At 40.5% G+C, this 72089-nt stretch overlaps 1 protein-coding gene across 1 annotated transcript; it reads right to left on the bottom strand.

Moving 5' to 3' along the window:
* Window positions 1-26632: 26632 nt before the first annotated feature.
* On the bottom strand, window positions 26633-55022 carry GATA5 (GATA binding protein 5). The gene is made up of 6 exons (XM_075276985.1): window positions 54313-55022; window positions 40366-40535; window positions 33821-33946; window positions 33629-33710; window positions 27745-27866; window positions 26633-27450 (listed from the first exon to the last, which is right to left on the bottom strand). The coding sequence occupies exons 1-6, from the start codon at window positions 54812-54814 to the stop codon at window positions 27301-27303; spliced, it is 1152 nt and encodes a 383-aa protein (XP_075133086.1). The 5' UTR covers window positions 54815-55022; the 3' UTR covers window positions 26633-27300.
* Window positions 55023-72089: the final 17067 nt, after the last annotated feature.

The raw sequence follows: 72089 nt of genomic DNA, 5'->3' as shown, positions 1-72089 counted from the left end.
CAATTAGCATAATGCAAAGTGAATAAACAAAATAGAAATCTAAATCACATCAATATTTGGTTTGACCTCCCTGAGGAGGAGAAATCCTCATATGGCCACAACAGAACCCTGATCTCAATATCATCAAGTCTGTCTGGGATTACAAGAGTAGACAGAAGGATTTGAACAGGCCTACATCCAAATAAGATCTGTGCTTAGTTCTCCAAGATGTTTGGAACAACCTTCATGCCGAGCTCCTTCTGTGTGCAAGTGTACCTAGAAGAATTGATACTAGAAAAAAAAACTTGGGAAACGCCTTGTTTATCCTGATAGGCTGAACATGGGCTAACAACCATCCACTTTTTTCCTCACCTACATTGGAGTGCTGCCTTATTTTTGATTATATAATATACATATACTGGCTGGGGTGGGTCTCCAGTATCACTAGTGATTGGCTGCAAGGTCATGGACATAAGGTCTGATCACATGACCATTATTCTTTGCTCCACTGCAGTGGCGTAACCAGGGATGATGGGGCCGAAAGATGAACATTTGACTTGGGGCTTCCCCTCTGACTGACCTCCCCAGAAGACCCCGACCGACTCCCCCACCCCCACATTCCTGCACAAAATATTATGCCCATAGTGGCCCCTGCACACAGTATTACGCCCCATAGTGGCCCCTGCACACAGTATTATGCCCCATTGTGGACCACCCATGAACAATTATTATACTCTGGGGTATAATAATCGGAGACCCAGGGGAGGATACAAAAATTAAAAACATTGTTACTTATCTCTCCAGGGCTCTGGTGCACTCCCTGCGGATGTCAGCCATCTTCAATGATGTATGGGATGCCATGTGAGCAGGGGCTTGCGTCGCAACACATAAGGACACAAACCCGGCCCATGTGACGTCTGGAACAACACCAAATAGGCCCGAAGCCTTCCAGAGCAGAGGTAAGTAACAGTGTTTTTTATGTTCCCTCACCTCTCCTAGCACTCCAGTATATAATACCGCACATTTATGAGGACGTGAAAAGGTCTACTTTATTTTGTCACAGACTCACTTTCAGTGGATAAAAATCAGTGTATAGTCATGTGATCTACAGTCCATGGTCATGCGGTGTACACACAGGTGCACAGCTCGTTATAATCACACCCCAGTAATCAGACATCTGCCTGGTAATGAGCTTTGTGCCCTCTCTGTCTCCTCAGTGCCCTCATGTCTCTGAGGTCATTACTGAGACCCATGACTGGGCCTCAGTGGTCTCAAACACACATCGAACATCATAATATCAAGACATTTCAGTAGACAAGGTATATGTCCTCAGAGATGAGAAGTAATCAGCTGAAGGGCTGCATAAAGGGGTGTGAAGGCCCCTAGATGGGTGAGGACAATTTGCCCTTTTTTAGTTTCTGGCCACATATTTTTATATGCCCATACTGGTGTCCTAGCTCAGGGACTATCTCTGTTAGTCAGAGCAGACAACTGTTGTAAAGAGTATTTTCTACAATGGATGTCTTGCGGGAATCTATATATTACATGGCTACCCATTGATTCATCAAAGCTTTTCCTGGATCAGCTATTGCTTAGGGATTTCAGCCCCCATATCTATGGTTTAATCTGAGTATATTCCATTTACACCAACTAAATTGCACAGGGTGCACAATAATCTTAGAACTGGGGCAGAGGCATAACTGGGGGGGAAGAGGGGGCAGCGGCCTTAGGCCCACTGACACTGGGGAGCCCACCTCAACAAAGTTACCTATAAACTGCATCGGTGTCATGCAGTGCATAGTAGAGGAGGAAGCCACTCGCTTCCTTCTCTACTAGTAAGTAGCTCAGAAGCCACAAGCCACTGCAGGCCTGTGGCCTATGAGCTGCCCTAAGATATCTGCATCCTGCGGCTGACGTCTGTGCGATGATGTCATTTCCCTGCGCCAGAAGTTGGAAGTCCTCTCCATTGAGCACCGACGGAGGTTCCTCCTCAGGGGATGGGAGGTAGGTGAGTGAGTAGCATATTTATTTATGTATTTATTTATTTGTGTATTTATTTATTTGTGTATTTATGTATTTATTTATGTTTAAACAGTTTGGGCATTTATATAGAGGGTGTGATAAAACATATGAGATTGAAATCGGGGGCTTTATACATAAGAATGGACCTTTGGGTATTAGGGGGCTTTAATAAAAGGGGGTATAATTTACAAACAAGGGCAGTGGGGGCAGTATGGGGGAAGCAATAAAGGGGTTTTCCAGGAAATAATACATTTTACAAGTAAGCATTGGTAAGCTTTAAAGAGGACTTTTCACCTCCTGGGGCACATGCGGTTTTATGCCCCGCTAGAAAGCCGACAGTGGGCTGAATTCATCGGCTTTCACGTTCTGTGCTCCTGATGAAGAGTTATCAGTGACGGTACCGTAGTCCTTCACTGTCAGAAGGGCGTTTCTGACAGTCAGTCAGGAATGCCCATCCTCACAGCAGCATCTATTGCTCTGTACTGTGAGAGGGGGCATTCCTTATTGTGCAGTGATGACGGTGAGGGGGAGGAGGGGAGGGAGGCGTTCCTCACCGCTTTCACAGTACAGCGCTATAGGCGCTACTGTGAGGAAGGATGTTCCTGACTGACTGTTAGAAACGCCCTTCTGACAATGAAGAGCTACGGTATCGGCACCAATAGTTCTTCACCGAGAGCATAGAACGTGAAAGCCGAAAGTGCGCTGAATTCAGTAGACTGTCGACTTTCTAGTGGTGTATTACACCGCATGTGCCCGAGGACGTGAAAGGTCATCTTTAATATTTCCTGGATAACCCTCTTAAAAGACAAATTGCAGAGGAGGCTGTGGTTAATGAAACAAGCAAAAAAATATACTCAGCTGTCCCCAGAACTCCAATATCCACTACCTGTGTCCAGCGTATGCTGTGCCTTCCCCACCATAAGTCCTGCACATGACCTCAGCAGTGGCTGGAAAGGACTTGATGATGTCACTCATATACATTACTGGGTTCTTTCCTGCCACCACTGAGGCTACTGAATGACCTCAGAAGTCAAATGTGGCACAGGACTTACAGCGAGAGAGGCATGGCACGCGCTGAAATGGACAACGGTGGCAGACACCAGAGCACAGGGGACAGGTTTTATTTAGGGGAGTATTTATGCAAGAGAGCAGCAGGGGCATAAGTTATACAAAGAGATGTACGAGGGTATAACTAATAATAGGGGAATTGGTCAAAATGAAAGGGGTGTCCACAATAAATAATAGTGCCCCTCAGTGAATAATGACAATAACTAATAATGCCTTGTGTACCCCCATAAATCAATAATTCCTGAGTGCCACCTAAAATTAAAGGGATCGCACAGGATAACCACTTTTTTAATATGAGGCTGGGGAAGGCTAAAAAGATAAAACCTTACTCATCTGTTCTCAGTGCTCCAGTGCTCCAGCACAGTCCAGTCCTGTTGCTCCAGTGTTTTATGCAGGTGGAAGTCTCCGCCACACTATGATGTCCTGTGTCCCTTTCCTTAAGCCACTGAGACTACTGACTGACCTCAGCAGTCATGTGCGACAGGGACCTTTTTTTTCACCTTCCCCAGCCTTATATTAAGAAAGTGGTTATCCTGGACAACCCCTTTAAATTTTAATTTGGCACTCAGGCATTAATGATTTAAGGGGGTACACAGGGCATTATTAAATAGCATCAATTATTCAGGGGCACTATTATTTAAAGGGGGCACGCAGGGGTATTATTCATTTCCTGGGGATTTTTATATTACAAATTTTATAAGTGGGGTAGCAGCAAGACTGGGACATTGTGTAGGTAAGGACAATATGGATGAGGTGTCTAGAAAATTGAGTAGCCAAAGATGTCTGCTGTAAACTTTACAGAGACAAGTCACAGCTGGAAGAAATGGTTATGGCGGTCCAGATGGGAGAGATGAGAAATTTGAATGATCACAGTAAGTGACGTCACCTGTAAGTCACTACATTGTCCTTGTATTGTATTTATCTAAATGGTCTTTACAGATCTGTGTACAGCCGGTATATACCACTATACGTCCATAGTATAATGATGATATGGGTATACCTGAGTTTGGGGCCCAGTTAGATGTGTTCACTCTCCTGTACTGACCCCCTAGCTACATCTCTGAACTGGGGTATTTGAAGAGCTCAACGGAAAAATGGCCTAAGTCCAAAAATCAATATTGTGAGAAAAACGAAATTTAAAGTTTTAGCCTAAAGCAAACGGGCATTATTGTGGAATATATCTATCCAATGTAATCAGCTAATGAACACTGTTAATCCTAATCATAAATTATATTATTTATTAAAAAAATTGCAGCTTCATGTATAAATATTATTTATTTAATATTATTAATTAATTACTACTATTATTAAACGATGAAGAATAATAATTACCTGCCTCCCTTTTCGGCGCTAAATATGTGCAAAAGTCGATTTAGAGCCTTTTAAACAATAAGACAAAGTTTTTACACTAATATAAACAACAGACCGGAAGTTACGATTTCAATGAAAAAAATGACCAACGAGAGTGAAGTAAGTAAGTTTGTATTGGACTTAGGCCATTATTCCATTGAATGTAAATTCTTCTGCATTGAAATATATGGACTTAGGTCATTAATCCTAGGTACCTTGTAAACCCAATGCATAGAACGAGGTACAAAGAAGCTTTCTAGGTAATAATTTGAAATATGACAAAATGTGGACTTAGGCCATTTTTCCGTTGAGCTCTTCATTTGTTTTTAGCATAACGGTTTTTGAAATATCCCACCATATGCAAACATAAAACTAATTTCCCAAGATCCAATTTACTCAGTTACTGCTATGTAGGATATGGAACTAGCTTTAAATATCCCACAGACAGGAACTTGTCACTGGCACAGGGAAAAACAACAAAGCCAGGTTATATATGGATACTGACTATTCTTGGTCTCCGATCTCAGGGAGATTTGGAAGATGGTCAGTAGATTACATCCTCCTGCTCACCGAGGAGAGAAGGATGTCTGGGGCAAGAGGCATCATGTGGACCAAGCAGGAAAATGTTTGGCTTTTATATTAAAAAGAAAAACCATTAATGGGACAAGACAACACAGACGATAAATGTTTAAAGAGCATCTGACAAGCGACATTGCTACAACATCCACCTTACTTCTAGTTTGGTCGGCCACTAGTTGGAGAGGATGAATGAAGAAGTGGCTGAACATGAGCATTGCCTGCTCTACACAAGTCTATATATTAGTATGTTGACTTTCTTTTAATTGAAATTGTTAGCATAGTGGCCATTGAGAAGTCTTATATTTCCATATTCTGGCCAGAGATTTCCACCTTATGCTGGCCATATACATTAGATGTTTGTCAGTTGCTCCCATAAATTGTAATAGGCTCTGTGGACAATCTAATATGCTATTCAGAGGCCTCACCCATTGGGGTAAAGTAGGACAATTACAGGATCCGATTTGATTTTCTTTACCAGGTTGTATCATGAAAAGTTGATATTGATATGGAGCCATAGAGATTTGGCCTTAAAGGGATTGGTCACTTTCAGATCAATATTGAGAGACAAATGTTATTGTTTGTACAATAAAAAGATATACAATTTTCCAATATACTTTCTGTACCAATTCCTCACAGTTTTCTAGATCTCTGATTGCTGTCATTCATTCTGTTACTTCTAGTGGATAAAACTCTGACCATGGTCATGTGATTTACAGTTCATGGTCATGTGATGAGCACACAAGTTCCCCTTGTTCTATTTATTTTTGATAAGTGATGTCTATATATATATATATATATATATATATATATATATATATATATATACATATTAAATCAATAAAGTTTGATATATTTTTGATATATTGACTGCTTTTAGTGTATTGAGTGATTCCGGCTCATTTTTTCTTTTCGGTTGTCACATAAAGATCCGTGTATAGGAATGGTGCTGTTTTGGAAGAAGAACCATCCCGTGAAATGAAATGAAATGAAAGATTTCTTGGACAATTTTTTTAAGTTCTTTTAGTTATGTCATAAAATATGATCAGTTGCACACTAATATACACTAGGCTTAGTGATATTAGACCACATACAGACAGTGTTTTTCTGAGATTTCTTGGGTTTACCAGATAAAAGCATTCTGGGGGCCCAGCTTCAATCATCCCACACAAAATAGACCATGATACTCTGAAAAGTCTTCACCGGACCATTATAGTCCAGTTTTAGAGCCTGGAGGATCCACTGGGACTCTGATGGGCCAGGTGAAATACTTACATACACTTCTTACTTGTCTCTGACCTTCGTAACACTTAAGGAGTTAAAGAGTAAAAAAAAAAATCTTAATTGTTTTGTAAATTGCTTGAAAAAGTTTGACCTCAGGAAGAAGTGACTCTCGGAGTCGGGCACATACAGGAAATGGTTGATACTGGCTGATTTGGTGGAGGTTAAATTGTTTGTGCAGAGTTGTATTAAATCTCTCAGCAGTTAGTCATGGAGGAAGCGCAGAGACTGGAGATCATGCACATTCCGCACCGCGCTAAAATAAGAGAATTGTCCATTCATCAGCCAAGACAAGAGCTGGCTAATAAAAGCTGCCCTCGAATTAATGCTCAGGCCCTGCCTACATTCATGTAATACACTGCAAGCTGCCATGCCTGCCTTATTTTAGCTATGCAATAAATTCTCTGAAGCCACAAATAGCTTTGTAGTGCTTGTTACAACACATGGGGCTAAAGAATAATGGTGGGAATATATGTATACACCTAAATCTAAATCTAATCTATCTGTGATAGATAGCTAGAAGAGAGAGACAGAAAATGTCACATTTCCCGCCATGCCCCTTTCCGTTTCAAACTCACTTGCTAGACTAGTCAGAAAAAAAAGCTAAACTAGGAGAGTTTAATGGTGCCTGGTGTACAAAACATGGAAAAGTCGCACTATTTTTGTGCACGAAAATGTGCAACTTTTTAATGTTTGGTACCATAGATTTCCTGACAAGCACATGGCCCAGTGGAGGGTATACCTGATTTATGAAGAGGGACGCTCATTTAAAGAATAGTTTGTGACGTCCTCCATTTTTACACCACCTGCTTTTGACAAGCAGGAAAATCGGTATCAAACTAATGACAGTATCTTATAGGGTGCCTTCTACATTTTCCAAAGATGTCTTTTTTATTCTACATTGCAGCTCCATTTTAATAAGTCAGGATTTTATTCTTACGCAAATTAGCTGCGAAAGGCTTTAGGAGCATTTCTTCTCCTGCTGGGTTTTCATTGTTTGCTCCTAATGATCACCCCTAATTGCCCCCAGCTCCTCCCCCATTGTTTTAGTGACATTTTCCACTTTGTCACAATTTGCCTACAGTTAGGGGCAGTTATCTGGAGAGCAGATGCTGCTATTTCACATAATACTGTTTGTGGGACACTATGGAATAATATAATATATTGGAGGGTGGTATAGGACATTATACTGAGTAGAGGACCACTATGGGACATTATAATGTGTAGAGGGCCACTATGGAACATTATACTGTGTGACTGGACCATTATAGAACATTATACTGTATGAGAGGCACTATGGGACATTATACTGTGTGAAGGGCCGCTAAGGGACATTATCCTGTAAGGGGGCACTAAGTAGGCAGGGTTAGTTTATACAGACACATGGATCTTTGATGTGAAGAGGGGGGGCACATTTTCTGAACAGCTTAGGCCTCATTGAACACTTAATCTACCTTTGTCTAGACTGGATACCATTTGTAAAGGTCTGGATACCATTTGTAAAGCCACAGCCAAAAAAACGCAGCAGAAGAGACCATGGCGGAAGCGCATTGCGTTTTTGCCTCAGTGTTTTTCACAGCCTCTATTATACCTATACAGATAACACCAGCATTTCAGTAGGTATAATTGTCATGCTATGATTTACAAAAATTCCATACAATTTGCAGGTAATTGTAAAACACCGCTTTTTCGCAACATGGGTCTCCGGCCTTACATGGGCCTATTATCAGGTTAGTTATTGTAAACTACTGTGGTAAATGCTTAAATGTTTAAATTGTAGAGAAAGGAAAATGTACTACTGACAAATGCAAACTATATGGGGAAGATTGTTCATCCATGCCCAGTAGCAATGATCTGCTTCATGTAAATGTAGCTAGGAAGTCTGAACAATGTTTTAGCCATTCGTTGTAAAGGAAATTGAGGCTGGTTTATCATTGCTTTTGCATATGTTTTTTTCCTGTTTTGCATCTTTGATCTTGTATTTGCCTAATTTATTACTAGCTTGCTCCTTTTTTTATTGCATGTTTTTTTCAAAACTCACTTGAAGTGTGGGTGTGCAGATGGTGCCTAGGTGTACAATCCACTTCTTGGCTTTAGAAATGCACCAAAACTCCTTAGGGCTAGTTCACACGGGGACATGGACGCTGATTTTGACAGCAGATTTTGCGGCCAAATCAGCGTCCATACAATGTCCACACTATGTGAACTGCTCCATCGCGGTCGCGGCTTTCACCTCCGCTGTTGGCTCAAATGAATGAGCCGACATGGAGGGCACTGCGGCTGGGCGGAAGCCGCGGCTCATCGCGAGTGGCTTCCGCCCGAAAGATAGGTCATGTCGCTTCTTTTTCTGCTAGCGAGCTAGCAGAAAAAAAAAAGCGAGCAGTTCACATAGGGATACATTGTATGGACGCTGATTTGGCCGCGAAATCCGCTGTCAAAATCAGCGTCCATGTCCCCATGTGAACTAGCCCTTAGTGAACTTTGGTACCCTCTACCTGGAGAATTGCAAAACATTTATTAGTCAGCATGAAACATTTTAATAAATCTGTGGCAAAAAATAAGTCAGGCCAGAAAAAAGGCATAAAAAAAATCATGAAAAATCATCCCAGGTACTCCTAGTTACTAAGAGCATGCCGAGATTTTAGAAATGGCAAGGAATTACAGCACTGGGGGATTTTATCATTTTAGTCTTCCAGTCAGTAAACACCCGGATGGCACTGCCTGGCAGAGCATTGCCCTATTTCTGTGGCTGCTCTGTGATCAGCCAAATATGTTGTGTTTTCAACTAAAATGTGGAGCCACAGAAGATGAATTACTGGAAGCTGAGGCCATTCATTTAGCAGCAGTGAATGGACCTGTGACAGCGTCAAAAATAACCCACAAGATAAATGTGAAGCGGAAACTGTCACCTCATCTTCCTCAGTATGAAGAGGTGAATAATAAGACTGGGAATAACTGCAGGAGACATCGCCGCTACCCAAGAAAATAGCCTTGTCTTCAAGATTCTCTACTGTTATAAAAATAACCACTGTTTTCTAGGAGGAATATGAATTTACCCACAAGAGGGAATGGAAACGTCACTGGGAGGTCAAGGACTTCAATACTATGGGATTTTCCTCTTAAATTAGTTTGTTTAACCCAGTTCCAGCCAGTGCATAAATGTACGGTGGCAGCAATACTATAATGCACAGCATGGCACGCACAGGCACAGTAAGGGCTAGTTCACATGTGAGTATAAGGGGAGGTTTTTGACAGCGGATTTCGCGTCCAAAACCTCCCCTTATAATGGTGGTCTATGGAGACCGCCGGGCTTCTTTTCTCCGCTAGCGGCTTCTGCCCGGCTGCAGCACCCTCCATGTTGGCTCATTCATTTGAGCTGACAGTGGAGGTGAAAGCCGCGACCGCGATGGTCGCGGCGGGCGGGTTTTGACAAGAGAGAGACGCGGCTCGCCGCGTCTCTCTCTGTGTCAAAACCCGCGCGGGCAGTTCACGTGTGAACTGACCCTAAGTATGCACACAGACTCACCACGGGGAATGGGATTGATATTCACTGATATTCCTGCAGCAATGGCTGGGATCAGTGCAACCTTTCATTCAGACTAATATACCGTATTTTTCGGACTATAAGACTATAATGAGGGTGCGTCTTATAGTCTGAATGTGGGTGGAGGAGTGGGTTTGCAGCATGGCCGCGCTACTGCCACCGCTGGTTTTCTTCAGCGGGAGTAGCGCGGCAATCTGCAGGCCCCGGCAGCTAAGACAGTCCCCGGCATCTGCTGTAATAGACCGGCGGATGCCGGGGAGTGTCTTAGCTGCCGGGGCCTGCAGATTGCCGCGCTACTGCCACCGCTGGTTTTCTTCAGCGGCAGGAGCGTGACAATACTGCAGGCCCCGGCAGCTAAGACACTCCCGGCATCCGCCGGTCTATTACAGCAGATGCCGGGGACTGTCTTAGCTGCCGGGGCCTGCAGATTGCTGCGCTACTGCCGCTGAAGAAAATCAGCGGTGGCAGTAGCGCGGCCATGCTGCAAATCCACTCCTCCTCCACAGGTCCCGGCAGTCAGTTAGCCCCCCCCACCGGCCCCATACCTTTAGTGATGCAGGCCGGCTCCTGCACGGCGAGGCCGCAGGAGCCGACCTGTTCCGATGACAGCCGGGAGCCTAATGAAGGCTCCCAGGCCTGTCATAGATATATATTACTATTGCGGCTGGTCTATGACCCTCCGCGATAGTAATGTATAGAATCTCCCATAGACGGCAATACACTTGTATTGCCGTCTATGGGACTTGCAATCAAATGATTGCAGGTTCAAGCCCCCTAGGCGGGGGATATTAAAATAGTAAAAAAAAAAAAAAAAAAAAAAAACACTTAAAAAAAATAAAATAAATAAAAGTTCACCTCCTTTCCCTAGAATACATATAAAAGTATAACATTACTGTGAAACATACACATTAGGTATCCCTGTGTCTGAAAATGCCCGGTCTACTAATATTTTTATGTACAGTGAACGTCAAAATCAAAAGTGCTAAACTGCCGGGTTTTTCTCTCTGTTTTGCCTCTGAATTAAATAAAAGGTGATCTAAGCAATAAACATTTCCCAAAATGGTATATCTAAAAAGTACACCTGGCCCCACAAAAAAAATGCCCTATACCTCCCCGTACAGCTGCAGGGTCACCTGTCAATGTGGCCTTGCAGCTGTTCCAAAACTACAACGCCCATATATTAAATATTTTACCATTTTTTGCCTGAAAATTTTTTTTCCCTATTTTTCTCCTCTAAAACCTGGGTGCGTCTTATAGTCCAAGCCATATTCAGTTAAATAATCAAAGAGTAACAGATCGACATGTTCTCATCTCATGTACCTGCCATGATCTAAAGAAGGGTTACAGAGACCTGCAAATGCATTGTCTGTGGACATTTTTATTAAAGTATTGGTATTACCCCAATAGTGAGTAGCATATTGACCGTGTGCTAACCGGCTGCCATAAATGAATGACACGGGCTGCATATGGGACACACACGGATGTCTCTCGCGTGCTGCTCATGCACTGGACATGCTTCCGTGGCCCCTTTCATTCAATGAATAGGCTCCACCAAAGCAGAGCCGCAAAATCAGACAAGAATAGGACCTGTTCCATATTTTGCAGCCCAGACAGTTGACCCACACACCTGACCTTGTAATTCACGGTCATGTGTATGGGCCCATAGAAATGACCAGTCATATGGTTGTCTGCAAGGAGTCTAAGGGGCCATTCAAGCAGAGTTTTTTGGCGAGGAAAAAATCTGCTTCAGGCATTAGGAAATTTGCAAGTTCCTCGTGGATTTTTGCCAATTCCACGTGGATTTTCTGCCTCCCATTGACTGCGTTGGTTTTGCTGGCAGAATCCGCCTGAGGGAAGCTTCTTTTTCTGCTAGTGAAAAAATAAAAAGCTAGATGAACCCATAAAACTCTATGAGGGGAGGGGATGTGGTGTTTTTTCCATGTGGATTCTGACACGGATTCAGCGTCAAAATCCTCCCCAAAAAACTCTGTGTGAATGGAGTGGTAAGAGCAGTAAGATGCAGAAAATGGTCATGAATTTATGTATTGGTATGCTTACTTGTCAATCACTGTCTTTTTTATATTATAGTTTGAAGAAGTAGCATTGATTGATGTCTGTATGAAACAATATCTTAAAATCACGGTGAATGAAAAAGCCAACAAATAAAAAAGTCTTCTTATAAAATGATACCATAAAATATGTATTAACTAATAATACTACATCTGTTTAAATAAGACTGCAGGGTGACTTTTGGAAATTAAAAAGTTAACTATGTTTTACAAATTTGGCTATGATGCATGTCCATCCAGGAGATGAAATATTGGTTAATTAAGATCAAAATAACTAAAGCTCTGCCATTTTATTTAAGAAAAATAAGAAAAAATAGAGAAAGAAGATTGATTTTAAACTTTTTTTTCCTTTAAAGGGAACCAGTCAATAAGAAAATGCAGTCTTATGTATAGACATATTATGGAGAAGGAGAAGCTGACTAGATTGATATATAGTTTTATGTGAAAAGATTCAGTATAACTTGTCATTTATCCATTTATTTCTCTGCTTTTTCTATGGTTAGAAGGAGTCCAGTGGGCGGGTCCTACCAGTGACTGATAGTTATCTCTGTATGTACAGCCGTAGAGAGGAGGTTGTCATTCACTGGTAGGACTGCCCACTGGACTCGGTTACATCTTCTAAGCATAGAAAGAGAAGAGAAATAAATGGATAAACACTGAATTTTTTCACACAAATATATATATATATATATATATATATATATATATATATATATATCAGTATAGTCACCTCCTCCTGCTATATAACATGTTGACTATAAGTTAGACTGGATTTTCACAGTGATAGGTTCCCTTTAAGTCCTTGTCAAACTTGGAACTGTACAAAAAATTTGCATGGTAAGCGGGAATTATATTGTTTTCACAGGATCTAATATTGTTTTCACAGGATCTACTATCTACCCTAATTGTCTATCTATCTATCTATCTATCTATCTATCTATCTATCTATCTATCTATCCTGCTCAAAAAAAAAATAAATGGAACACTTAATCAACACAATGTAACTCCAAGCAACACTGATTGACAATCAATTTCACATGCTGTAGTGCAAATGGAATAGACAACAGATGGAAATTATTGGCAATTATTGAGACACAATAAAGGAGGGGTTCTACAGGTGGGGATCACAGACCACATCTCAGTACCAATGCTTTCTGCCTGATGTTTTGGTCACTTTTGAATGTTGGTTGTGCTTTCACACTGATGAAATGATCAATGTGAGCTATGACAAGAAGGTTTGCTCTGTCTGTCAACGTAGTGTCCAGAGGCTGGAGGTGCTACCAGGAGACAGGTCAGTACACCAGGAGACATGGAGGGGCCGTAGGAGGGCAACAACCCAGCAGCAAGGACCGCTACATCCGCCATTGTGCATGGAGGAACAGGAGGAGCACTGCCAGAGCCCTGCAAAATGACCTCCAGCAGGCCACAAATGTGCATGTGTCCACAGATGGGGGTTGTGCTCACAGCCCAACACCATGCACACTTGGCATTTGCCACAGAACACCAGGATTGGCAACTTCACCAGGTTCACACTGAGCACATGTGACAGAGTCTGGAGACGCTGTGGAGTGCGATCTGCTGCCTGCAACATCCTTCAGCATGACCGGTTTGACAATGGGTCAGTAATGGTGTGGGGTGGCATTTCTTTGGAGGGCTGCACAGCCCTCCATGTGCTAGCCAGAGGTAGCCTGACTGCCATTAGGTACCAAGATTAGATCCTCAGACCCTTTGTGAGACCATATGCTGGTACGGTTGGCCCTGGGTTCCTCCTAATGCAGGACAATGCCAGACCTCATGTGGCTGGAGTATGTCAGCAGTTCCTGCAAGATGAAGGCATTGACTCTGGACTGGTCCGCCTGTTCCCCAGACCTGAATAGGATTGAGCACATCTGGGACATCATGTCTCACTCCATCCACCAACGTCACATTGTACCACAGACTGTCCAGGAGTTGGCAGATGCTTTAGTCCAGGCCTGGGAAGAGATCCCTCAGGAGACCATCCACAACCTCATCAGGAGCAAGCCCAGGCGTTGTAGGGAGGTCATACAGGCACGTGGAGGCCACACACACTACTGAGCCTCATTTTGACATGTTTTAAGGACATTACATCAAAGTTGGATCAGCCTGCAGTGTGTTTTTCCACTTCAATTTTGGGGGGAACTCCAAATCCAGGCCTCCATTGGTTAATACATTTGATTTCCATTGATGATTTTTGTGTGATTTTCTTGTCATCACATTCAATTTTGTACAGAACCAAGTATTCAATGAGAATGTTTCATTCATTCAGCTCTAGGATGTGTTCCCTTTATTTTTTTCAGCAGTGTATTTGTCTCTCTGTCTGTCTCTCTATCTGTCTGTCTGTCTGTCTATCTATACACTGTATATGTCATTGTACAAGTATGGCTATAATTTTTCTTCACTCCCTCCCAATGTCCTTGCAGAGAACTGCAGAGAAGAGACAACATTGCTATGAGGAGACTGCAATGCAGAGCAAGTGACGTTTTGATAGAGAGCCATTTCTCAAAAACACACCTCTTGCAGAAATGTGACTTACTATTAAGCTGTCACGTGTAGGCCTGATCTCCTTCCCAAACATCTCATTATACTGCGGATCTCCGCATCTACACTGCAGCCCTTATGCTAATTGAGGATCATTTGTTTGCATACAGATTCAGTGGCAGAGCTCCCCTTGCTCTTATATGTTGCAGGTCCCTCTATACTAGTTCATTACTAGTACCCGGGATTGGCTTGCAGTTACTTGACAATTTAAGTCACTAAAATGCATATTCATCTGATATTTTGATCCAATCTAGATTCAGCACCCACTCACCAACCACATATGGATCAATGCCACCCAGTACTGCGAGGCATCTGAACTTCAGTTATACTGAATCTTTTCACACAAAACTATATCTCAGTCTAGTCTGTTTCACCTTCTTCCTAATATGATGTCTATACATTTGACTGCATTTTCATGGTGACAGGTTCCCTTTAAAGGTGAAAAAAGTGTTTGTTAAAGAAAAACATGTTATGTGGTCAAGTTAGGATGGATGTGGTGTGACTTTTGGAGTTCCCCCTTTATTTGACGAAATTCTGCAGAGGTTCATGACAGTAATTGGGAAGGAATTATTGGCCAAACAAACTGGGAATTCCTTATGACGGAACATGGAACATCAAATCTTCTGGAATATGAGGCCTGGTTGCTTATTCCATGTTCTCCCACATTAGAAATGTTATAGGCCTGTATTAAAATATAGCACATGTGTCATTTGTAAAGGAACACCGATTCCCCGGAGAATCTCCTTAAGAAAAAGACTGTCACTGATCTAAAACAACAAACATTTGTAATCCGTTTTTCTAACAATAGACTAAAAGCATGATCTACATTTCATATAATGACCCTTCTCTTTGGAAAGACTACCCTCTAGCAGACAGTGTTCTGGGTTGCAGTTTATGTTTCTTCCAAAATTTTGGATTTACAGTAGCTTTCCAGTGATGACATGGCCTCAGTTTCTATGTACCAGGACTTGCTGAAGCACTCGTTGCTACTATTGGATAGGGGCCACCAGTAGAAAATGTACCGTAATCCCCTTTTCTCTTCAAAGCATTCTTATACATGTGATTTGTGTTCTGGTAGACTTGCTGCTACCCTTTTGGGAGATGTTGTAGCTGGCCCACTTATAGCTTCCTATCTGAACAGCCAGAGTTGTAAATTTGGTGGTTCCTCCATCCACTTGGACCCTCTAATTTCAAGCATACTATTGGATTTTTACATAAAAAAATGAGAAATTAAAAAAAAATTGTACCATCTAAAATTGTTAAGTTTAGAATAGGTCAGTAATGTAAAGGTCCTGGAAATACCCTTTTAAGGAACGGTGCACATGTTCTAAATGATAAACCACTTAATTATTTTCTAGCTATTAAATATTGACACATTGCCACACCACCTGCACATATAACCCCCCCCCTTCCCCCCGTGCGCGCTTACATGAGGAGGGTGCAGCAGGTAGGTATTTCTATTCACCCAAGATCTTCAGTTACTTGGCTCGTCTGTCATATCGACTAACTTTTTTCTGCATATACAATGGGGCTAATAACTGTGTTTGTTCCAGGATGCTCCTTTTTTTGGAGCATTCTAAAAAAAGACGTGTCCATCACTGCCTCTTATTGAAACAATGTAAGGCAGATGATTTCGGGTGGGATTTAGAGCTGATTTTGAGTCATAATCGGCCTCAAAATCAGCTGAAATTCCACTGTGTGAACCTACCCTAAAACTCCTCTGATTAAAACATAGCAATAGCTATTATGCCATTGTGACATACTTATCTAAGTCTGTCCAGTAATTCAAGAAATATGCTGACATAGCGCTGCAGTCAAAGAATTTCACTGTATTTTGAAGTTTTATACATGTTTTAAGACCTTTTCAGCCGTCAAATGACCTCAAAGTGCCAAAGACAGGGGAGCTGTGATACATATGAGTCATTATTTGGATGGCCTTCTATGTACTTGGTCATGGAAACAGTATCTCTTTAAAGGCGCTATTTAGTCCAGTGATGGCAAACCTATTAGAGACCGAGTGCCCAAACTGCAACCCAAAACCCACTTAATTATCGTGAAGTGCCAACACGGCAATTTAAACTTAATACTGTGCGGATCCACAATTGTGGACAGATACGGACCCACAAATTACAGTCATGTGAATGGGGCTTTACAGTGCTTTCAATAATACATACAACTTTGTGCTGAAATGTAATGCTATCTGCATTTAGTACTTTGAACAATTAATGTTCACTATTTACATCGCACAGGATCTGTTTTATAGTGACCCTGCAATGTTTTTACATCCTGTACTAATATCATGTCTGTTATAAAACAGATACTGTGTGATATAAATAGTGAGGGGACCCCAGAGAGTATTATATGCTCCGCCGTGCCCCCCTACAGTATTATATGCTCCACAGTAGGCCCCACACACAGTATTATACTCTCCACAGTACCACAGTAGCCCCCACAGTGTTATATGCTCCACAGTAGATCCCCACACAGTATAATACGCTCCATAGTAGCCCCCTCACAGAATTATTTGCTCCACAGTGGCACCCACACACAGTATTTTATGCTTATCAATACGCCCCCAGTATAATATGCTCCTCAGTACCCCCACACATAGTATTATATGCTATTCAGTACACTCCACCAGTATTATATGCTCCTCTGTACACATACCCCCAGTATTATATGCTCCTCAGTACACCCCCTCCCACACATAGTATTATATGCTCCTCAATACACATCATCCCCGTGTTATATGTTCCTTAGTATATATCCCCTCAGTATTATATGCTCTTTAGTACGCCCCCCCCAGTACTATATGCCCCTCAGTACGCATCCCCCCAGTATTATATGTTCTTCAGTATGACTGACACTCACACACACACACACACACACACACACACACTCACTCACTCACTCACTCTTATACTTACCCATGAAGAGCCGCTGGCGTCCACCTCCTTTTGACTTACGTCATTGCGCCTATGTCGGGGGAGAGGTACAGTGGTAGCAGTTGCTATTGGGCCTGAGACCCCGATGCGACCTTAACGGTCCCTCTGATACATAAAATACACCACCATTCTAAATGGCAAAATATAAGTGGGAGCCTCATTACAGATTTTGCATTAGGGCCCAGGAGCTTCAAGCTTTACCTTTGCCAGTGACCGGTGCTCCATTCATGTGTACGAGACTGTTGGGACTGCAAAACCTTACTGGAATCGCAGAATTATAACAGCTGAAACTTTTTGATTTACATTCAGTCAACACTGGGTTCCAGAACTTTTGCACAATAAATTTGCATTTGGTTACCGTATTTTACGGACTATAAGGCACACTGGACTATAAGGCGCATTGCCCATGAGCTCCTTATAGTCCGTCTCGGTTCATATATAAGGCGCACCGGACTATAAGCCGCAGTCCGGTACGCATTATATGTTATTGAAAGCGGCGGCAGGCAGACTTTGCCAGCGACCGCTTAACCCCCCGCGTGCCAGCCGCTTCTATTGGAAGCGCTCGGCAGGCGAGGAGGGGCTCTATCAGCAAAATCATGCTGATAGAGCCCAACCGGAAAAGTTATATTAAACTACCCCCCCCCCCCCCCCCCCCGTTTTAAAATAAAACCCTGAAACAGAATGTGAAACTTACCGAGCGGTGCAGGGTGGGCGGGCATTCAGGCCTCCTCTTCCTCCGATGTTCCGTCCTCCTCCTCCGGCGCTTGCTAACTGACAATGGCCTGGGCGCATGCGCAGTAGCCATAGTAGAAGCATTATGATATTGCGCATGCGCCCAGGCCATTATCAATTCGCGAGCGCCGGAGGAAGTGGTCAGGACATCGGAGGAAGAGGAGGCCTGAATGCCCGCCTGCCCGCCCTGCACCGCTCGGTAAGTTTCACGTTCTGTTTCAGGCCGGCGTGACAGCAGGGCTGCCGGACACTTCCCATTCATTTCTATGGGAACCGGCATGCGAGCGCTCCCCATAGAAATGAATGGACTGCTTTTTTCCATTCATTTCTATGGGGAGCGCTCGCATGCCGGCTCCCATAGAAATGAATGGGAAGTGTCTGTCCATTCATTTCTATGGGGAGCGCTCGCATGCCGGCTCCCATAGAAATGAATAGGAAGTGTCCGGCAGCCCTGCTCCGTAGTGTGAATGCACCCTTACGGTGCCTTTTATGTATGTATGGAAGCGGCACGCAGACTTTGCCGCCGCTTCCATCCATATATAAGTCGCACCGGACTATAAGCCGCACTTACGATTTCTGAGGAAATCGTAGGTTTTTATGTGCGCCTTATAGTCCGGAAAATACGGTATATAAATGAACATTATATAGCACATACTATGGATATTTAGTGGAGGATAACTGTGTACATTAATCTGATCACTAAAGTGTATTTAGGATTATGCTATTGGTGAAATGTCCTTAGATACAGGTTATCAATATCAGATAAGTGGAGGTTCAACATCAAGCACCACCACAGATCAGCTGTCTAAAAAGGCTGCAGTGTTTGCATACGTATAACTTGATGCTCCAGGGCCCCAATACAAAATCTGTTATGGAGACTCTACTTATCCTGAGTCTTGTATAATACTGGTGTATTTTTATATTTTGGGGCCTAGTAGCAATTGCTACTTACGCAGCCTCGTATAGCTACACCCCTGAGTGTTTGGTTGAGTACTGCAACTAGAGATGAGCGAACACTAAAATGTTCGAGGTTCGAAATTCGATTCGAACAGCCGCTCACTGTTCGAGTGTTCGAACGGGTTTCGAACCCCATTATAGTCTATGGGGAACATATACTCATTAAGGGGGAAACCCAAATCCGTGTCTGGAGGGTCACCAAGTCCACTATGACACCCCAGGAAATGATACCAACACCCTGGAATGACACTGGGACAGCAGGGGAAGCATGTCTGGGGGCATAAAAGTCACTTTATTTCATGGAAATCCCTGTCAGCTTGCGATTTTCGCAAGCTAACTTTTCCCCATAGGAATGCATTGGACAGCGCTGATTGGCCAGAGTACGGAAGTCGACCAATCAGCGCTGGCTCTGCTGGAGGAGGCGGAGTCTAAGATCGCTCCACACCAGTCTCCATTCAGGTCCGACCTTAGACTCCGCCTCCTCCGGCAGAGCCAGCGCTGATTGGCCGAAGGCTGGCCAATGCATTCCTATGGGTATGCAGAGACTTAGCAGTGTTGAGCCAGTTCTGCTCAACTACACCGTGTGCCGGTCAGCCCATCTGATATAGCAGAGCCGAGTGTGCACACTCGGCTCTGCTACATCAGATGTAGCAGAGCCGAGGGTGCACTGGAACCCCTGTGCAAACTCAGCTCACGCTAATAGAATGCATTGGCCAGCGCTGATTGGCCAATGCATTCTATTAGCCCGATGAAGTAGAGCTGAATGTGTGTGCTTAGCTCAACTACTCCACCGGCGTAGTTGAGCTAAGCACACACATTCAGCTCTACTTCATCGGGCTAATAGAATGCATTGGCCAGCGCTGATTGGCCAGAGCCGAGGGTGCACTAGAACCCTTATGCACACTCGGCTCTGCTACATCTGATGGGCTGACCGGCACATGGTGTAGTTGAGCAGAACTGGCTCAACACTGCTAAGTCTCTGCATTCCCATAGGAATGCATTGGCCAGCCTTCGGCCAATCAGCGCTAGCTCTGTCAGAGGAGGCGGAGTCTAAGGTCGGACCTGAATGGAGACTGGTGTGGAGCAATCTTAGACTCCACCTCCTCCAGCAGAGCCAGCACTGATTGGTCGAATTCCGTACTCTGGACAATCAGCGCTGTCCAATGCATTCCTATGGGAAAAAGTTTATGTCACAAAAATCACAATTACACACCCGATAGAGCCCCAAAAAGTTATTTTTAATAACATTCCTACCTAAATAAAGGTTATCCCTAGCTATCCCTGCCTGTACAGCTATCCCTGTCTCTTAGTCACAAAGTTCACATTCTCATATGACCCGGATTTGAAATCCACTATTCGTCTAAAATGGAGGTCACCTGATTTCGGCAGCCAATGACTTTTTCCGATTTTTTTCGATGCCTCCGGTGTTGTAGTTCCTGTCCCACCTCCCCTGCGCTGTTATTGGTGCAAAAAAAGCGCCAGGGAAGGTGGGAGGGGAATCGAATTTTTTTGGAGTTTGCCACGTGATGTTCGATTCGAATCGAACACATCGAACAGCCTGATATCCGATCGAACATGTGTTTGATAGAACACTGTTCGCTCATCTCTAACTGCAACCTCTTTACCTCTTAATAAGCACGGCGCCCTACATTGTATAGCAGCTGTGGTTTTGCACCTCAGACCCATTTACCTGAATGATATATTGACCTGATATTGATGACCTATCCTATGGTCACCAGTATTGAAGTCCTGGTATTGAAAACCTTAGGGCTACTTAGGCCTCTTGTACATGACTGTATGTAATCTTGGGTTCAATAAAAACAGCACAATGACATGTGGCTTGGTATCCGTGTGTCATCTGTGGTTTCCCTGACCCATACATTTAAATGAATTGACAGAGCCGCAATTACGGAAATGTATATGATCTGTTCCATAATTTGTTGCTCTTCAATTCAGCCCATACACACAGCAGCAAAAACTATGGCAGTGTCTTTGGGCCCATTGAAATGATCTATTGTGGATCTACAATTGCAGATCAAAAGTACGTTCCAGTGAAGAAGGCCATACCCAGTCTATCAGGGTGGCTTCATTCACAATTTGCTTTAATTCTGAACAATACAGATACCATTGTCAAACCAATAGCCTTTCTCACCAATAAGCATACTTAGATAGAAGCCACTGGGCTGGAGGGCAATCTGTGTAAGGGTATGTTCACACTACTGTTATTGGCATCTGTAGCTGTCATCCTTCATAAGATAAGAGCAAAGGACATTAACAGTAGTAGAGTATCGGACACAGAAGGAGTCCCCTGCCGCTTGAATCTATTTCCATTGACTATAATCTAAACAACATGTAAGATTTTTTCTTCTGCCAGAAAATTTTTAAAAACACAACAGAAGAAGGCCTTTGTTATGTCTTTTACATGGGGTGAATGCAGATCAACACCAGATGAAGGGGTTGTATTTGCATCTGTCCTTTAATGTCCATTGCTCTTATCCTGTGACGGTTGAGTACAGACATTGAATAACGGTAGTGTGAGCCTACCCTAAGCATGTTCTATGCTAGGCATTCTAAGAGTTGGGTAGAAAGGGGGCACTATGCTGTCCTCACATACATAGGTCACTATTTCTGCTTGAGAAATGACGCATAAGAGGGGAATGTTGATTACCGAGGGAACTATATTTAACCTCTCTTGGCATCATGGGGTTAATTCTTCCCCTCCACTTCACCTGGTGACCTTCCCCTGTACCTGACAGTTAAAGTGTAAAGTTCAGCTCTGTACAAACACTGAGCGCAGGGCTAACAATCTGAGAAGTGCTTGCTTTTGTAAGCAGCTCTTTCATGTCCTCATTAATAAGGGCACCGCGGCCCTGCCCACTGCACTGCAGACTGGCTTCGGAGACCAAAGGAATCGCTTAATAAGGAGTGAAGCAATTTTCTTGTAGAAGAGAAATAAAAGCTGACGCGTTGTCTTTAAGTTGTAAAAGCTGCCAGGGGAGAAGACCTTTGTGCAGCTGCAATTGATTTCATAAAAAACAGCTGTATAACAGGAAAGACAGCGCTGACACAGGCCCAGGGCACACAGTAGCGCAGACAAGGCCTGAGACTGCAGTGGATGCTGCCTGTACACAGTCAAGGGCCTTCAATGCAGTTCTCAGGTCTGATGGCTCCTTCTCCACCTGTCTTCTTCGAGACCTTCGAGAGATGAGGTGGGAATGTGTAAAATACATAAGAAAAGGAGCTTCACACGAAGATTTGTGCCAAAAAATCAGGTAATTTTTTATTGTTAGTAGAGCAAACGTTTTCGGCCTGGATAGACCTTCCTCAGGCTCTGTTAAATGCAGTAAAAAACTGTCACAGATGTTGGTCTGGAGATTTGATATGAGGTCAATTACCTCTGCCGCCGCGATGCCGGGGCCCGCTCTCACCAGGGAGGAATGGAATAGTGCGCACAGGTACAAGGGCGATCTGCCAAAAGGAAGCGCAGATCGCCCTTGTACCTGTGCGCACTATTCCATTCCTCCCTGGTGAGAGCGGGCCCCGGCATTGCGGCGGCAGAGGTAATTGACCTCATATCAAATCTCCAGACCAACATCTGTGACAGTTTTTTACTGCATTTAACAGAGCCTGAGGAAGGTCTATCCAGGCCGAAAACGTTTGCTCTACTAACAATAAAAAATTACCTGATTTTTTGGCACAAATCTTCGTGTGAAGCTCCTTTTCTTATTTGATACGGGGTGGGACCCTAGCTTCAACACTGGGACGAAGTCTGTATCCCTATCTACAATGTGTAAAATACAGCTACAGGCATAAACTTCATTCTCTTGCAGTATTTTCTATGACTATTTTTGCCATGACCAAAAAACAAAAGAGGTTACAAATGGCAGTTTGTGATTTGCTGCCTACAAATGCAGAGGTGTCCATAAGAAAGGTGGGTTATTATAATAAAATACAGATATATCCCCTACTGGTGCTGGCTCAAGCCTTCATATTCCGATATCCAGGAGACAGACAATGTTCCTTTCTCTATAGCTTTCTAATATCCTGATGAGAGTTGTATGGCTGTAGAGCTTCCCAACCTTTCCAGGGAAAAAAAAAATATTCCTTGGGACACTCCTGCCCAATGATATTTACAAAAAGACAAAATAAATGTATTAAGGCCGCAGGTAATATTGCATGAAGAAATGCGATCATATTCCCAACCAAAGTGTTGGAGCCTCCTGACAAATTTTGAAGGCATTCCTGTTGGGAATCGCTGCTGTAGAGTTATACCACCTATGGAAAATGGATTACGTCATTAAGACCACGCATCTATAAAGATGTTTCTATAGTATATATACCCGTGTACTGATGCATTTACATTGTTGTATTACAGAAGCATCCTTTATATTGTTTTGGATATTAACCTAAGACCTAACTCCAGTATGTACACTGGGCATTATAGCTAATACATTTACATCTGTGCAATGGCTGTTTCCATGATATAACCTTTCATATGCTAGGTACTATAATATGGATGTATGAATAAAAGATATAGGTACTGATATGGCTAATTGTATTACACATTCTATGGGACTAGTGCTTTTAAGTAGCCACAACATATATAACTGATATGCATCATGCTTTTTTATGGATGTCAGTAAGGATGGTACCAAAATGGCTGTTTCTTTAAAACGGACATTGCAAATGATTATGTTATATGTGCACTAAATGCATTAAAGGCCTGATGCCATTGTATTGGTATGGATGATAATACTATGTAAATTTCAATATGTCTGATACTATTATATTGGCACAATACTCATGGGAATGTAACACTGATAATGCTGATAATATTACATGGACAGTAAGATGAATGATACTATTATGTGAGTATCAATATGGTTAGTACTATTATATGGACACTACTCATAGGAATGATACACTGATATGGATGATACTATTGTAAGGACATTGGCCTGGATGCTATTACAGTATTATGTAAGGACCGATATGACTGGTACTATTACATGGGCACTACTCATAGGAATGTTACTCTGATATGGCTGATATTATTGTATGGACATTGATTAGGATGAATCTATTATGTGATTATTATGGTTTCATTATATATGATTTCATTATGGCTAGTGCTATTTTATGGGCACTACACATGGGAACAGTACACTGATATGGCTGCTACTGTTGTATGGACAATGATACTACAGTATTATATGAGGATGCGCATGGCTAGTATTATTTTTTGGGCACTACTTATAGGAATATTACTCTGATATGGCTGCTACAATTGTATGGACATTGATCTGGATTAATCTATTATGTGAGTGTCAATATGTTCAGGACTTTTATATGGACACTACTAATAGGAACGGTACACTGATATGGCTGATACTTTTGTATGATACTACAGTATTATGTGAGGATTAGTATGGCTGGTAGTATTTTGAGGGCACTACTTACAGGAATGTTACATTGATATGCCTTGATACTACTATATCCATGGGAATGTTAAATACATCTGATTCTATTGTACCTTGTTCCATTGGACTGTATTGATTGTGCTATTATATTGGCTCTGCTCATGGGATTGATAAGCTGTTATAACTAATAATATTGTAAAAACATTGGTATAGATGATAATATTGTGTAAGTATTTGTATGGCTCACACTATTATATCCATTACAAACAGTGGTATGGCTGATACTACTGTATATACAGTATATTAGTTTGGATGGTAATTTATGGAAATAATGGGTGGTATTATTGTATACTATATTGTTTACTATCATGGCTGGTATAGATTCTCCGCCACATTTTACTAACAGAGTTTGGCCTAAAAATTCCTTGTCCTACCATCGTGAATCTAGTGGTAGATTGTGCAAAAATATACTGTATATACCTGATACAATGAATATAAAATATAAGCACATTTAACTCCTTTAAAATGTAACACTGCGCTCCATACCTATATAAATCTACTGTATTGAGTGAGTTTTTGTCATATAAGCCATATAGAGTCGAAAACGAGAGAAGCAATCGTGTCATAATAAATATACAGCCACACTTAATATTATAGTGACCTGAAAAAAATCAGAGCAAGGCTGCTACTGAGCCAAAGGAGAAAAGAAGGCCATTAATTTCTGTTGACTTGTAACCTTAATTCAGCATGATTTATCCTGTGGAGTGAGAGCTAACGTATAAATTCTACGCGGAATCCACCTTTCCATGTGTATTACATCTTCTGTCTTGAGAACAGAATCAGCTATTTCTTTAGTGCAGAGGTCAAACAAAGGCTGAGAAAGGAAGGCCCTTGTTTTCTTTCTTCCACAGTTAATAAAACGGATAAGAAACTGTAGTTGTGCTTTTGAAGATCTCTTTTAATGCGTCGTTTAGTGAAAGTGTGGAGCTGACTTTTATCTGTGGCAGAAATGGCTGGTGATGGGAAATACTTGCAGGCATTAAACATACAAGGGTCTGCAGTGGTCAAGGGAGTGGACAATATTGTAGAATATGTATGAAGCTATATAATGTAGTATGATCCAGTTAATGAGGACCTTTCATGTCCTATGACATAAGTGATGTTATATGCCGCTAGAAAGCTGATAATACTCACTGTCAGCAATCCCGGTATGCACCCAAGTGCCAGAGATATCTGTGTCATATCCGAGAGACTTCTGCTCCAGACAGTTGTCTTGCAGCCTATTATAGGACTATGAGAAGCAGAAGAGGGGACATGGCGGAGTTCCCCTGAGATACAGAGAGATTTTCATCTGTGAGGAATGCCCACCCGACAGTACAAGTCAATAGAAGAGCACTGTCAGGAGTGGTGTCTCCAACAGTCCAGTGATAACATTAGGCTGTAAGGCCTGCCCTTCTGACAGTGGGGAGATGTTGGTGCCAAAATTAATAGCACCGATATCTCCTGCATCGTGGGTCATACTGTCAGCTTTCTAGCGGTATATAATATTGTACTTCAATGAGGATATGAAACAGCTTCTTTACGGCTGGGGCTCCATGGGCTGGAAACGCTGCATTTTACAGTAACTGCAAAGTAGATGGAATTCATGCCCACTTTGCAGTACAAAACTGCAGCGTGGACACGCTGTGATTTACAAAACAGTTGAGGGGCCGTGGGAGGTGCTTCGTGCTGTAACAAATTTATCATTATTTGCTAAGTGATATAGATTTCAATTTTTGGTGCATTAACCAACCAAGATGCCCCAAATTATTAACAGAAGTAAGTATATTTGGCACTTCTCACTCCATCATGGCATTTATTTAAGACTAGTGTCCTAATAAACTGGCCCCTATGTTGTTACTAAGTACAGTGTATACAACGCATGCAGTACACTTTTAACTTCCACTAGCGGCAGCATGTTATCAATACAATCTCTGTGGCCATGAAGCTCTTTATCAGAAAAAAGGAGTTCCCTGAGATATACTAAATAAAAGCATTCGAGGTTGGACAGTCACTCTAAATTGTTCTCAGGTTTTTATGACATTGCTTAGGTAGTTTAATACTTAATAAAAAGACTTCACAAAAAATTACTGGAGTTGAAATGAGCAGTTTATCAAATTAGTTCTTATGATAAATCTGAAAGCGGAAAAAAATAGAATAATTTACATGAAAAAAGTGCACTGGAAATCGTGCCAATGTTATTCATTATTTTCTTTGTGCCACATTATCACTCTTTATTCAAAAGTGGAACCAATTGCACTTAAGGTAATACAAGGGAAGGAATCAATATTTGTCAATTGTCAATAGTCTCTTTCAAAGTTAAAAGTTTTTGAGGTTCTTTTTTTCATCCAGGTTGGTTGTGCCTTGCAGGTTGGTCTCCAGTTCACTGGAAGGATGAAGTTTCTTTTGATTGTCGAAGGCATGAAGGATTCTGGTTAAGAAGCAAATCCCCTGTAGACGTGATTCCACGACAAGGCTTCCAAAGAATGCAAATCATTGCAGGTAGTCCATGATTGTCATCTGGACCGCATCCCGCCACCTTTTAGCTCTAATGTAAGATGCTACTACATCCTTCAAGATCTTCTCCTGAGGTGAAGGATCTTAAAAACACTGAGTTCATGATCTCTGACTACAAAAGATGCCAGTCTTGATCTTTGTCCCTTGAGCAAAGTGAAGAGAAGTTTCTTCTCTGCACATGTCCACTGACTAGAGCAGGCAGAGACATAAGTCTCCAAAGTGTTCTGGGAAAGTTCAGAAATTTAAGCATTAACCATCGCACACCATGAGTCCTGGCGGTGAGGAACACTGAGACTCGACTGCTGGCTCAATGTTTGACTAAAGGTATACTCATCTGAAATGTATGTTAGTTCATGAGTCCCAGTTACAATTTCATCTGCTTGGTTTTGACCCTATAAATGAAAGAAAACAATATATGAAATTGATGAATTCTAGACAGGATGATATGGTTGGAATACACCTTCCTACAGTGTGTAAGACATTCAATGATTCCCACCCTACATCTGCTGTGTTATAATCTCATTAAATCTCTGGTTAATTAGATTACCAGTATATGTTTATTTTATATTATTCCATATTTTATATTATTTAATATTATTTAATGTATGTTACATTAAATTTTATTATACATTGAATACTATCTAGTAATTGCTTAGTAGGTGATTTTTTTTCTTTTCATCTCTTACCTGAGAGTTGGGTCCTATTGACTGTCCAGGATACTGTGCAGATAGCGTTGGTTCTGTTTTTAATACCGGAGTGGAATCTGTTGTAACTGATGATGGCGAGTTGTTGGCTGAAGTGTTTGGCCCTGGAAGAAACCACAAAATAATAGAACAATAAAATATATACATATATCATATATACCGTAGTATAAAGATAATTAAAACGTGGCTTCCATAAATTATTATTAAATAATAATAATAATAATAGATAAATAATTCCATAAATAATTAAAAATTTTTATTTATGAGACCACAGAACAGTTTTCCATTCGGCCTGAGTGCGTTTTAAATGACTTTTGGAACAGACAAGATGTCAGCATTTCTAGATTGTGTTGATATATGGTCTCTTCTTTGCATGAAGAGCTTTAACTTGAATTTGTGGATTGCACAGTGAACTATGTTCACAGACAATGATTTCTGGAAGTATTCTTGAGCCCATGCTGTAATTTTCATTACTGCTTCAGGCCCGTTTTTAAGGCTGTGCCGCCTGAGTTTTTCAGTGAAGAGACCCTACCCATCTAATGTGCTCTTCATTAGACACAGCCATGCAACTTAGTTGAAAGTTGACACTCCAGTTGTTTTTCACTAATACCTCTTACTTTTCCATCATTTTTTTTAACCCTGTCCCAACCTTCAATTTTATCCCAACCATCAATTTCTAAATGAGTTATTTTTTTCAAATGAAATGGGGGTTGTAGAAAGAACTGCTACTTTCCCAGAACCTTATGTATAACACCTTAATGAATAATGATGAAAACAAACCCTAGTAGTTAATGGTGCCAAGATTAAAACTGGTACAGATCAGGTTTTCGATTTTGATTTTGCAAACTAAAGAAGCATGCTTATATGTATTGATGACATACTAATATCTATACAAAACATACTTATATCTATTGGAGATAGACCAATATCTATGGAAGACATGCTTATATTTATTGAAGACATGCTTATATCTATTGGAGGTATACCTATATCTGTAGAAGACATGCTTATATCTATTGGAGGCATACCTATATCTATAGAAGACATGCTTATATTTATTGAAGACATGCTTTTATCTACTGAGGATATGCCTATAGCTACAGCAGGCATGCCTATGTCTATTGAGGATATACGTATATCTATAAAAGACATGCCTATTATCTAAAGTAGGCATACTTATAGCTATTGTAGATATACCTATATTTATAGAAAACATGCTTCTATCTATTGGAAGCATACCTATGACTATAGAAGATATGCTCATATCTATTGAGGATATGACTATATGTATAGAAGACATGCTTATATCTATCGAGGACATATCAATATCTTTAAAAGATATGCCTATATCTATAGAAGACATGCTTATATCTATTGCGAACATGCCTATATCTATTGAAGACATGACTACATCTAGAAGATATGCTTATATATATCAAAGACATAATATATCTGTAGGAAATATGCTTATATCTATTGAAGGCCTACCAATATCTATAGAAGAGATGCTTAAATCTATTAAGGACATGCCTATATCTATAGATGCTTGCATCTGTTGGAAGACATACCAATAAATATAGAAGCCATGCTTATTAGAGATGAGCGAACAGTGTTCTATCGAACACATGTTCGATCGGATATCAGGGTGTTCGCCATGTTCGAATCGAATCGAACACCACGTGGTAAAGTGCGCCAAAATTCGATTCCCCTCCCACCTTCCCTGGCGCCTTTTTTGCACCAATAACAGCGCAGGGGAGGTGGGACAGGAACTACGACACTGGGGGCATTGAAAAAAATTGGAAAAAGTCATTGGCTGCCGAAATCAGGTGACCTCCATTTTAGACGAATAGTGGATTTCAAATCCGGGTCATATGAGAATGTGAACTTTGTGACTATGAGACAGGGATAGCTGTACAGGCAGGGATAGCTAGGGATAACCTTTATTTAGGGGGGAATGTTATTAAAAATAACTTTTTGGGGCTCTATCGGGTGTGTAATTGTGATTTTTGTGAGATAAACTTTTTCCCATAGGGATGCATTGGCCAGCGCTGATTGGCCGAATTCCGTACTCTGGCCAATCAGTGCTGGCCAATGCATTCTATTAGCTTGATGAAGCAGAGTGTGCACAAGGGTTCAAGCGCACCCTCGGCTCTGATGTAGCAGAGCCGAGGCTGCACAAGGGTTCAAGCGCACCCTCGGCTCTGATGTAGGAGAGCCGAGGGTGCACTTGAACCCTTGTGCACCCTCAGCTCTGCTACATCAGAGCCGAGGGTGCGCTTGAACCCTTGTGCACACTCTGCTTCATCAAGCTAATAGAATGCATTGGCCAGCGCTGATTGGCCAATGTATTCTATTAGCCTGATGAAGTAGAGCTGAATGTGTGTGCTAAGCACACACATTCAGCTCTACTTCATCGGGCTAATAGAATGCATTGGCCAGCGCTGATTGGCCAGAGTACGGAACTCGACCAATCAGCGCTGGCTCTGCTGGAGGAGGCGGAGTCTAAGATCGCTCCACACCAGTCTCCATTCAGGTCCGACCTTAGACTCCGCCTCCTCCGGCAGAGCCAGCGCTGATTGGCCGAAGGCTGGCCAATGCATTCCTATGCGAATGCAGAGACTTAGCAGTGCTGAGTCAGTTTTGCTCAACTACACATCTGATGCACACTCGGCACTGCTACATCAGATGTAGCAATCTGATGTAGCAGAGCCGAGGGTGCACTAGAACCCCTGTGCAAACTCAGTTCACGCTAATAGAATGCATTGGCCAGCGCTGATTGGCCAATGCATTCTATTAGCCCGATGAAGTAGAGCTGAATGTGTGTGCTAAGCACACACATTCAGCACTGCTTCATCACGCCAATACAATGCATTAGCCAGTGCTGATTGGCCAGAGTACGGAATTCGGCCAATCAGCGCTGGCTCTGCTGGAGGAGGCGGAGTCTAAGGTCGGACCTGAATGGAGACTGGTGTGGAGCGATCTTAGACTCCGCCTACTCCAGCAGAGCCAGCGCTGATTGGTCGAGTTCCGTACTCTGGCCAATCAGCGCTGGCCAATGCATTCTATTAGCCCGATGAAGTAGAGCTGAATGTGTGTGCTTAGCACACACATTCAGCTCTACTTCATCAGGCTAATAGAATACATTGGCCAATCAGCGCTGGCCAATGCATTCTATTAGCTTGATGAAGCAGAGTGTGCACAAGGGTTCAAGCGCACCCTCGGCTCTGATGTAGCAGAGCTGAGGGTGCACAAGGGTTCAAGTGCACCCTCGGCTCTCCTACATCAGAGCCGAGGGTGCGCTTGAACCCTTGTGCAGCCTCGGCTCTGCTACATCAGAGCCGAGGGTGCGCTTGAACCCTTGTGCACACTCTGCTTCATCAAGCTAATAGAATGCATTGGCCAGCACTGATTGGCCAGAGTACGGAACTCGACCAATCAGCGCTGGCTCTGCTGGAGGAGGCGGAGTCTAAGATCGCTCCACACCAGTCTCCATTCAGGTCCGACCTTAGACTCCGCCTCCTCCAGCAGAGCCAGCGCTGATTGGCCGAATTCCGTACTCTGGCCAATCAGCACTGGCTAATGCATTGTATTGGCTTGATGAAGCAGTGCTGAATGTGTGTGCTTAGCACACACATTCAGCTCTACTTCATCGGGCTAATAGAATGCATTGGCCAGCGCTGATTGGCCGAATTCCGTACTCTGGCCAATCAGCACTGGCTAATGCATTGTATTGGCTTGATGAAGCAGTGCTGAATGTGTGTGCTTAGCACACACATTCAGCTCTACTTCATCGGGCTAATAGAATGCATTGGCCAATCAGCGCTGGCCAATGCATTCTATTAGCGTGAACTGAGTTTGCACAGGGGTTCTAGTGCACCCTCGGCTCTGCTACATCAGATTGCTACATCTGATGTAGCAGTGCCGAGTGTGCATCAGATGTGTAGTTGAGCAAAACTGACTCAGCACTGCTAAGTCTGCATTCGCATAGGAATGCATTGGCCAGCCTTCGGCCAATCAGCGCTGGCTCTGCCGGAGGAGGCGGAGTCTAAGGTCGGACCTGAATGGAGACTGGTGTGGAGCCATCTTAGACTCCGCCTCCTCCAGCAGAGCCAGCGCTGATTGGCCGAATTCCGTACTCTGGCCAATCAGCACTGGCTAATGCATTGTATTGGCTTGATGAAGCAGTGCTGAATGTGTGTGCTTAGCACACACATTCAGCTCTACTTCATCGGGCTAATAGAATGCATTGGCCAGCGCTGATTGGCCGAATTCCGTACTCTGGCCAATCAGCACTGGCTAATGCATTGTATTGGCTTGATGAAGCAGTGCTGAATGTGTGTGCTTAGCACACACATTCAGCTCTACTTCATCGGGCTAATAGAATGCATTGGCCAATCAGCGCTGGCCAATGCATTCTATTAGCGTGAACTGAGTTTGCACAGGGGTTCTAGTGCACCCTCGGCTCTGCTACATCAGATTGCTACATCTGATGTAGCAGTGCCGAGTGTGCATCAGATGTGTAGTTGAGCAAAACTGACTCAGCACTGCTAAGTCTGCATTCGCATAGGAATGCATTGGCCAGCCTTCGGCCAATCAGCGCTGGCTCTGCCGGAGGAGGCGGAGTCTAAGGTCGGACCTGAATGGAGACTGGTGTGGAGCGATCTTAGACTCCGCCTCCTCCAGCAGAGCCAGCGCTGATTGGCCGAATTCCGTACTCTGGCCAATCAGCACTGGCTAATGCATTGTATTGGCTTGATGAAGCAGTGCTGAATGTGTGTGCTTAGCACACACATTCAGCTCTACTTCATCGGGCTAATAGAATGCATTGGCCAATCAGCGCTGGCCAATGCATTCTATTAGCGTGAACTGAGTTTGCACAGGGGTTCTAGTGCACCCTCGGCTCTGCTACATCAGATTGCTACATCTGATGTAGCAGTGCCGAGTGTGCATCAGATGTGTAGTTGAGCAAAACTGACTCAGCACTGCTAAGTCTGCATTCGCATAGGAATGCATTGGCCAGCCTTCGGCCAATCAGTGCTGGCTCTGCCGGAGGAGGCGGAGTCTAAGGTCGGACCTGAATGGAGACTGGTGTGGAGCTATCTTAGACTCCGCCTCCTCCAGCAGAGCCAGCGCTGATTGGTCGAGTTCCGTACTCTGGCCAATCAGCACTGGCCAATGCATTTCTATGGGGAAAAGTTAGCTTGCGAAAATCGCAAACTGACAGGGATTTCCATGAAATAAAGTGACTTTTATGCCCCCAGACATGCTTCCCCTGCTGTCCCAGTGTCATTCCAGGGTGTTGGTATCATTTCCTGGGGTGTCATAGTGGACTTGGTGACCCTCCAGACACGAATTTGGGTTTCCCCCTTAACGAGTTTATGTTCCCCATAGACTATAATGGAGTTCGAAACCCATTCGAACACTCGAACAGTGAGCGGCTGTTCGAATCGAATTTCGAACCTCGAACATTTTAGTGTTCGCTCATCTCTAATGCTTATATCTTTTGAAGCTTATATTTACTAGGCACATGCCTATATCTGTGCTTACGCTAGGTTCACACTAGCATACGTGAGAATCCACCCAAGATGCCTTTTAAATTGGACTTTTCTCTCTGCTGATTACAGTATAAAATCGACGGAAACGAGGCAGAAATCCAGAAGACCCCATTATACTCTATGGGGTCAGGATTTCCATCCTTTGGATTCCCATTCGGACTTGAAAGACGTAAACCAAATGCTAGTGTGGACCTATTCTTATATATATATCGAAGACATGCCTATATCTATAGGAGACATGTTTATATCTATTGAAGACATTCTAAGTTATGGGATTATTCTCTGTCTAAAGTTGTTCAGTCTTTTATTACCTGTTGTTTTTCCTTTAACATTTTTGGGTTTCCTCTTTCGAGTTTGAATACTTTCTTTCTTCATGGCTAATGGACGGGGAACCTAGGCAGGGATGTAAAATATGAATGACTATGTATCATGTTGCATTTTCTTGACAATAAATTAATATTTAACTCGCATCAAATAAAACAATAGTGTTGTTCTGCACTTACCCCATGCAACTTCATGTATAGTCCGCACGCATTACACACAGGTTCTCCCTCTGAGTTCCGCCTCCATAAGGTTGTAGTGGTTGTGTGGCAATTTGTACAGCAAAGTCCAGCACGTCTGGAGGAGGACTGCAATGGAGAAAGGTGTTAATCACAAGAAAGTTACTTCAGTACTCATGTCCTAGGAAGAAACACAGAAATGTCATATGTTACAGTACCATACAGCGTGGGGGAAGGATAGTGACAACTCCACTGAGCACATTTTTAAAAGCGAAAACAATAGTTGTCACTTTTCCAGTCATTTCTTCACTATAAAGTGTTTGCTCTTCACTATGGACAAGAATGTGGACCTGAAACATTAGATGATTTTCCATCACTGACTATAATAGCTCTTTAAGACTGCCTAGAGTTGCGGTACGTTGGCTTTTCTCCACACAGTGGTCAATAACACCAAGTCAAAGTAAATTATTTTTGGCTTTATTGGAGATCACTAAGAAACAAGTAATAAGAACTTAATGGACTTGTCCATCAGAAGATTTCATTTCACTATGAGAAACTGGAAAAAATGATGGTAGGGAAAAAAAGAGACTGAAAAATCCCCGTAGCGGTTCTGAAACGCTCTAGCACCTAATTTTTCTATGTGATTTTGCTATGGCAACATTCAGAAACGTTGTGACCTTAAACAGTGGTGCAATGGTGGTAAGTAAACTATGAGAACTTTGTTCCCTTTACCTAATGCAGGAGAAAACACATAAGAGTTTGTCAAGAACTGAAAAGAGATACATTTATGTCAGATTATTTAGATTATTATATAATCAGATTAGTTTGCAGTCTATCCAGCCATATCATATGTTAGTTGGTAGATCCCACATCTAATGTCTATGGGGTCTAGCCAGTTCTGTGATGTCTGCTTTTAAAGGAAATAATGATACAGCATTAATATAGCCTGCATGTTACTGGGTGACTTGCAAGGACAAACACGGGATTTTTTAAGGCCCTTTCACGTGACCATACTCAAGCCCTGTTTCCGTGCCTGACCATGGCATCTCTTAGCTAAACTACCACAGCTATACCGTCCTGTATTTACTGTATCATGTAGTTACGGGACAGTACTGACGCAGTAGTTGTAAAGTTCAAAGCATTGTATATCAGCTTGATGCTCTGACTTCATTTTAGAGGAGCCATGACCAAGCCAAGAGACACAGCCAGCACACAACTGGATTGTTTTGTCCAAGTACGTTGATGCAGAAACAACACTATTCCACTTATTACCCTTTACCCACAATTCTACTCACTTTACCATCTTTCTGTATGTACTACATCACACATTTTACATAGAATGGTTTAAGAATTATTTTACACATTTTTTATGTGAAAAACACCTCACTGTTTTTCATAGAGAAAAAAAAATGCTGTGACTAGATGTTAGCTCCAATGAAATTATGAAAAGCATGAAACAATGTTTTTTTGTAGATTTTTTTTGGGGGGTCCATGCTCTAGGTATGGTATTTTTCTATAGAGTTTTGTAAGAAACGAAAAAAGCTGTGTCGTTTGAATAAAAAAAAAAAAAGCTTGAAAATATTATCTAAATTTCATTTTTTTTTTATTTTTTTTTTAACAAGCCACAAATTGCATTGTAAAGGAAGTCTTAGGGTTACTGACAGTATTCCTGTTATATTCCTGGGGGTCTAGAGAGGCTTAATGGTTAATACCGAGTATTTCTGTTGGTCTAAGGTTTATTTAATAAGGGATAATAAAATATTGATATCTGTTATCAACAGTGTCTAGTATCATTATTGATTATTATTTAATAAGCTTGTAGGTATAAATGATTTAGTGGTTAACAATTACAGTAATATGACATATTTATATACCGTAGTTTATTATTATATGACATTGGGCAGAGATATAACTTGACGCTTATGGGCCACAATGAAAAATCTGTGTCCCGGGCCTGGTAGCGATTGCTACCACTGCATCACCTATGGTTATCTTTGGGTGGTGAGAGGTTTTATGGTGCTGGTCTCATCACAATAAGATTACAGTATTTGTGTCGAGCAATAGAATGTTCTGCAGCAACTCAGCTGCATACTATATTTTTCTGCAACAACAACTTAGGTTTGTATTACATGTTCTGCAGACGCTGAGGTATGTATTATGATGTTCTGCAGCAGCTGGGACCTGTGTTTTGAATAGAGAGGGAGCTTGTCAGTCAATTGGTGAGTAGTGCAGAAGAAGAAACTTAGGAAAGGTGAAATTCAGGATAGACCTATCGAGTACTATTCATTACTGTATATTCAGCAGGTTCTTGTATCAGAATATGGTGTTTATACAAATATTTACAGACATCAAAGAAATTGCCCAGAGTATTATAAAAAGCATGCAGCACTGTGGTCAGACAATGGATACTGCAGTGAAATGATTGTTCATTTCTTCTCTGTACCTTGAAAAGTCTGCAAGGCTTGCCTGCCCTAAGAAAGAGTTAAGCTGTCGGCTGCTGGCAGCTCCAGAACTGGAGACAGGCAGAGAAAGGCAGAGTCTCCATTAGCTGCTTCCAAAAATATTGTCTCTGAAAATGTTCCTCCCTAAATCCTAAATCTTTAGCACTAGTGATGGACGATTGCAAGGCCCAGGGGCTTGTCAAGGACAGGAGAAGAACGATATTTTACTCCTAATTTCCTCTCAGTTTACTTTAAACGAAAGGGGCCGGTCACATTTCCCTGGCAATGTTTTGACCTTGTCTGGAAGAACCTCAGTCCCAAAACTTTGAACTGTGCAGTTTATTTATATAGACGTGAACAGCGCAATGTTTGATCCAATGGAAGAAGCTTTTTCAATTTACTATTTTATCTTGGGTTTATGGGGACTATTATACATCTACGTGCAGTAAAATAGAACTTCAAGCTGAGAAAAATCTGAACATTATCAGTCGTGAAATATTACAGAATTGCTTCTGGTCATACTGGTATCATGGTTTCCATTATTATATGATCCATCATGGATGTGACAGATCTATTAGGATCCTTTTTAACATTTTCTCATATTATATATAATATAGGTAGCTGTTTTTCTTCCACATGTTATGGTTCAGTGCACATGACTTTTATGTAGGTCACAGATCTTGGAAGGTATGTGTTCTCCTTGCAGAGATACAGCTAGTGTAGAGAGACTGAGAACAATATGTAAATTACCTTTCCTCCAGAATGATGAAAACTGACAGTAATAGGATCTGACAGCAAGAATTGCCCCACTGTAATGGCTCATGAAAACTGTCACATGCTCTGAACACAAGGCCTAAGGATCCGTTCACACTAGCATCGCAGATTCTGTTTTTTAAGAAATCGTTTTCATAGTTTTTGTACTTGAAACTGCAGCATCCTATGCTATTTTGACTTTGAATATTAGAGCTAATACAAGTGTGAACAGAACATGTAACTACATAAGTCCTTTATGAGACAAGATAAGCAATTCTAATACGAAGCTGAATCCTCACATTGAGGATTCCCTGAAATAATAGGATATTTAAGACTATATAGAGTGCATAATTGTAAAGGATCCAATACTAACAATCAATATGGACACCCTTCCTGTTGTCTGTTCACATCTTCACCCTCCCTTCCTTCAGAGATAATGTTTATTCACCTAAATGAGGAAAGGGTTGCCTGTCTTTCCCTAAGACTACATGCACATGATCATCGTCCCATACATTTGAGTGAATACACAGAAATAGGATTTGTGCTGAATTTTGCCACTGAGGTTTATGGTCCCCATAGGGACTTATGAAAATCATTCAGTGTGCTATCCTTGTGTACATGAGGCCAAGCTATGAGATTTGTTAGAGGTAAGAGGCCAACCATCACTTGACGTCCTTGATCATGACGTATACTCTGATTTAACCTATAGGCTAGCAGTAGGTATGGAAAATAACAATTCCTATCCAACATGGTGGATGTACAGTACATTACCATAATAAAAAGTGGGATACCAGAACCTTGAACATAAATATACATCTAGAAATGAACTGTGTAGGGAAGACATAACTGAACGTACATGAACCCTCTGTGAATGACCCTCCAATCTAATCCCCTCCTACAAAGTAGCTGGAAGGTCACTGGTCCCCATGCAGAGTATAGGAGCATCAGTCAGCTGAAGGTTACTGCAATGCAAAGTTTCTTCTCTGCTTGGAAATCTTTGAAATGAATAAGCTTGATAGCCAAAAATATTTCCAAAATAAAAAAAAAAATTCTTTATAAAGAGATCTCAGATATCTTAGTTATAGAAGACAAAACTGGGCTCAAAACCCAAATAGCTTTATTAATAAGAGAAGTAATAGATGGATACAGCCGTAGGAAGCAGTACAGCTCCGTGCAGATGTTTAATGTCTGAAGCTGGGTTTACACAAGTTCTGGCCCCAGTTAACCCATTAATTATAGGGAGGACAAAGTACACTGAGACACAATGTTACAATGTTATAATGTATAGCTCATAGACTTTGAAGGGAAGTATTTTGGAAGCAAAGATTGACTAATACCATGAAAACCCCCCATCACACTTCTAAAAGTGTATATAGCAGGGTGAAGGCCAGGGTTCTAATGAACCCCATTGCTCCACACTACCATACACATCAAGTCTGAAGAGTGACGTGCATGTATGCCTTATGCTACTCCATCTCTACTCACTCATGGCCTTCATTTTTCAGCACTGTAATGCTAATAGAAATCTGGAGCTCAACGCCCACTGCGAAGCAGAAAGAGGAAAACCAAGACTGTGGACCCTCTTATGGTTGACCTACGGTAGGGTCCATTCACATGGAGGAAAAAGGAACCCATTGAAGTCAATGGGAGGCTTTTTTTTCAGCGCTGAAATTCCACACCAAATTCCTCACTATTTTCCTCCGTGTGAATGCACCCGTATGTATGACCTTGCAGGTTTCTGCAGTACACCTATTTCTACTGATTCTAAGGTCACCATAGCCTCTAATCTTTTATTTCACAGCAAGTTACCATTGGGAGCAGCCATTTATTTGGCTAAATCCGCAAGTGTTCATTGTTACAGACAGTAGAATGCTTCAGGTACAAAGTTCTGACCTATTCACGTAATAGCAATTTATAAGGTATAAATCAAATAGTGTATTCTGTAGGTAAATAATCCGCACTATATAATTCCTTCCATATACACAAGTGCGATATATTACTCTTTTATTAAAGCCTCTCCATGTTTGTAGATGGCTGTGTACATTGTGATGTTCACTGTTTGGAGCACATGTTCAACTTCCTATTACCCTGTATTACTGCCTACATCTTTGTATCAAGGGTAGTTGTACAAAAAAACACTGCATAATGCATGTAGTACTGAGTACTTTCGAGATCTTATATTTCTTATCTGTTCTACCAGACATTTACAAGTTTGGCCTACATTGTAGATTCTGCATACAGGATAACAGGGAACACTGAACTATATTACATTGAAACATTTTTATTACATTTGGGTGTCTAAATAAAAAAAATAGTAATACAATAATACAAATAGTCTTTATTTGAATTCTAAACTATTGATTTGTTCTTATAGTTGCTATGCTAACCTATGTGTTGTCATAAAAGAGTGTGGGAGCAGCCTCCAGCGGAACCCAGCATGGGTTTGTATGGGGGGAAGGGGGATACAGCTTCCAGCTGACATCAATGGGTCTATACTGAAGTGGGTGCAGAGGCTTTCCCCGTGTAAATCTTTACAGCGGCCTCATGCACAGATATCATGTGATGGATTCTCCAGAAGCTGATATTAATGCCAGTAATACTCTGGAGAGTATGGGACTAACCGTTTTCAGAGAGTGCAGCTTACCCCTAAGCAGGGCCCTCTAATAACCCTTCAGCTTCACACATCAAGCTATATGGAGATCTCAGATCTAGCACCTCGCTGAAAATCTGACTTCTTGGTGTTAATCTAAAGCAACTGTAGTATAAAAGGACTATAGCAGACACTTTCCCCATCTGGTGTTTAAAAGTAAAAGCCGCTAAAGATAGTGCGAACAGAAACCAAACACTGCAGGAGTTACGTTACCTCTAAAGGATCTCTCTTTAATGTCTCAGCCAATATAATTATGTAGACGGCTGCATTATTTGGTATGAAAGATAGTACTGGATTGTTAGCTCTGGGTTCATGCATAAGGCCATTTAACAGAAAACTATTGGGATCAGTAATATACTGTAGTGACCATGAGAAATCCAGCGGGCTTATGCTGAATTTCATGATCCCGTTTCATATTACTGAGGCTTTTTATTACGAATGGGACAACATTCCAACATACCATAATATAAAACCAAGAGGTTGCTATGGGACCTCTAGGGGAGTGTAGACTAATTCCAGGTTGGTCCTGTCCTCTGCGCAGGGTTGTGAAAATGGGATTGTAGGTAATTGAGACGATGATGACGATATCAGCAGCACGTGACATGACCTTCATTTTATCTTTGCTACTTTGGGGATCTACAAGTTGGAAATCATTGACTCTTTAGATCCTCAGTGAGTGGCTTACAGGGAAGAACATCTCTTACCAGTCTTTTCTGTGGCTTAATAAGAGGTCGATTGATTCCATTCATTTTATGGTACAATCCACAGGCATTGCACAGGTAGTGTCCAGTGCCATCTCGTCTCCACAGAGGGGTGTGCATTGCTCCACAGTTGACACATTCTCTTCCTTCTGCGTGGAAATCTTCAAGGTATTCTGCGAATAGGAAGGTGTTTTATAATTAGGGATAATATCTGAATAATATCTGAAGTAATCAGAATCACAAAACCCGAAACTCAATCCAACAGTGGTACTACTGAAGGGAACCTAAAGCTGGCCATAAAGTATAGATAGATGTCAGTCAACAGCAATTTTGTCCAACTCGCACATATATGTACACACTTGGTCAATCTGATTTATGCTAGGTTCACAGCTGTGTTTAAGTTTCCATACAAAGGGTCCACTTGGAGACCCCCAAACGGAAACCTAATCCGCTTAAAAAAAGTGGTTACGCGAGGAAACCTGCGGAACCCATAGACTCTAAAAGGGTCTACCAGATTTCCACCGAAAAGGGTGAAAAATGCAGAGAAAAGGGCTGCTTGCTTCACTTTTCTCTCTACATTTTTCAATTGGAATGGGGAACAGAATTTGCCTACTTTCACATCTGCGCCGGAGACTCTATTGGAGTCTCAGTTGCATAGTTCATTGAAAATTGGTGGAGGAAAAAGTTTTTAAAAAAGACAAGACACTCGATGGATCCCATTATAATCAATGGGGTCTGCCAGTCTCCATGTCTAGCCGCTGTTTTAGCAGTTCGCTTTCTATAGTTCGGGTCCTCTGAGATGCAACACTAGTATAAACCTAGCCTTACTCAAAGTACTAAAAAGAAACATAATTAAAAAAAGAACAGACAGCAGCAGATTGTTAATGTTTTCAAAGCAGTTACAGAAAAGTTTGTTCCACTGAACACAATTTACAAAAATGTCACATTTTACACTTTATGATAGTAAATGTTGAGCCAGCAAATCCCTTAGTTTACTTACAATAAGACAATACACTCAAAGCACTAACCTGAGACACCTTATAAAAACAATAGTCAACAGCAGCGTGCTGAGAATAAACTACAAAGTTACTGTTCATTAATTTAACGAAAGATAGAATAAAAATATCATCTGAACGTTAGCAACTGGTTATTAAGAAATAACCCCTAAAACTATACAATACTGGTCAAAATCCCTTCTTACAATTATGTTCTGTTCTATGTCGTATTTGGAACTTGTAATGAGAAAATAATTTATTTATGAGGCCATATCTGCCATGAATTGGTACAAACATGAGTGACCATATAGAAGTACAATGGCAAGTAAATATAAGAAAATTATCATTCAGATCCAACCAGGTAATTATAAGCATGGTCAAAGATATCAAAAAGATTATATGTGTACCAAAATATTGTTTATTTTAGACAAGTTGGATTGGTAAATTAGATAGATAGAGAGAGAGAGAGAGAGAGATAGATAGATAGATAGATAGATAGATAGATAGATAGATAGGAGATAGATAGATAGATAGGAGATAGATAGATAATAGATAGATAGATAGATAGATAGATAGATAGATAGATAGATAATAGATATTTGAGGTGGCACTGACTTCTCATAAGGCCTATGCTTTAGGCTCCATTTCTGTTGAAGTTTTAACCAAATCATAAATAATTCTGGCACAGCAAAAGTCATGTAAAAGTTATCCTAAAAGTATTGTGAGATATTTGGGGGCCAAGAAATACTCACGGACCAGAGTAACCACCCCAGGGAATATACCACAAAATTGGCCGCTGGTGGAAAATGAATGTTATATGTTCAATGGCAGAACACTGTTACATAAACCATCAGAGTTCATGGCGATGATGGATCATTGTGTGACATGGGAATGTTACTGGATGCTTGGATCTGTTTGAGTTGAGGTCACCTTGTTTTGCGCTGGAAGTTTATAAAGCACAAGTGACATAATTGGGGGTTAACATTTAATAAGTGGCGTTGTTTTCTGATCTGGCCTTCTCTATTACTGGGGCATTTACATTTTTGTCACATTTCAGCTGCACTCCGCTTAATGTTAAATGCTGTAATCACTATTTGGGTGTGCTGGCGGTGACCTGACTCTAATGTATAGAAGGACAATATTTTATGTGTTATGTATAGTTGCCAAGCCCTGTGCACGTTAACATGTATTAATTTGTGTGAGTGATACATAGCTCCCCACCGGCACAAGGGTGAATTTCCAAAGAGAAGGGGGGGGGGGTAGAATGGAGATTGATTGAAAGCAGTCATGTTAACCCTTTGCTTGCAAACCTCAAAAGATTAACCCTTTCTTGGCAAAAGGCTTGCGCTTTCCCAGAAGTCCCCACAGAGCTGGACAATAAATGATTAGTTCAATGTTATTGTAAGATGATAAAAGGAGGAGGGGGCTTGGAAACTTTCCTGAACTCCATCACATAGTTTTCCATGCTGACTGCTGGCGACAGGCAGGCTGGGGGCTGATGGAATGCTTATGGCTCACAGCTCAGGGTTCGGACAGTTTTTGGTGAGCTCCTACAATACAAATCTATCACCCTGGCTCTGCAGCTGACAAATGACAGACCCTGGGAGTGGGAGGAGGGGGCAGATTCCCCAGTCAATCTAAAAAGCTGTGAGCATCCTCCAGTCTGAGGAAGATCCTGACATGGAGATATATGAGTATATGAAATGGACACTTTGATGTACATAGACAGAATAGTTATATAGTGGACAAGAAAACAGGCACCACAATGTACATATCATAGAAAAAGGGAGGTTTGCAGTTGTCAAGCCAGGGGTGCTTTTAGCTTATTGTGAAGAGTAAAATGGTGCAACACCCTCCAACCTGGAGATGGCAACCAGCAGAGATAATGAAAAAAAATCCATATTTTCAGAAGGTTGCCCCTTCTGCTAGACACAGTCTCCATAGTCCTGAAGGCAGAACTTTTTAAACCACCACTTTCACTTTGAAAACAATGAACATAAAACAAAACCCATTATAGTCAACAGGGTCCATCAAGCTCTGTCTGTAACTGCTATTTTAGTGGTCGCCAGTCCATTGTTTTCGTCTTCTGACAGACCAGAACAAGGGACAGCTGGCAGCGAACCTAGAATACGATATAGCTTAAAATGCTGAACTAATGTGTAGCTGTATTAGCACACATTGGGCAAGTATATCCATTATATCTCAGTTAGGCCCCATGCACACAACTGTAATTTTATCTGTAATTGTGGGTTAGAAATTGTGGATAAAAGTGCAGACCCATACATCTCTATGGGCCCATACACATATCCGCAAAAATTGCAAACATATCTGCATCATAGAAGGGGGTCCACAAATTTTGAAGCATATCCTATTTGTCTGAATTTGCGGCACAGACCATTGTAGAGAATCATACAAGATCCGTGATTGCAGATGGCATAGTGATGCAATGCAGACATGTATATGTGCGGGTTGATGATCAGTATTAGCGGACAGCAAAATCACTATGGTGATATGCATGTAGCCTTAGGCCCGGGTCACATCTGCGTTCAGTATTCCATTTGAGGAGTCCACATGGGGTCCCCCCAAATGGAATACCGAACGCATTGACAAGTGGTGAGCTTATGAAGGCACATGGACCCCATAGACGATAATGGAGTCCGTGTGTTTTCCGCGTGCTGTTCGTTTGAGTCATGTGTAGAGAAAAGTACTTCATGAACTACTTTCTTCTCAGCATGACTTATGCGAAAACCGCGCGGAAAACACACGAACCCCATATAGGTTATGGGGTCCATGTCCTTTCATTGCTCACCGCTTGTCAATGCGTTCGGTATTCTGTTCGGTGGGTCCCCATGTAGATTTGCCAAACGGAATTCCGAATGCGGATGTGACTCGGTTCTCATACCTTTGCCTGTATGGAAAATAGACAAATAATGATACTGTGCATTTATTTCAATGAGACTTAATGGCAAACTAATGATTCTGACATGGGGAAAGATACTGTCATGTAATATGCCATGAGATAAAGTATTCCTGTTGACACTGAACAGACACTTCAGTCTGATGATGCATAGGAGATAGTCATACATACTGAAATCACATCAAACATCTCATCCTGCAAGAAACATTGGTTTCTGCAAGATCCATTCATATGAATAGAACAGTCGTGTACATTCTTGCAATAAATCTGCTGCGTGTGAATTTACCCTAATTCTCTACTTCTATGCTTACAGATCTTTTGCATCTAGTAAATGGCCACAGATGTAAAACAATGTTAGATTTATTCATTCATTGGAATCGGCATTGGAGGTGGCCTTAGGTAGCCGCAATGAATAGGCAGATACATAATTTTTACATTGCTCTATGAAACACTGTGGTATTAAACTGTTCGATCAATTATAGGATTGCTATATGTATACAGAGTAATAGATTGACTAATCAGAACAATGCTCTAAATTGTACACAGAATAAACAATGATAAGGCCTCTCACTTTATAAAATAATACAACCCCCCATCGTCCCTGCCCTGCACACCCTTCTTGTGCTGTTTGACAGCGGATTAATGATAGAAACTTCCAGCTGCTTCAGTTTCATTTGCAAACAGTGAAGTGAATAAGGCAATTGCTGATAATGGTGACTGTATAAATCGTGGTGACTGAAGCAGGCCTGTCCGTTGGCTTGTATAACCTTTTCTACACAGTGATCACTTTGACATTACTAATATTTAAGGTCAATTACTGCCATGGAGTGATCATTGCCTGATAACTGAACTTGTAGCTATTCCCTTATCTTCACCTGTCAAATCATGCAAAGTTTTCAGCTACAGAACAAGATCCAGGCAACACAAGTGACTTTCGAGAGGGATTTATCCAGAGGTTTCTGCTGCTGCGCTCATTTTCCTAATGCTAATGTTACTGCAGATACAACTCAGTATGTGCCGGCAGGGCAGGCTTGGATTTGTAGTTCCACAATACCTGAAGAAACTTGTGCTTAACAGCTTTAGTATAGTCTATAGTGGCGATCATCAACCTGTATCTTGCAATTCTACAACTTCCATCAGGCCTTGAGAACCGGTGGTAAGGCTGAGAACTGGAGTTTTACAAAAGCTGAAGGATCGCAGGTTGGATATCACTGTACTACACTATACCTCACAACTAGTAAGATATTTCGCTGGATAAAAGTACAAAATTGGCTTATATATCTAAATATTCAAAGATTTTTTTCTATTAAAATAATAGCACAAACAATATTCAAATATGCACATATACCCCCCCCCCCCCCCATCTACCTACCACACCACCACCACCTCCCCCCCCCCTCTCCTTTTCTTTCAGAGCAGCACAACTCCCGCGTATTAACATCTTGTTGACTTGTTATAACAACCTGGCTTAGTATTTATCAAGCCTTCATATTACTACTTTCTATATTTCCTTCTTTTCTCACATACTTTAGTATGTTTAATATGTTCATGCATAGAGTACTGATAGTCATTGTATCACAATACTTAGGTATTGAACTTATGTAGTGATCTAATTTGTTTTTGTTCCAAGTTCCTAACATGTATCTAGTAACTTTTGGCTGTATATACCAAAATTCAATAAAATGAGAATAAACAAACAAACAAAAAATATGGACATATTAAGCTAAGGCCTCACTTTGTGGAAAAGCAGATTTTGTTACAGATTTTGCTGTGGTTTTTTGAGCCAAGGCCAGGAATGGAGTGAGCAGAAGGGAAAATATATGTGCTTCTTATATATTTCCTATTCCTTTCGAAGCCACTCCTGGCTTTGGCATAAAAAAAAGCTGCAAAATTTTCAAACAAAAGCTGCTTTTCCGCAACATGGGGCCTTAGCTTTAAGATAAAAAAATGCCTAGTTCTAATAGACAGTTAGGGAGCGTTCATATGTAGGAATTTTATGCCGATTTGAGGGCACTTTCGATGGGAGGCAGAAATCACAGCAGGATCCTGAAAAAATAAGCGTCCTGCTTAATTTTGCCACAGATGCCGTGGCTGAATTGCTCTTCATTTTCTGTCATGTAAACAGCCCCTTAGAGACCAGATAACGGATTTATTAAACAGTAAAGTTAAGTTTATCAATGCAAATATATTTCCAATGTTAAAAAGAGGGACATTTAATATCAAAAAGTAGGGACTGTCCCTCCAAGAGATGAACACTTGAGGTATCATTACGTATACATTGCAACCAACCATACTGAAACTGATACAGTAGATAAATATCTATCAGATGATTAAAGCCCTACATAGTGGGCCACAGCAAGAAAGCATTGTGGGAGAAACTGAGGCAGTAACTCGTTGTGGTTTTTCCCACAGCATTTTTCACAGAAAGTCCACAGAGTTTTCCTCTGGAATTTCAGTACTGATAACCTATCTTTAACTCACCTGATTGAAGTGGCAGCCCATTTTCATTTGGCCTAGGTCACATCTGCATCGGTAATCCGTTTGGGGATCCACACGGGGACCCCCCAAACAAACTACCGAATGCAGTGGCAAGCGCTGTGCAATGAAAGCAGACGGACCCCATAGACTATAATAAGGTCCATGTGCTGGCCGTGCGCTACCCACACGAGTCATACGGACAGGAAAGTAGATAGTGAACTACTTTCCTGTCCGCATGTTCCATGCGGAGACCGTACATAAAACACAGGGACCCCATTATAGTCTATGGGGTCCATGTGCTTTCACTACACACTGCTTGCCAATGCGTTCAGTAGTCCGTTCAGGGGGTCCCCATGCAGACTCACCAGAACGGATTAACGATGCAGATGTGAACCTGGCATACGTGCAGCTTAGTCCCATGTAAGTGAAAAGGGCTGAGCTGTAATGCCAAGCACAACCACTACACAATATGCAGACAATGTACAACTCTGTGCTTGGTGATCAGTAAAGATGCTGCAATGCTCAACTCAACGCTGTGGTCTCTTCAAACAGTTATTACTACTGACTCCATATGAATAAATATATATATACAGTCCTATGAAAAAGTTTGGGCACCCCTATTAATCTTAATCATTTTTAGTTCTAAATATTTTGGTGTTTGCAACAGCCATTTCAGTTTGATATATCTAATAACTGATGGACACAGTAATATTTCAGGATTGAAATGAGGTTTATTGTACTAACAGAAAATGCGCAATATGCATTAAACCAAAATTTGACCGGTGCAAAAATATGGGCACCTCAACAGAAAAGTGACATTAATATTTAGTACATCCTCCTTTTGCAAAGATAACAGCCTCTAGTCGCTTCCTGTAGCTTTTAATCAGTTCCTGGATCCTGGATGAAGGTATTTTGGACCATTTCTTTCTACAAAACAATTCAAGTTCAGTTAAGTTTGATGGTCGCCGAACATGGACAGCCCGCTCTCAAATGATCTGAAAACAAAGATTGTTCAACATAGTTGTTCAGGGGAAGGATACAAAACGTTGTCTCAGAGATTTAACCTGTCAGTTTCCACTGTGAGGAACATAGTAAGGAAATGGAAGACCACAGGGACAGTTCTTGTTAAGCCCAGAAGTGGCAGGCCAAGAAAAATATCAGAAAGGCAGAGAAGAAGAATGGTGAGAACAGTCAAGGACAATCCACAGACCACCTCCAAAGAGCTGCAGCATCATCTTGCTGCAGATGGTGTCACTGTGCATCGGTCAACTATACAGCGCACTTTGCACAAATAGAAGCTGTATGGGAGAGTGATGAGAAAGAAGCCGTTTCTGCACGTACGCCACAAATAGAGTTGCCTGAGGTATGAAAAAGCACATTTGGACAAGGCAGCTTCATTTTGGAAACAAAAATTGAGTTGTTTGGTTATAAAAAAAGGCGTTATGCATGGCGTCCAAAAAGAAACAGCATTCCAAGAAAAACACATGCTACCCACTGTAAAATTTGGTGGAGGTTCCATCATGCTTTGGGGCTGTGTGGCCAATGCCGGCATCGGGAATCTTGTTAAAGTTGAGAGTCGCATGGATTCCACTCAGTATCAGCAGATTCTTGAGAATAATGTTCAAGAATCAGTGACGAAGTTGAAGTTACGCCGGGGATGGATATTTCAGCAAGACAATGATCCAAAACACCGCTTCAAATCCTCAGGCATTCATGCAGAGGAACAATTACAATGTTCTGTAATGGCCATCCCAGTCCCCAGACCTGAATATCATTGAACATCTGTGGGATGATTTGAAGCGGGCTGTCCATGCTCGGCGACCATCTAACTTAACTGAACTTGAATTGTTTGTCCAAAATACCTTTATCCAGGATCCAGGAACTGATTAAAAGCTACAGGAAGCGACTAGAGGCTGTTATCTTTGCAAAAGGAGGATGTACTAAATATTAATGTCACTTTTCTGTTGAGGTGCCCATACTTTTGCACCGGTCAAATTTTGGTTTAATGCATATTGCACATTTTCTGTTAGTACAATAAACCTCATTTCAATCCTGAAATATTACTGTGTCCATCAGTTATTAGATATATCAAACTGAAATGGCTGTTGCAAATACCAAAATATTTAGAACTAAAAATGATTAAGATTAATAGGGGTGCCCAAACTTTTTCATAGGACTGTATATATACGCATTCCCTAAAGGCATATATTATCTTTCAACCCTATAGACATTGCTTTGTCAGAAGTTCCTGCCAACTCTCATGCCAGGGGTTATATTACAGCTTTTTAACACCAAATCAAATCACCAACAACATTTGTCTCCAGTTTTGTGACATTTTAAACATCAACCTTACTATACTGAAACACAATAGAACACTATATAGAAAGTATTTTGGTTTGTGTTGTTTTTGGCATCTGTGGCACATTTTTTTTTAAATGTAGTATGTTCTAAGTATAGTGTTTTCTGGAGATTTTTCCCTACAGGATTTTCTATAGGTTCAAAAAATGTTTACATAAATGAAAAACAAAGATGTCATCAAAAATACAAAAAAAAATTCAACAGGCACAATACTGAAAAAATAGTGCAGCCAATATACCATGAGGGAACTTTTAATGTCATCTCTGATTTGGCTTATTTTTACCAGAATGTAAGACCCTGGTTCATATGTTTGTCGTGATTCTCTAGGGGGGAGAGTGCCAGAGTTCACTAAGGGTTTTGGTGAATTTTATTAAGCCAAGTTAGAAGTGGAGTGTTCATATATAAAAATAATGCTACTTTTTTAAAAGACAAAATCATAAATCGAGCTAAAACCTATGAACTGCTTAAAACATGTCCAGATTGTCAGGCCATAGTGCCCGAAACACACAAACACACACACACACACACACACACACACATACACCTTTTTGCAAAGTTGAACCTTTTTTACAGAAATCCTGGTACACCTATTTTGATGTATTTGGGCATAGACTATGCCCACTAGATGCTTATAGAACTATAAGTATAGCAGCTCAGTGAGCCTACTTCTGTAATATGTCACCGCATAGCACATCCTATGATAACATATAATGTCCCTGCAGATCTATAGAAGTAATAAGCCCCAGGAGACTTTGTGTGGCACCGTACAGTCGCTGGCTCATCTCATATCTATGGTTGGCTTTTAATAGCCACACACACACAATAAGAATACATGGAATTCATCTGAATTGGTTGCTTTGGTGGCAAGAACATGAATTTATGCCACCCATTTATACAAATGAGACAGGCACAGAAATCTATACAACTCTGGCATGCACATTTTTTGGGAGAAGGGAGGCGTACATGTCATTTTCTTCCTCTCATCTCTGGCATGTTTTCTTTTGACAAAGCGGTTGCGGCTAAGGCCACATGCTTCAGGTTTGCAGCAGGATAACCGCAGCAGAACCGCCAGCCAGTAACTTACTGTACAATACAAATGTATTACATGGGAACTTCAACAAATCCCATCCACACACTGCAGCAAAAAAACCTCACAGCACAAAGTGTCTTACCCTAAAAATATGGAGAACTCAGCAAGTCAATAATTGTTTGTACCCAGACAGAAATGATATTACTTTTCTATTTTAACATGGTAGTGATTTAGGACAGATACAAACAAAAATTCTTCCATTTCTATAAATCCACTGATGGCTGACATCAATAGACATGTTACTGGCAGTGTGAACCTTATTCACAGGTATCATAAGTATATAGAAATACTGTTGAAATATGGAGAAAAGAGCAGACACCTGAAGTCTCAGGCATACAATTGTGTGTATTGTGGCCTACACTCTAATATACTGCAGGCTGCATAGCAATGTGTGAGGCTTGTGTTAGTTCTATAAACCCAGAAAATGAATATTATGGCATTGGATGGGACATGCTGCGGTTTTTGCACATAAAACATATTGATATGCATTGTCCGATAGAAATACATTACCATTGTACTTGGAATTGGTGTTATGTGTGTGTGAATTGTGTTTCTTCACTTCAGCCACAAATAAAGACCAAATATGTATGTCAATGGAAATAGAAGTAAAAAGCTGAATACCAAAGTGAACAATAGTAAAGACTGTATTTATAATAGAGATATATGAAGATATCTGACAGAATAGCTACAAATCCAGTATCTGAGCCAGTATATGGTGATATACATAGGTAATGTTGTCACTGCAGATTTTATGTCGGCTATGTGAATATATATCCTTCCATTGGCACCCTGGAATATTTCTGTTGTTGATATGTTGTTGTTGTTATAGATGTTGTGTTGTGTTATACACACACACACACACACACACACACACACACACACACACACACACATCTATATGACTATATGAATGAACAAACGTCTGTATGATACATAGGTTACTAAATACGGATATATCAGCCCCAGCACTCTTATAAGAGGCCATGCTGATAGGTGTAGTTCTACAAGACCTAAACCATTTGGAGAAGAAGCACCGGTGCATAGATGAATATAGCGACCTGTCCTCACAGCAGACCCCCAGATATTCAGACAGACCCTCCCCCGCACTTCCACTTCACTCACTACAAGTGTCGCATCCGCCCTTACAATGTATTGATGTCACTAAGACAAAGAAGTGAGATCTCTATAGGACCGTAGGATTATTATAATGGCAGAAATGGTTGCATGCATACACACAAACACATATACAGTATATATCTTACACACACCCATATAGTACATATATAAATATCACACATATATATTACACACACTCATATATTACAAACATTTCACACCCCTCTTGTCCTTCCGTCATAAATGTCACAATAATTATAACTATATTTACAGAAAAACAATCACTGAGAGTTAGAAAATAATAATAATAATAATAATAATAATAATTATTATTATTATTAATATTATTATAACAATGATATCTGTAATCACAGAGCTCTAATAATGTTGACATAGTCTATATGACAATCACCTCTGTATACACATTCTATGCTGTAATGTACCTATTATTATTATTATTATTAATAATATTATTATATCATTATAATATATATATATATATATATATATATATCATATTATATAATACATAGATACAATATATTATATGATAACAATGGATGTTTCCATGATATAATATTAATAACATTACTAACATTATTATTATTAATACTAATAATATTAACTATAATGGCTGCAATAGGCCATCCTTCATTGTGCTCTTATCTAGTGAAAATAATAATTTGTGTTAGAAAATCAATGTAAAAAATATTAATGTGCTTATAACATTAGTCATTTAATTGTTCTTGCAGGCCCTAATAAAAGTATTGCAATATTTAAAGTCAGTAAAGATGATTTATTCCACTGATCGTGATATGATAATGCAGTGAATTATTGCTATATATTATAATCACATGGTGGGGACTGCACCAAATAGTTAAGGCATAGACATAGTGCGATCAGAAAAGTAATGTCTAATTGTATGAGAGGACTGGCAGGGCTATTTCGCCTAATGATGATGATTATTACTGCTAATATTATTATTATTAGACGCTGCATAAGAGACCAAGAGAAGATTGTGTGATTATAATGATGATTATTATTACAGCTATTAAATAATCTAAGTATAAGTAGGTTCCGTTTGCTGATACTATTTGTAATATTCTTATTATTAATAAAAAGAATAATAGGCCATTCTATATACTCTGAGATGCATCTAATGTAAAGCACCATGGAATGAATAATATAAATAAATAATATTAGCAGAAAAACAGGGAACCTACTTTAATTTACAGGTAATCATTACTACTTCTACTACTATTCCTAATAATAATACTATTAATAATGATAATAATATTAACAGTAGCATAGGCAACATACTTATAATTTAGCGAATAATAATAACAACAATAATAATTGGAAGATGAAATATAATTTTCTGCATGTATTGCTATTATTATTGTCCTGGTTATATATAAGATATTACTATTATTAATAGCAGTTGTCATATACCAGATAACTACCTACAGACATTATTGTCATATACGTTGTTATTATTATTGACATCGAGGACAGAGATTTCTGTAAAGTAAAGCATCTATATAAGTGCCATTTAATCAAATCCCCATCCTTTACTATCACTGACAATACTTGACAGCGAGTCTCAGGCTTGACATTGTAATTGACAAATCCATCTTCCAGCATTATAATACGTCTGAATGATTGTGAATATTATTAGTGGCTGAGATATAAGAGTGAGGGAACATTATCATCCCAGTGTAATAAGTGTGACAGGGGAGATTATCTGCTCAGATTGTTGTGATCCCTGCAGTAAATATCAAGTATCTCAATGTCAGGTGCCAATTGCAAAGAGGTTATCATAGCAACTCATTAGTAATCGCTTTCTGATATAGCACTACAGAAGTATACAGAGGAATACAGATATACACCAACAAAACATATCCTTACACGTCCGAACATATCCATACATACGGAAATACACACACAGATTTCTGTTTGTCTATGTATTTGTTTATGCATGTATATATGCAGAATGCTGCCATATTAAATAATGTAACAGATCGTGTTCTCATGTACGTGTCCCTGTTACTACTATTAAACCTTTTAGCTACATTTTTTAATATGCTGTTTTATTACCATATACATTTAGTACTTCCTTTTCATTTTATCAAAACGTTTCATTACAAGACTGAGGTACAATATCTAATCTCACTGTCAAGAATGCTAAATGTTCGAAAAAAGAAAATATTAAAAAAATAAATAAAAGATAAAAATAATTTGTTGGTCATTTGAATATCTATCTATCTATCTATCTATCTATCTATCTATCATCTAATTATCTTAGTTATATATCTATTATCTACCTAATATATATGTATATATCTATCCAAAAAAACCTATTTACTTATGTAATATCTATCGAATAAATATCACTCAGTAGTCATCTATCTGATGTGTATCTATCATCTATCTATGTGATGTGTATCTATCTATCATCTATCTATCTATCTATCTATCTATCTATCTATCTATGTGATGTGTATCTATCATCTATCTATCTATCTATCTATCTATCTATCTGATGTGTATCTATCATCTGTTGTTTATTAGAGCTCTACATCCATTATGTAACAGTGAGCTAAGTCCAGCCTGGACACAATATAACCTGCTTTCTGTGTCCTTAGTTTCAGTAGCAATGTCTGGATTTAAAAGCAACAATGATCAAAGTCCAACATAAACCTTGTAGATAAACAGAGTATAAAGTGGCCCAAACCTCCTGAGACTTCCCCACTTGCCTATACATACAGTAGCCGAGGGCTGAGAAGTTGTGATGATAATAATAATAATAATAATAATAATAATAATGAACAGCTGGTGTTGGTCATTTCTGTAGGTTACCTGTCCAGTCACTGTATTAGTAGTCTAGTGATTATACAGCAATATACAGTAGTTATATGAATGTATATATGCAGTACTTCATAGTGCTCATATACTTATAGCTGGTCTACCCTTGTCTGCCCCTGCCCCATACTCACCCAGGCTGGATCGTCTCCCCGGTAACCCCGGTCTGCTCTGCAGGCTGTGTAACATACTGCTGTCAAAGTGGCCCGCTGCCCAGGTGGGGGGCATCTCGGTGCTGACATAGGGGTAGGGGCTGGAGTAAGAGCCGCTGACTGAGCGCACCAGTGCGTTTCCATGCTGCTCCCGGGCCATCAGGGGGCTCTGGAAGGCTCCTTCCCTGCCGGCATTGTTGGCCATGGGTGGACTGTGCGAGTAGGAGAAGCCGCTGGGGGTGTGAGGGCTGCTGGCATTAAAGGCATGGTTGTCACTAGCTGCCTGTGTCCAGGCCGGGTGGCTGCCCAGGTGGTGGCCCTGGTGGGCACTGTCACAGCTCTGCAGGTAGGGTAGGGGCTGCAGTACCGCGGGCACACGTCCTGTCTGCATGTAGTGGTTGGCACTGGGGTGTAAGAAGTTGGCTGTATCATGAGGGTAGGCAGACTGGCCATAGTTAGAAGCGAGTGCCAGGCCCTGGTACATGGTCTATGCTGGTATATCCAAAAACCCGAGCGTCCCAGTCCTGTCCAAGTAATGATGATGATGATGGTGGTGATGATGATGATGATGGTGGTGATGATCCGCTCCAGGTCTATAGAGAAGAGGCCTCCTGTACTGTCCACATCTGAAGTACCTGGAACTGTGTGGAGGAGACAAAAGTTAAGGAAGAAACCCGAGCTCTGCAGCAAGGGAGGGGGAAGGGGGTTGAGTTCTAGGGGTGGGGGGCACTCAGGATGGACTGATCACATACATGTATCAGAGCGGAGGGTCTCCCGGGCACCGCGGAGGGTACAAGCAGGAGGGCGCCCTGATAACCCGCCGGGGTATAAATCTTATGGAGTGAGAGCATGAGGCGCAAACATTTGAACAGTGATAAGAGCTTGTAAGATATGAGGCAGATCTGCCATCCGGGTGTCCCAGCACAAACCTGCCCTGCTTTTATCTGTCAGATAAGGAGGAGAGCTGCTGAGATACTGGCGGGAGGAGAGGGGACAGCTACTCACTATGCCGGCTGGCTCCAGGGTCTTTAGCCGGAGAGCTGCTGAGATACTGGAGGGAGGAGAGGGGGCAGCTACTCACCAGGCCGGCTCCTGGGTCTCTAGACGGAGAGCTGCAGCCTGTCCTCTGCTGCTGACCTGGGAGAGACTGACTGCCACACGTTACTACAGGGCAAGTGTATGGGCAGAGTCACGTGACGCGCAGAGAAGCACCTGGTGTCCTAGGGGATTGGTGACTGCACCAGCAACAGCCAGTGGAGGAGCTCAACTAATACTCTGTGCCCTGTGTACATAGCCTGCAAGTCAGCGGTAACCTGCCTGTACCACCCTGTCTGTCATAGGTCTGGCTCTGTAGTGAAATCTATGTAATACAGTCATCTGTAGCTTATTATACATATATACAATACAGATCGTATAATCTTACATTTCTTATAACATTGTTCAATAATGTCATCATATTATGGTGTGAATGTGCAATGTCTTTATCCTGTGCATTGTAAGTAGTGTATATATGTACAATCCTGTGTATACTCACCATGTAACAACTGTGTTCTGCTATATCCCATCTAATAACTAACTGTACCATTATATATATAGTTACAGATACAGACTATGGCCGAATAATGTATGTAGATTTATTTCGGCTTAAGTGTAAAAATAATAGTGTTTGTGAAACATTAGATATATATGTATACACACACAGCACATGTTTAGAATGTATTATTTGCAATAATGTATTAATGCAATGTTATATATAGATCTATGGATAGATGCTTTACAATAACTGTAATATCTTATAGTATATAGTAGGACTGTGGAGCTTTCCACTTCTGACATGTCTTGAATTTGAGCACCACAAATTGTACGAAAACGATCGGTTTATAGATCATAAAAAATAATCCAAAACTAGAATATATTCCTCGGAACCGATGAGTAGCCGTGACAGGATGGTGTGTAGGTAGCATGGAAATAATAATAATAATAATAATAACAACAACATGTAATAACAGCACTGATCTGAAGTCAGGTATAGTATAGTAAGCACAGTATACATACTAAGTATATACAATGTGACAGATAGCAAACGCACCGAGAACGTAATGGGATTTTCTCAGCTGGATACACTGTAACCGTGTGCTTAGTCTAGGTACAACATCACAAGTGAATAAAATGTCACTACTATATTTACCTTTACCAATATCTATGTTTCTATATCTAAAAGGTACCGAATTAACCAGATGCATACTCTTTACAGTAGTATACCCCATTAACCCTTACAGTAGTATAGTAGTATACCCTCATTAGCCATGTGCCCTGTCTAACTACAGAATACAGAAGAATCTGTATATTTGAATATCCTCAGAAATCCTTTCCCTGCATGTCTACTGTGCACTGCAGTATATACCCATCTGTACCCCTATATCCCGCCATGTCCATCAGTCTATATGATATTTATAGTATACATATTGTAGATAATCGTTTACATAAATATGACCAGCAATGCTATTTGTTTCCTTTAATAACCTGAGATCAATTTCCATCATTGTGTTTCTATCCACATTGCACTGCAGTCAGAATCTGTCCATCCTATGACATGCTGGGAGTTGTAGTGTAGTCACGGCTGGTGAGTCACTTACTGCACGATCACTAATTTTTGAGCCTTCTATGTCTAGATGTAATAATAGTGAGTTACTACAAGTTAGTCTTGTATCTAGCAGTACTGCAGATTCCATTTCTTCCTCCAGTACACTTCTAGCCGGGAGGGTCGGGGGTCTCCAGATGTCCCCTGTCACATATCACCCCAGACAGGCCTCCTCTTGTGTTTTTAGTCCCGGGGAGAGGACCCCTTGTCACAGTCTGAGCTCTTACTGTGCACAGTAGGGATCTAGAAGGAGCCATTATACATGGAGATGAGCTGGAGACAGTCTAATCTATTAATGATATTCCGAGGCCAAGGGTTTATCTCCAGCCAGTATATATGAAGGGTAGAGGTCCGGGTGCTGCACCCCCAGTATAGGGAGCTGTCAATCAATTAGGAAGGGGTTCCCTGTATGACCATTTGCATGTCCTGCCGTCCAGTATTTCACTATGGAGTCGCTGCCGGTGCCAGGGGGATAAGATCCTGCACTAAGACACATCGTGACATATTAACCTCTTATGACCCCAAGGGAAGGAATCTTATCTATCCCGATATCATGACTGCCACAAGCACCGCACATGTATTGTACAACACTATCTCACTATTATATTAGCAATTTATTACAGTGTCTTAGTCTCGTCATTATGTGTGATCATGTTATATATTTATTGATTATTATTGCTTGTCTTGTGATTAGTTGCTAATATTTTAAAGTAATAATAATGACGTTATTTTGTTACCTATTATTTATTATGTTATTATAGTACTATTATTATGTGATAGTATAATTAATATTATTTAGTATTATTAATGGCATTTATTATTATTATTGTTATTAATATTATTGTTATTAATATTATTGTTTATTATTATTATTATTATTATTATTATTATTATTATTATTATTATTATTATTATTATCTGTTAGTATTATTGCTGTATTATTTCTATTAACAGTAAGATCCACACTTAGAGTTATAGTCCTCTTGTTTGACCACTATATGAAAACTATGACTCAAAACAGAGGATTAGTTGTGTCCGGGGAGACAGGACTAGTTTGTGTCCATTACTGAGTATATTATTAGGGGTATCATGTGTCCTATTCTCAGTCAATGTTACCCGTATTAGCCATCAGAACTAATAGGTTGTAGGAATATATTATCTGCAGATACAGCAGAGATGACTTTGTCATCTGTTATTTTCAATAGGACAACAAATTAAAGCCAAGAAAGGAAAGAAACGTCCAATCCGGCTCTGCTACTCTCAGCTCTGCTCCATTTCTCTGTATTATAACACTATGAGTCTTGGATATTACCAATAGTCTGGAGACAGCAGAATCCTATCTATATCCTATCTATATGACTGCAGCCATTGTACATTCCTATGAAGCCGCTCACATTCCCGGTAATTGTAAAATAACAGATGATGAAACCATGAACATATAGCAGAGTAAGCAAGGAGACAAAAGCAGCCCCAGCTCTATATTATATACAGGCTGTACGAAATATCCCATCCAATACACCCGCACAGCTAATGTTACCGAGGGATGCTGGGGGTTGTAGTGTCACTGCTTCCAGAGCCATAGGTTTCTATACATCTTCTATAACAAACATTATACTACACTATGGCATGTAGATGAAAATAAGCGTAACATATTAATATAATAAAACATATACTGCAGATGCCACAGGTCGGCAGCTTACTATATATCTATATCTCTATCTATCTATCTATCTATCTATCTATCTATCTATCTATCTATCTCCTATCTATCTATCTATCTATCTATCTATCTATCTATCTATCTATCTATCTTAGGACAGAATTTGTGACTGCTAGTTATAATAATCATCACCTATGTATTAAATTGGGTATAGTTCTGGACTTCCCCCGGTCTGATATAGTGAGCTGGGTCCTTTAGTATACGAATTATTTTTGCCATCGGAAGTAATATGTAATAAGTCTAATAATATAATAAGTATTAGGGGGTAGGGGTAACTCAGGTAATGGGCAATGCATGTCTTCTGTAGACGGGAGCACAAACCAACTGTTCAATATATACACCGCATCTATCTATCTATCTATCTATCTATCTATCTATCATCTATCTATCTATCTATCTATCTATCTATCTATCTATCATCTATCTATCTATCTATCTATCTATCATCTATCTATCTATCTATCTATCTATCTATCTACCTATCTATCATCTATCTATCTATCTATCTATCTATCTATCTATCTATCAATCATCTATCTATTGTCTATCTATCTATCTATCTATCTATCATCTATCTATCTATCTATCTATCATCTATCTATCTATCTATCTATCTATCTATCTATCTACCTATCTATCATCTATCTATCTATCTATCTATCTATCTATCTATCATCTATCTATTGTCTATCTATCTATCTATCTATCTATCTATCTATCTATCTATCTATCTATCTATCTATCTATCTATCTATCTATCTATGAAGTACTGACCCAAGAAGCTCAGCAAGTCAGAAATTCCTTAGTCTAGTCACACTAACAGACGGTTTATTCTAGAATTTTTAATAGCGATTTGTTGTTTTAGATACGCAGTACAGGTTTTTTTTTTTTTTTGGTGTCTTTTAATCCTACATAAAAGACTATGGAAAACAGCCAGAAAAAGACCCCATACCTAGAGCACGATGGATCATGAAAAAGCATCAGTGACCCCTCAAAAATAAAATGATGTACCAATTGGTCAGTGTCTGAGTAAACATGTGCCAAACCTTGTGGGGCAGATTTCTCACACATTTCTATGTTAGTTTCTAGTATAAAATGCTCGATAAAAGCTCCAAACTTTGAAGCCCAAAATTGTCTAAATTGTGTGACTTGTGATATGTTTGTGTCCTCACACCTTAGATTCTTGCTGGCGTAGATTTGAGATTCAGGCGCACGTTCACACGTGCGCCTGGTGTCCGTCCGTCCGTTAATAAATGAGGCGCATGTTACTCCAGCACAGGAGAGATCAGGACAAGCGCCATTCTTAGTACATTACCTTTGGGCATGCAGGCAGCCTTTGCACGTCCAGCATGGAAGCGTTCTTAGTTTTATATTTGATGCATTTGTATAACAGACATGGTTGTATCATATAGTAAGCCCTTTACATGTTGCAGAAAAACTGTGTCTTCCCTATAGATTTAATAGGGGAAGAGGAAAATGCAGCAGAAACTCACTTAAAAATGATCTGGAAAAAATGTTTTTGCTGCATCTTTTAGATGCATTTCACTACATGGGACCAAAGCTGAGTCCAGACATTGCAGAAAAGCTGCATTTTTGTTGCAGCTTTTGCTGTCTTTTTTTTTTTTTTTCTTTTGAGTCAAAGCTTCCAAGGGAATGGGGACTATAAAGAAAGCTCTTACTCCCTGGTTTTGGCTCAAGAAAATTCAACAAAATCTGCAACAAAAAATGCAGCTTGTGGGTTCAGCCTAAGACAGGTTCTGATTGTTTTTAAGTTATTTTTAATTTCTGATTTTTCAACTAAACCCTTGTCACAGAACTTTATGGAAATGGTCACAACTTGTATTGGGGGACAGATCTAGAGTGAATTTCTGCCAATGGCTGCATTTTCATTCCAGTCAATAAATCAGTCACATAATTTGTTCTTTTCTGCCATCTTTGGCAACTTTCATCTGTTTATTTCATTATAATATTCTTTAACCTTCATTTGGTCAGGATCATTTAAAAAAAAAAACACTGCAGAAAAGTTATTGGAAATATTGGAAAATTCCAGAACTTTTCCTTACACAATGAAACTTCTTGTTCCTTGAAACCTGAAATTTATTGAGGGTGCCTTGCAACCTGAAAACCTAATGTATTTCTGCTCAAAACCCACACTGTGGATTTAGTTGCGGAAATGTTGTGGATTTGTCACAGATTTTAAAGCAGCTGGCAAAATTCACATTGAAAACCTGCCGAATAAAAAACTGACATGTTACAGATCTAAAATCTGGGCCGCCATTCAATTCCTGCTGCAGTTTTTTCTGCAGTGTGTGGACAAAATCTTATTCACTTCACTGAGGTGATTGCAGTATGCTGCAGACTGTCCATGAATCTGCAATAGAAAGTCCACAGCGTATGCAGAATATCTGAACATACTGAGCTGTCTTGATGATAAACAACATCTATTTTCCATATTGTTTATGCATATTTGTATTGTAAAATTTTATATATATATATATATATATATATATATATATATATATATATCAAATTTTACAATAAAATAGATTTTTTCTGAAGAGTGCTATACCTAGAGCATACTGGGGCAGCCTTATGAAGACTGGCATTACTAATGTCATTCTTTATTGCCTTGGAGAAGACAGAGTGTGGGTGACATACATGATGAGGTGTATGTCTCCTTATAAATGAGGCGCACTCTACACAGGGCTGTGAGCTCATGGCTGGAAAACATTTCCTCCATAATTTGTCAGATTTTTGGTGTAAATGATAACAAATTTGGTGGGACAGATAGCCTGCCCCCTTCATGCCCTCGCTACACCTTCTAATAGGGAAAGTTGTCAAGGTGGCACAGAGCTAATAAAAGTTACAATTTTTTGTGCAAATTTGTACGCCAGAATACTAGTGTACAATGCATATTAAATCTGCCCCACAGTGTTTTGCAAAAAACGACAAAAAAAAACAAAATCTGATAAAAGCAGCTCAGAATGGGTTACAAAAAAGGATCAGTTTACTGATCAGGAAGTAGAGACAAGTGGTTGGCGTGTTGACCCAAGAGCCTCAGATAATTGGTGAGGTGAGTATTGGTTCTTTTCTTCTTTTTTTTTTTTCAACTCTTTTTGATGCCACACATTGGGGCTGTTTTATTAAGACTGGTCTTAATCCCCTTGTTTGTTGGCATCAGATGCGCCAAAATTATTAAGATGCTCTGTAGGCGCATCATTGGAAGCGAAAGCTTATGTCAGTATAGCTTAAACTTGCTCCAGTTATCTGTAAGTTATAATACATTTGTCAGACCAAGTCGCCCCTGCCATAGCCCGCCATTATCCCACTCCAATCACTTTTTTGGAAAAGAGGAGAGCAGAGAGCAAAGTAGACAAAAGTCACAATTTTTATAGTTATGCGTGATCTGAATGGCTTTATTGTGTTTGAGATCATTTAAGAAAATGTTGCTCTGTAACTTCTTTCATTCCGGACTGTTTAACTATAAACTAGTTTTATGCAGAACATATTATTGCCAGAAGTAGCATATATGATTATTATTATTATTTTTTATTATTATTATTATTATTTATATGGTACAATTAATTCCATGGTGCTTTGCATTTGAGGGTTTACATACGGTATACAAATACAGATACAACACAGGATGGTATTTGTATAATATCAGTACTGACTATAGATACTTCTTTACTCCTTCTTACAGCTTTCCACAACTTTACATATTACAATACACATAGTGGAATGAAGCTTTCTGAAGTTCAGGGACAGAATTAGGAACTTAGAAGGATTTTTACACTGTTAACATTTATTCTGCATTTGTGTACCAGGTTAGATATTTATTAAGTGGAAACAAGGACATGTGGTCACTAGCTAGATGATATCACACAAATGCATTAGGAAAGGCAGGCAATTATATAGGGGTGAGTCTGGTTCTGTCTGTCTCGGTCACAGTGCCACACTTGTGTCAGGTAGTGTCTGGTATCACAGCATTCCATTGAATGGGCCTGAGCTGCATACAAGCCATGCAAGAATAGAACTGTTTCTTGGAAAATAAAGCAGAGCATTATTCTAATCCCTGACAAGCTGTTAACCTTTATTGTATAGGGTAAAGAAGGATCAGTCATCTTGTTTTACTCGGATTTATTTATTTATTATGTAGATTGTGAACCCTCTGTATTACAGAGAGTGACAATGTCTGTAAAGTGCTGAAAAATATGTTGGTGCTATAAAGTAAGCAAAATAAATAAATCATTCATTTTATATGTATAGCGCCAACATGTGCCAGACATGAGTTAAATAAAAGGAAATGTATAATGTACAGCATAATGCTATGCAGAAGATAGAAACCTTGGGAGCTTTCATGCAAGCAGAACTTGATAAGATTTTGGATCTCAGATGAGAGGTAAGTACACAGAGAGGCTGCACTGTTACTGTTCACAGCTTGTTTTTGCTGTATATTTGGCATATATGTAGGGAAATGCTCCTGACATATACAAGGAGCTTATGGATTCCATATATGCCAATCTAAACCTTTTTTGCATGTTTTCTTTTTTTTTCTTGTGGCGGGATTCTCCATTGTTGAAAAGTGTACAATACATCGCCCTTCCTATCATGTTAAAAATTGCCATGCGTAAGCAAAAAAAACGCTCTTTCGGTGTATGTCAGGCCTATTATTGATTATGACGTTTGGCACATATTTTAGAAGGATACAGTAACAACGGACACATTTATTAAGTCTGGTGTTTAATACACCAGCCTTAATCTGTGCTCTGCTGACATAAGAGACGCCACATTTAGGGGCAGCATATGCCAGAAACTGAAACTTACTCCAGCAAGCAACTAGAATGGCCAGCAGAAGTTACTTAAACCAGAAAATTGGGGTAAGTAGCCTTAAGGCCTCCTTTACACGACTGTACTTTTGATCCGTGATACTGTGGATCCACAGTTGCACACAAACATGCATTTCTACGAGTTCAGACCCACAACAGCACTTATTTTCATTATTCATTGAAACTCTTATCACACAAACCCCACAGCGCTGTGTTTTTTCCCTGTATACTTGAAAAAGGGGTATGAACCCTGAACGCATAGTGCTGGTCAATAAAGGTCTTTTTTGGATATTGATCCTTGGTGAAGCACAGTTCCTTCCTATTGGACCCAGGTTCTGGTTCCATCTGGTCCCTCCAGCACATTTCCTGACACCCTAGGGTGTTCCCTAGACCTCGCTGCTGTTTCCACCCAGAGAGGAACACCCTGGAAAATCGGTTCCATTGTGATTTATGGTGTTTGTCAGTCAATTTACAACCTGCCAAGGTGAAAGCATTTCCTATTCCACATACTTGTATCGTTTTCTTACCAAACAGTATCATACTATGTACTGCTCGTTGCTGTTTTTCTGTTTTATTTGAGCTACCAAATTTTCTTAAAAACTTCAGTACCAGGCCAATTTCTGGTTCATGTGCTCCTGGCAAATACTGTTTTTGTGTCCTGCCACAAGCAGCAGGCAACCTGATTAATGATCAAATGCTGTCTCATTGGATGATCAACTGCACTATTAGACAGGTAGGCTATTGGTAACAAGTGTTCATATGAGCCTTTGTTCCCAATATCCTCCTGCAAGATTTAATTAACTAAGAGCTGTCTGAAAATTTACCAGATTTATCAAAATGGCTGATACTGGATGAAAAATCTGGGGCATGTGGTTTACACTGTCTAGTCTATTAGTTGGTTTATTTTGCCATCTCTTCCTAATAAGCTATGGGAAGCTGAAAAGCAAGTTGGAAAAATTAAATTTGAAACAAATGTGAAAAAATTCACCGAGATGAGGTGAAATGAGCCATATTTTGGCACATTTTATACCAGAGTCTATAATAGTATATCTATCATAAAGGCTGTTTTATTGTCTTAGTAAAGTGACTAAGATTTTATTTAATCTCATCCTCACATTGCAGTAAAGAAAGCTTACCTATACCTGAAAGGGATCCTATAATTTAGATGGTACTTTTTCTTCCTAACACGTTAGAATAGCCTTAAGAAAGGCTATTCTTCTCCTACCTTTAGATGTCTTCTCTGCGCCGCCGTTCGGTAGAAATGCAAATGAGTTCTCTTGCAGCACTGGGGGCGTCTCCAATGCTGCCAGAGAACTCTCTCCAGTGCCTCCTCCATCTTCGTCAGGAACATCCTCTTCTTGTGTCTTCTTCCGGCGTAGGCGGTGAAACTTATAGGACTCGGGCCTGGGAAGAGCCGACTGCACATGCCCACAGGCCACAAGAAAATGGCCGCTTACTTACTGTGGCCGCGGGCATGCGCAGTCACAGTTGTCTCTCTGCCACTCCTGCCATTCAACACTTTATATAGGCAGTTCCATGTATAATTCACTGCAATGTCATAATAAGATATAGGCATGAGTTGTTTTTCCTTTATTGGTTATACATGGTTTATTGCACAGTACACATATAGTATGCCAGAAATGAATTTCACAGAACACATAACCTTGATAAACATAAGTTATTAGACTTTGTACCAGTGAAGGCGCAGAGATTTGTATGACCCTTACACAACTGTACCGTCCTTTATAGCCTACAATGTATCCGCATGAAAGCTGCTGACAGGAGTCTATAGGTAGACTGTAGTGGTGATCTTGTGATGTCTGAAGTATCTCCCTGTAATAAGGCAGAGCGGGGAGAGTTTATTCTGATAGATTAACCTGGTGGTGGCCGGGGTAAAGGTTATATTGCATGATTCATTGCATGTAGGGGGAGCTTGAAGTTGCTCGGATTTTAGGGAATGCAGGGGGCTGTACAGAGGAGTGTGAGTAATCTTTCAGGGAGAGAGCCAGGCTCCTGTCTGACTGCTGACTCCCTCTAGCCCTGACTTTCATTTCACTCAGTCACCATCCTATCTCATTGCTTACTCACTGCAAACATCTAACTCACAATAATTTATAGTGGGGAGATTGCGAATACACCCCCTCTGGTAATTTGGAAATATGTTTTTGTAGCTCCTCCTCTTACATATATGTATATTTAATATAAGAATAAAATATTGCAAATAAGCTGCACCATTGCTAATATACTCATTATCAGATTAGATAAAGTTTGCAGTTACAGTAGTGTAATATCTCTCTATATTATAAAAATGAGTTTCTAACTGTCTGTCTGTTCTTTATGCGCAAATGACTGGACCAATTTTCACCAAACTTGGCACACAGATACATTAGGTGTCCAGGAAGGTTTTAGACTGGGCCTCAACTCTCTCGAACGTACTGTTTCTGAGATACAGTATTCCAAAAACAATGACCTGCATTAGTCAATGCAAACCTACAAGTCTTTCACACATATTCCAACACAGCATTACTCCAGGTGTATACAACTCTTATATCGAATACAGATATCCAAACTGAGATACATGCATCAAAGGATTAGATACACAGCTCAGCACACAATATCACACATTAGAGGATTAGATACACAGCTCAGCACACAGTATCACACGTCAGAGGTTTAGATACACAGCTCAGCACACAGTATCAGTTGTCGGAGGATTAGATACACAGCTCAGCACAAAGTATCACACGTCAGAGGATTAGATACACAGCTCACCACACAGTATCACACGTCAGAGAATAAGATACACAGCTCAGCACACAGTGTCACACATCAGAGGATAAGATACACAGCTCAGCACTCAGTATCCCATGTTGGAGGATTGAATACACAGCTCAGCACACAGTATCACATGTCAGAAGATTAGATACACAGCTCAGCACACAGTATCACACATCTTTCACACATATTCCAACACAGCATTACTCCAGGTGTATCCAACTCTTATATCGAATACAGATATCCAAACTGAGATACACGCATCAAAGGATTAGATACACAGCTCAGCACACAATATCACACATTAGAGGATTAGATACACAGCTCAGCACACAGTATCACACGTCAAAGGTTTAGATACACAGCTCAGCACACAGTATCAGTTGTCGGAGGATTAGATACACAGCTCAGCACAAAGTATCACACGTCAGAGGATTAGATACACAGCTCACCACACAGTATCACACGTCAGAGGATAAGCTACACAGTTCAGCACACAGTATCACACATTGGAGGTTTAGATACACAGCTAAACACACACCATCACAGATCAGAGCTTTAATCTAGGTTTCCATAACAACCCAGCCATATTTCTTCACTGTTGTAAGTCAGCTTTAAAGGAGCAGAGCGCTGTTGATGACACTGTTACACAAGTTCACATTCACACAGCTTTACTCCAGGTATCCATGACAACCAATCACAGGTTTTTCACTGATATCCAAACTGAGATACACACGATCACATGACGCTTATGGACACACACAAACGACATACAAAATACACCAGGGCAAAACTTGGCAATTCTAACTGGGCCAATACACAAACAAAAAATTAAATATACCTGTGCAAAGCCAGGTCTCTTATATGTATAAAAATGAGTTTCTGACTGTCTGTTCTTTATGTGTGTCCACACGACTGGACTGATCCTAACCGAATTTGGCACACTGGTACATCAGATGTCTGGGAAGGTTTTAGACCATTTCTCAGCTCTCTCAGACATACCATTCCTGAGATATAGTATTCCCAAAACAATGACCTACATTAGCCAATACCAGCCTGCAAGTCTTTCACTCATATTCCAACTATCATACACATGGTCACATGTCCCTTATCATCCAAAAGAAGCTTGCAGGGGCTTAGTCTCCACATGTACACAGCTGTACTCCAGGGTTCCATAACAACCCTACCATTTTTCTACACTACACCCTTGGCAGAGCAGTGCGTTCTGTCTGTATATGTAGAAAAGTAGCAGGGCTGTGTGTGCTGTCTGTATGTAGAGATGTAGCAGAGGCAGTTTATATAGAGATGTACTACAGCTGTGAGTATATGTAGAGATGTAGCAGAGCTGCGAATGTGGCTCCACTGCTATATATATTTTCTCCACATTACAGAGTGGGCTTGAGAAAAGTCGCCTTTTGACACTGCATGACTAGGTACACTGTTGGACAATTTCATAACTCTGTTATTTGCAACAATAAAAATTTTTTCACTGCATCAGAAGAAGTGAGTGTCCTGACTTTTCTGTAAGGGGAGGAGTTAGAAAAACATATTTCTAAATTATCGGAGGGGTTGTATTTGCAATCTCCCCACTATAAATTAATATGAGTCAGATATTACTGCATTGGAGAATCCTCCTGCATTGCATCACACTATAGAGTGTGGTACCTCTGTCTTTCTTCAATCAATTCTTATCATAAATGAAGCACACTCTCAGTTGGTAACGGAGTTATGAAGACTGGTATTGGTACTAACTAAATCTCCACCATGGTCCTAGTGCCCATTAAAAACCATTGAGTCAGTAAATTATAGTCCATTGAATGGCCCTGCGTTTTTTCGACAGTGGTTTTTTTTTTGTTTTTTTTTTTACCTGCACTGGCACATTGTCATAAATTATCAGAAGAAGGAGAAAGTTTTATGCAGTAACATGTGTGCTATGTACAAAAGACAGGCTCCATTTAGTGAAGCGCAGCTAAAAAGCACTGCGGGAAAAATCTTGGCATAAACGCATTACGTTTTTTATAGCAGTTTTTCACAGAAAGTCCACAAAGATTTCTTCTACAGATTTTCTGACTCTATTATACTGAAAACACAGAATTTCCGTAGGTATAACTGACATGCGGTAATTTGCTGAAACCAACAGTACCGATATTTCCAGCAACAGGGTACATATCGGGATAGCTGAGGTATAGCTGAGGTGCACTGTGGTATGGACCACACATGAAAGGTCCTCTTTAATAGTCAAGCTATTTGTACCTATTCTGTGAAAGTGGTAATTTAATAACTGTAACTTTTTTTTATTTACTGTTTCACCAAAAAAGAATTTTAACCCTAGGCTTCACATAGTGAAGCACAGTAAAAATGTTACAGAAAAAATCCTGCGAATTTCCGCAAATATAATTGACATGCTGTGATTTTAAAAAGCGCAAGTGTTTTAGCATACACAGCTTTTGCACATCAGATTTTTCTGCAATTTGTGATTAACCATTTTGGGATTAACCATAATCCAATCCACGACAAAATTTCTCCATTTTTGCAACTTGAAGTTTCAGCCTCACTCTGTTTTATCACTCACGTAGGACTATTAACTAAAACCTTTTTTTACAAACATTTTTTTTTATCTGTAGTTGAATTAGGGGTAAACTGTTCAAAAAGTTTAAAATACAATTTTTTTAAAAAAATTATAGTTATTTATGCCTTAAATTTAAAAATTAATACTAAAATAAATTATTAAAATGGTGTCTTTCTTTCTTTCTTTCTCTTTCTTTCTTTCTTTCTTTCTTTCTTTCTTTCTTTCTTTCTTTCTTTCTTTCTTTCTTTCTTTCTTTCTTTCTTTCTTTCTTTCTTTCCTCTTCCTTTGAGTATCATCGAACCGATTCACCCAATGTCGTGCACATTTGACCCTGCTAAACATGTATATGTAACATTTACTGTATATGTAATAAATATATATTTCTCCCAGTTTCAATGATCACCTCTGTTTTGTCTGACACTTAAATCAGCTGCTTTGCACTCAGTGGTACCCTAAGCAAGTGCTTTTCCTATCTATCCCTTATTCCAACTCTGGATACAGGAAGGCTAAATTCACACAGAGTTTTTTGGTCAGGGTTTTGACAGAAATCCGCCTCCAAACCCTGAACCAAAAAACGCCTCACCATTCAAAGTATACAAAACGCTTCCGAGTCTTTTCCGCTAGCGGTTTTTTTTTCCTCTAGCGGCAAAATAGAAGCGAGATGTTTATTCTTTTTTGAAGCCTGAGCGTTTTCTGACTCACGGCTTCAATGCAAGTCAACGTGAGCCGCTTTTTCCTGCTCACGTTTTTTGGTCAGAAACCTGAAGTGGAACCTGATGCATTTTTGGCAAAAACCTGATCAGGAAACGCCAGGCAGTTTTTTAAAATATAATTCATGACCACATCCCAAGAGGAAATGGATCAGAAAACTCTTCGAAAAACGTCTAAAAAAAAAAAAAACGCAGTTAGGCTCACCATACACGTAAGATAGCTGTTGTCTAAGGGCGAGTTCAGATGGAGTTTTTGGACTGGATTCTGAGGCGGGAAACTGCCTCCGAATCCGGTCAAAAAAGTGTCTCCTGTGGCCTGCTGCGATTGTTGTGGATTCTGACAGTCGTGGCATTCCACTCCAGATTAGGCCCAAATGAATAGTCCTAGACCGGAGGGAGTGTCGCGAGGCGGACTTCTGCGGCTGAATCAGCCACGGAATCCGCCTGAAGAAAGGGCAGGTCGGGACAAAACTGCTTGCAGAAAAAGGAAATGACCGGCTCCCATTGATTTCAATGGGAGGCGTTTTTTTTGGTCAGGATTTTGATGTGGATTTCACATCAAAATGCTGACCAAAAAACCCATTGTGAACCCGGCCTTAAAGCTCATTTTGCCCTCCTGGGAGAATTAGGAGCTTTTTCTAAAAACTAAGGCCTCCCTCACGCTACTGTGTTCAGCGCACAAGTCAGTGAAAACAGCATAACTGACACAAGGATTAGTATCTGTTTGTCATCTTTGCTTTTCACTAACCCATACATTGACATGATTGGAAGAAGCCGCAAATATGGACAGGTATAACTGTTTACTAAAGCCCAGACAAACAGCCACAAAAAGTTTGAGTGTGTGTATGGGCCCATAGAAATGCATGTGTCTGAACATTAATCTACAAATGTGGATCTGCAATTGTGGACCAAAAGTACAGTGATGTGAAGGAGGCCTAAGTGGTGAGATGGGTCTGTGAGACATGCTGAAATGTAATACTACACATTAGATGGCTTATCCTGTGAAATTTAGCCGTTATAGTTGACATTAATCTACTGTATATGCCATTTTATACCCTTATATATGGATATATGGGAGTTTTCTCCTAATATTCTGGTTTATTGTGGGTTGTGAGCCTTTTGGAGGCACTACGGTTGGACAGTCCATTGTCCTTTCACCAGGTCTCAGTTATCTAGCTAGTATACATAGGATTCTAGGACAATGCTTTGGAATGTGACTTTGATCTAACCTCCACTTGAACAGAGGAGGTCTTAGTGCAGAAGTGAAGTGGGTAAGACAACATGTTCTCCTCATCTACATACAATCCTGTTATGGGTTGAAGCTGAGGTCAGGACAAAGAAGAAGCAACTTAGAGCCTAGTGGTCAATAAGACATTTGACATAGGGAGGCGATACAAAGATTTATCACTCCTCAGGTGTGCTGTCAGATGCTGCAGACTCCACTAGGTTACACTTTAAACTCCGAAGAGATAAACATTTGGATTGTTTTAAAGGCCAAAACTATTTTGCTCCCTCCCTCTATCTGCAGCTTAGTCTGAGCAAGTGGATAAAATAACCTGAATATTACTTACCCTGTAGACAACCCTTTCATTCATTATGGGTGTGATAATAAGCAAAAAGGAAAAATGGCCGCCATTTACTTCTCCTATCATATCTCTGCCACATAAACTTCTGAGGCACAGCAATGGTGTGCAAGATAAACTGTGATGTCCCAGCTTGGGCATAATACACATAATAATATGACAGTAATATCTACACTAGGAAGTACAGGTAAAATACATATACTGGGGTTACAGTACAGATATATAATACACAGTGATGTCCCAGCTTGGGCATAATACACATAATGATATGACAGTAATATCTATACTAGGAAGTACAGGTAAAATACATATACCGGGGTTACAGTACAGATATATAATACACAGTGATGTCACAGTATAGAGGTAATGGCTGAGCCCTCAGGAGTTTTACATATGGGGCCCACGTGGATACCGTCCCAGCCCCAATATGTTCCCTTCGGTCATTAAATTAATTGGTTTACTGTAATTAATAAATGGTTCTTGGTTATCTGATTTACTTACCTTTATTCTCCTCAGTCGATTGAAGGTCAGTCTTGAGTTGCTCTGGTAATCCACGAGCAGGTTATTGGTGTTTACTAGAGATGAGCCAACACTATTCAAAACAGCCGTTTCGAATAGCACTCTCCCATAGAAATGAATGGAAGCTGCCAGCACGTAGACTTTGGCAGCAGCCAGTCGCTTAACCCCCCGCGTGCCAGATATGTCCATTCATTTCTATGGGAGCGTGTTATTCAAAACGGCTGTTCGCTCATGTCTAGTGTTTACATTTCTGCCTAGTAACAGGTTTCTGCCAGCTGATAGGACAGCAGTGTCAGCCGGTGGGAAATGAAATGGTTAAAAGGTGGACCGCTTACCAGCTGAGGTGCCAGTCCCGCCGTGATCAAGAATGGAGCATCTCCCACCCACCCACCCACCCACCCACTCACCCTCTT

This window comes from Leptodactylus fuscus, chromosome 6, assembly GCF_031893055.1.
Source record: "Leptodactylus fuscus isolate aLepFus1 chromosome 6, aLepFus1.hap2, whole genome shotgun sequence".
Lineage (NCBI taxonomy): Eukaryota > Metazoa > Chordata > Amphibia > Anura > Leptodactylidae > Leptodactylus > Leptodactylus fuscus.
Note: the sequence above shows the minus strand (reverse complement) of the source record. Positions and strands in the feature narration are given on the sequence as shown.

What these genes read in the sequence shown, in the direction of transcription:
- GATA5 (XM_075276985.1), bottom strand. Translation starts at nt 54,814, where the DNA reads ATGTACCAGGGCCTGGCACTCGCTTCTAACTATGGCCAGTCTGCCTAC. An exon ending in TATACATGAAGTTGCATGGG is followed by an intron (nt 33,711 to 33,820) that starts GTAAGTGCAGAA and finishes ATCCCTGCCTAG; the next exon opens with GTTCCCCGTCCATTAGCCAT. An exon ending in CAATAGGACCCAACTCTCAG is followed by an intron (nt 27,451 to 27,744) that starts GTAAGAGATGAA and finishes TTTCATTTATAG; the next exon opens with GGTCAAAACCAAGCAGATGA.